This window comes from Coenobita brevimanus, chromosome 22 (genome assembly GCF_032717465.1).
Source record: "Coenobita brevimanus isolate Jiangsu-jjx chromosome 22, ASM3271746v2, whole genome shotgun sequence".
Classification (NCBI taxonomy): Eukaryota; Metazoa; Arthropoda; class Malacostraca; order Decapoda; family Coenobitidae; genus Coenobita; species Coenobita brevimanus.
In genome coordinates, this window is record NC_136975.1 from 15,008,304 (window position 1) to 15,080,392 (window position 72,089).

The window sequence follows — 72,089 nt, forward strand, 5'->3', positions numbered from 1 at the left end:
ATCCTCTTCCCCTGCTAAATCAGCAAAGCCACTGGCCCCTTCAGACTTCATTCCCCCTGAATATAAGCCATCATCATCATCATCAGCAGCAGCAGCAGCACCACCACCACCACCACCACAACCATCCCCTCCACAACCATCTTCACCACAACTATCACCACCACAACCATCTTCATCACAACCATCACCACTACAACCATCTTTATTTTTTCATCAGTATCATACTGATGAAAGCATACAGCAGTAAATCACATCGCAAACACACACACACACACACACACACACACACACACACACACACACACACAGGCTGTGATCGTACCTGTCCTCCTCTCTGCAACTCTATCTCCTCTCAAGAAACACTACAACACTGCTAGAGGACGTAACCAACTCATTTGTCTAGTTTTTATACTATTGAATTGTATGGTATAAAATGTGTTTACTATATATTTCTCATAGGGAATTTGTGGTGAATTTCATTGCAATTCTCTGTCATTTTACTTGTAAAGTATAGGTCGCATCAAAAATCCGAAGAAAGTATGATCAAGCTGATGATTTCCTATGCATATGGTACTTTTGTAAAGCAAAATAACCTCTATGTGTAAATAATTGGGAAAGTTACGAAAGGCGAACATAGCTTACGGATCAGAGCGTAGGTGCTGCTACTGCGTGCAACCCATGGTAACTTCTCAAAATTCATTTTCTCAATAACAATAAGGGTTATAACACTGTTAATTATATCATGGGCTTCCTTAACCTTTGGGCTACAAAACTGGATAGAAAACGTACTAATAACATTCGAAATAATAAATCAGACGTTTTTAGGCGTTTTTTGTAGTTTTTTTTTTTTTTCGATTTACTCGAAAACTATTGGACGTAATAACTTGAAACTTTCTCATATGAAAGATTGAGAAATTCTGCACATAGACATGTCCCTTGCAACTGCAAGTTACGGGAAAAAAATTTCACGGTGATGTTGGGAAGTTATGAGAAGCTAGTTTTCACCTAAATACGGTTTATTCTGGCTTCATTTCAGTATATTTATTCATCTGTTTTATGTTTTTTTTTTTTTTTTCTTATCTGATAGCATACACATCAGCGAAGATGATGAGAAGAGATTTATAACAATACAAGCACTTTCCGAGGGTAAATTGGGCCATAGAATTTTTTATCCTTGTTGTGCAAGTGGAGCCAGCCTGAGCGAGGGTTTTGGTCCTGTGCGTGGAACCAAAACATATTGAAAACCTATGGTGAGCGGGAGGGTTAAGATGTAGAGAGTTCTAAGAAAGAAGAAAAGACATGGAGATTTTTGTTTTCAATTGTGTTTAAGCCTCACGATTTAGTTCCTTTAGGAAATGTTTTCGGGTCAGAAAAGCATTAGGATTAAGGTTTGATTGCCAGACAAATTAAATACCTCCGTGTGTGAACGTTATGACGGATCATATTTGTAAGCTTATGGGCGCTTCGGCACCATCACTACATACAGTGTTTATAAAAACAGTGGTACATATTCCTTGAAACTCAGGAGTAACTGACTTTTCTAATTCCATTATATCATTCATGTTTGTTTACATGGACAGCAACAGCCCACACGGAGGCCACCATTATATTATTATTTTCACCACATAGCCAGTCATTTGTAAAGGCGCTAGGTTAGGATACCTGGGTCGATGGGGACGCTCACCATCCACTCACTCGATGTAGCGCTGCTCTCGGATGTCAGCCCTTTCCTCTTCTCCATCCTTCTTCCCTTCCATCCCCATCTGTCTACTCTCCTTCATTCTTTCCTCGTCCTTCTGCCTACGGATAACTTTACACTCCCTCTTCCGTCTTTCCTTCCTTCTTTCTTTCCTCTTCCTTCTGCCTGTAGGTGACTCTACACTGAGTGACAAGCCAAATGGTTTCCTGTACACCAGGAAACCATTTACCACGCTGGGTGGTAACCATATAACCAAATTTTGGCGCCTGGTAGCTTAGTGGACAATTATTGGGCTCCAGTCGGATTGAACCGGTGAAGGTTTATATCCAAGAGATGGTTGGGGTTTATTGCTCATGTAATGCCACTCAGGGATGAGTGAGGCTGGTCACTCTCATCTTAAATGTCAGGACCAACTGCCTAGCCCCGGGCTCCTACGCTCCTCATGGGGCAACGTAGGATTGGATGATGGATGGATGGATGGCTAGATTAGGACGGGATTATTGCCATTTGCAATGGCTTCAGAAACCTGAGAATTACACAGACCGATTTTAATCAACAAAAATAAACAAATACATTATCACTGCCATCACACCACCTTCACTGAATGTCGTTCCATCAACACCAGTAGCGCACGTTTACTCTAACCCAACAAGGGATCTCTAACCCTTTCGACTCGGATGATACCCAAATGTAGTCAGATTTGAAAATCGATATAATTAGTAAGCACAGGGACTCACTCACACCTCATAACTAAGGTTCATCGAATTTCGTGCAACCGCAGCTTTGAATTCGGTTCGTGGGGGTGGCCTTGTTCCTTCAAGCGAAAACAGACCAACCATACAACCACCACCAACAGCTGACTTTCGTTTCCTGCATAGGCTAATGAGGAAACTCATTCTTAATGTAAGGATTCTTATTCAGAATCTCTCTCTCTCTCTCTCTCTCTCTCTCTCTCTCTCTCTCCAATTGCTCTGTGAGCCATTCTTCCTTGATTAAGAACCAGCCTATCTTTATCTCTCTCTCTCTCTCTCTCTCTCTCTCTCTCTCTCTCTCTCTCTCTCTCTCTCTCTCTCTCTCTCTCTCTCTCTCTCTCTCTCTCTCTCTCTCTCTCTATATATATATATATATATATATATATATATATATATATATATTTATATATATATATAATATAGGATGGTTCTTAATCAAGGAAGAATGGCTTACAGAGCAATTGTGTGTGAAGTGAGAGGAAGTTGGCAAGTGACTCCCAGCTAGCCTACGCTTTTAGCCTGAAACTCACAACCAAATTAAGGGTCAATGCACTGCCATTGCAAGGATTTATTTTGCACGAAGGACAGAGATGCTTGAAATTTTGCATTTCTCTTTTCTTGACGTTCGTGCCAAATCTGATTGGAATTTCTGTGACAAGTAGCTTAGCAGGAACCCAAATACATTTCATATTGTTTGCTTTCCTTTGCACTCTTTGTCTCGCTTCTATTGTGATTCCTCTCCTTCTTGTTTCTCTTCCGGTCCTACGCCTATCACGTTCGTCTTGTCTCCCCTTCCTCCTCTTCCCCATCCTGAAATAGCACCCATTTATTCTGCCTCTCACAAACACGCAACGGCATGCAGGGAATATAAGAAGGGAGTGATGGCAAGGTGAGCGATCTGGGAAAGTGAGAAGGTGATATATTTGAGGGAGAGAGATAAAGGCAAAGGAGGGGTGGGGAAATGAGGGAGGGTTTAATAGTGAGGAAGGTAAGAGAATAGGTGAGAGACAAGGTCGCAGTCGTGGCTGCGATTAAAGAATCTAAGCTACGAAGAATGGCTAGCAAAACTGAACATACCAACATTCCATGAGAGAAGGAAAAGGAGACATGATTACGCTATATAAATGCATCTCAGGGAAAGAGAAATTAGACATCAATTAGTATATAATCTATGGGGAGGCATCAGCAAGAGGACACTGCAAACAACTGCATAAAAAGAGAGATGACAAAGACGTAAGGAAATTCAGTTTCCCCCATAGGGCAATTGATCAGTGGAATGCACTACAGAATGAAATAGTGTGTGCCAAAACTATTCATAAACATACGGATATTTAGGATAAAAGTGGTTTAATACACGGGACAGTACGAGCTTGGCTCGTTCCTGTAAAGATAGAATCAGTTTTTTTTTTTTTTTTTTTTTTTAACGCGAGGAAGAAGGAACCAAAGGCCATGATCTCGCAGTAACTGTTCAAGAGAAAAACAAAATACAAGAGAGAGCCAAATTCAAAATCCAATCATATCGAGATACCTGGACACGCCGCGTTTGAAAGACTGGAGATCATAGGAAACAGGAAATACAGACAGAGGGAGTCAGTTCCAGTGTTGACCTGTTGCATAAATGAAGGACTGGGAGTAACGGTTAACTCTTGCATTAGTGAGTTGGACAGAAAAGGGATGAGAGTTTGTTGCTAGACGGGTGCTACGCGCCTGTCGTAGAGGTGGAGGAATGCAAGAAGACTGTTCAGAGGAGCAGTGACCATTGAAGCAGCGTTAGAAGAAAGATAAAGATGTAGCAGTGCGGCGAAGAGACAGAGGTTGAAGGGAGTCAGTAAGAGGGGGTAAGAACAATTAGGTAAGAACACCATCGTAACTTTTAAAACCTACCATTTCCCCAAAGCGCCATTAATCAGGGGAAAAAACAGGAAAAATATACTTTTTTTTTTTTTTACAAACCAGCTTTTCACAATCTGGATCAGTGGCCAAGAAATCACTTCAGACAGACTGTATAAATAAGAGGCAGAGTTAAAACTGTGGCATTCACTCAGCCACACTGCTTTCGATGTAATTCTTAATATGTTAGGACACATGCGTTGTAGACATAAAAATATAGGTAGAACTTGCACAGTAAGTCATCTATGATATACAAGGAAAGGTCGTGCCATAATTCGAAGACGAGGAAAGTTGGCCACATATTCTAGTTCAAAAACGTCGATGTATCACAAACTATTTAAGCTAGACAATATAGGTATGTCACCAGTACGCAGTATAACCAGCTTGAGCCAGTTATCTGATGTCATGGAGAACTACCTATGGAAAAGTACCAGACAAAGACACACCTATGCACTGGTCGGTATATAAAGGCTGCGAAACTGTAGAGGAGAGCAGAGAATGAGTGAAGGGGTTGGAGTAGGATAGCTAGGTGTCTCGCCGTCATGCTACGTTATGTTACGCTATCAAGCACGTCTTCATATAGCTTTGTACAATAAAACTCCGTAACCCTAAGAAGTGGCTATAACTCACCTAACTTAAAATAAAGGGATACACAGAGCGGGAAGGTGAGACAGACAGCTCCCTTTACCTGATGCTTCCTTTACTATTTGACGATGCACCGTTTTACTCGCAGCGGCCCGCACACTTCACTGGTAATACAGGTGCAGTCATTCATCATGATGCCCCTACAATCTCTCTCCATCTAATCAATCCCCTCAGCTACGTGCATCGATACTGGTGGCAGCGGTTAATGAAGGGTAGAAAAAAAAAACGGTGAATGAAGAAAGAAGGTAGAAGCGGTAAAAGACGACACGATTGACCACTGTAGACTTGCTACTGTATTGCTATTATTATAAATTATATATATATATATATATATATCAGTTATATAGCTACAGTTATGTAACTACAATTATGTCACAGTTATATAACTACAAACACTACCATTACCGCAAGTATGTTACAATTATTGCTACAATTATGTACCTACAATTATGTTACAATTACATAACTTCAAACACTAGCAGTACTGCAGTTATGTTGCTATTGCTACAGTTATGTAACTGCTGATATGTTACAACAAATGTGTAGTAGTCGCATTAACACGATGTAATTAAGATATGACTACAATTTTCGTATAACCACACTTGTGTAAAGTTGCATGAACACGAGGTAACTACACTTTTGTAATGGCCACACTTGTGTAAAAGTTGCATTAACACAGTCTAACTACAATTTTGTTATAACCTCACATGTTCAAAAGTTGGATTAACACGATGTAACCACAATTTGGCTATAACCACACTTGTGTACGAGTTGCATTAACACGATTTAACTGCAATTTTGTTTCAACCACACTTTGTAACAGCTGCATTAACACGATGTAATTGCAATTATGATACAGTACTACAATTATGATACAATTCCACGTTACTAGAATTAAGCTACATTTACAGTATAATGTATTTCACTTAATTACAGTAGCTTGCAAGTTGACTGTAATATGAATATAATATGCATTAATATGTTATAACAATATGTACTGTCATTGGTACAACAGCTTTGCGACACCGAGCGATATGTAGGCATTGATATGTTTTGACAATATATAATAGTTATAGACATTAAAATATAGGTAACACATGCACAACAAGTCACGTATGGTGTACAAGGAAAAGTTGTGCCATAATTCGAAGACAAGGAAAGTTGAACACATATCCTAGTTCAAGAATGTCAATAAATCACATACTCTTTAAGTTAGATAATACAGGTATGTCATGAGTACGCAGTATAACTAACTTGAGCCAGTTATCTAACGTCATGGAAAAACTACCTGTGGAAAAATGCCAGACAAAGACACACCTATGCACAGTTCGGCATATATAGGCTGGGAAATTGGAGAGGAGAACAAAGAAAGAGAGGTGAGGTTGGAGTAGGATAGCTATAATAGGTGTCTCCCCGTCACGCGGCGTTAAGTTACGTTACACTGTCAAGCACATCTTCATATAGCTTTGTACAATAAAACTCCGTAACCCTAAGAAGTTACAATAACTTACCTCACTTAAGACAAAAGGATACACAGAGCGAGAAGGTGAGATAGAGACAGCTCCCTTTACTGTACTTGACAACGCACCATTTTACTCACAGCGGTCCGCACACCTCACTGGTGATACAGGTGCAGTCATTCATCACGATACACCTACAATCTCTCTTCATCTAATATAACCCCTTGGCTATCGAAATCGGATGGCTGTTTTCACCAGGTGCATTTCTCTCACTCTCGCTGTGTGTGTGTGTGTGTGTGTGTGTAGCAACGCTAACAGCTCTTAATCCTTCTTTCTATCTCTTTTCACTCCATAATTTCTCTTTCCTTCCTTCCTTCTTTTCTCCGTCCTACTTTCTTCCGTCTTCCTTCCCTCCATCTGTTTGCCATCCCTATTATGTTCTATCTTCCTTATCCCTTCCTTCTCTCCGTTTTCTCTCCATCCCTCTTCTTTCCTTCTTTGTTTTCTCTGTCCTTCTTTCCTCCCTCTTCCCTCCCTCCATCTCATTTTCTTTCCTTGTTCTTTTCTTCCTTCCTTTCTTCTTTCCTTCACTTCTCTTCCTTTCCTCACGTTCCACATTCCATCCACCTTATCATTCTTCGCACGGTCTCATTCTTTTATCTCCTTAATACTTTACCTCTTTCATTATTCGATCCTGCCTTCCATTCCTTTTGCATCCTTTTTTTCCCCTTCACTTCCTTTCCGCCAGTCTTCCTACTTTTTGTTAATTATTTTGTCAACCTATAATCACTTTACTACTCTTATTTTCACTTTCCTTCATTTATTTCTTCCTCCTTTCCTACTTCTCGCTTCCTTTCCCCTTTCTTTCTTCCCTTCTTCCCTCTTTCTTCCATTTCTTTCCGTTCTCCATCTTTTCCCTTCCTCTTCCTTCTCTCACCTTCTAATCTCCATCCTTTTAAATTCTTCCTGTCCTTTCCTCTTTTCCCTTCTTCTTACCTCCCGGTTCCTTTCTTCTTTCTTTCCACTATTCTTCTTCCTTCTCTGATTCTCCCTATTCAGTCCTCATACCTCCTTGTAGTTACCATCTCCCCCATTCACATTCGTCTTTTCTCTTTCCTTTTCCTTCTTTTCCTCTTCTCTCCTCCCTCCTCCTTCTTCCTTCCTACTTCTCTCTCCCTCTCGTCACTCTTCCATCCCCCTTCTTTCTTCTTCCTTCCGTTGTACCCTCTTCCCTCCTTCCTCTGCCTTTCTGCCGTCTCATTCCGGACCCTCTGCACTTCCCCGTTTCCTTAGATCGTTTTTAATTTCTCTCTCACTGATGTTGCCTTATTTCTTCCTCCCCCCCCCTCTCTCTCTCTCTCTCTCTCTCTCTTTCTCTCTCTCCCTTCCATCTTGCACTACTCGCACTAATTGGTTTGTTTGGACGATGATGATGGTGATGGTGGTGATGATTGTGATGATGTTGATGATGGTGGTGGTGGTGATGATTGTGATGATGTTGATGATGATGATGGTTATAACGATGTTAATGAATGATGATGGTAACAGAGAGAGAGAGAGAGAGAGAGAGAGAGAGAGAGAGAGAGAGAGAGAGATAAGCCAGTGGTTTTAGTAGTTTTCTCTGCCTCGTCAGAATGTGAAAGATGAGTGATAAGAAATCCATCAACATGTTCGTCGATGCATCCCTTAGGCCTTCCAAGGGATTAAATAGAATATGTAGTTATATTCCTAGACTGTCTAACGACCTGAATGTTTTGAATAATGATATAAGACACTCATTTTTATTTTCATTATTTTTATTGTTTTCATTTTTATTTTTTATTAGTTATTATTATTATTATTATTATTATTATTACTATTTTTATTGTCATCATGATCACCATCATCATTCTCATCATCATCACTATATCAGTACTAATAATGACAAAAAATAACGAAATTTAAAACGTAGCCTATAATAATTATAATAATAAAAATTTATAATAAAAATTAATAATAATAATAATAATAATAATAATAATAATAATAATAATGATAATAATAATAATAATAATAATAATAATAATAATAATAATAATAATAATAATAATAACAATAACAACAACAACAACAATAATAGTAATATTTATAATTGTAATACCGGTAGCAGTACTAATGATATATTTTTAATTCATTTATCATTCAATCCTGTGTTGCCCCATGAGGATCATAGGAGCTCAAGGCTAGGCAAGTCGGTCCTGACATTTATGATGAGAATGACCAGCCTCATTCATCCCTGAGTGGCATTACGTGAGCAATAAACCACAACCACCCTTAGGATATAAACCTGCCCAGGCTCAATCCGATTGGAGCCACTTAATTACCCACTAAACCACCAGGCGCCATAATCTGGCTATATGGTTACCACCCAGCGTAGTAATTGGTTTCCTGGTGTACAGGAAACTATTTGGCTTCTCACTCAGTGTAGAGTCAGTCGCAGACAAAAAGAAAAGGAAAGAATGAAGGAAAGAAAGACAGAGGAGGAAGGAAGGAAAGAAAGCAGGAAGAGAGGAAAGGGCAGTCACTCGAAAGCAGCACTATATCGAGCGAGTGGATGGTGAGCACCCCACCTATCACTAACTGATAATAATAATAATAATAATAACACTGATATTAATGACAGCCGCTCCTCGAGGAGTGGCTGGTCAGAGTGGTTACGGCTGTGTACGTACTGTATGTGCTCGCACGGAGGTGAGAACAAACGGAGATTTGAGGAAAGCGTTTTTGGTGAATGTTGGCTGAACAGGGAGCTGTTGGCAGAAGTGTTAATGAACAGAACAGAGCTGTCAAAAACAATTTTCTGAGAGTTGCTGATTCAGTGAGTGGGTTGACAAGGGGCCCCTTAAACACATAAAGTAACATGGTGGTGGGATGAAGGTGTAGAAGCTGCAGTTAAGGAGAAAATATGACTTTTACGGGAATGGAAAAGGGGTGATAACAAAGAGGAATGCTTGACTGCCAAGCCTAGGGCTAGAAAAAAGGTACACAGGGCAAAATCTCAGTCTCAGAAACTTTTACTGGATAACCTAAACAGTGTTGAATGGAAGATTATGATATTTAAAGTGGCCAATACGAGAAAGAGGGAAAACAGGGATATCATAGGTAAGCAGTGAGTGAAGAATGATGAAGGAAAGGTAGTGGTGAAGAGAGAGGATATTAAAGGCGCCTGGAAACAGCATTATAACCAGTTGTTGAATGAGGAGTTTAACTGGAGCAGGTAAGGTTCGGGGTCAGCAGATCCAGTGTTTGGCCCTTGGACTTTGATTGATACTACTACTGTGGGCAGGGCAATAGGCAGGATGCAGGTGGGGAAGGCGGCAGGTGTACCTGGGTTGACTGATGAAATGCTGAAGACCTCAGGAGATCTAAGAATGGGGTTAGTTACTGATTTGATAAATACGGTTATATTTGAGTGTGTTGTCCAAGATGATTGGCTATCGAATGTGCATGTAAGTGTGTACAATGGGAAAGTTGATGTCCTGAAAGGGGGAAATTAAAGAGACATAAAGCTTTTGGACCAGATGTCGAATGTAATGGAGAGAGTTCTCGAAGATATGAATAGAGAAAGAGTGAATATTGATGAGATACAGTTTCGGTTTATGCCAGGCAAAGGGACCACTGATGCCATAATCACTGTTCGACAGCTTCAGGAAAAAATATTCAGGAAAGAAAAGGGATCTGTACTTTCTTTTTGTCGATTTGGAGAAGACCTTGACAGAGTTCCTAGGGAGGTGGTGAAGCGGGCAATGAGAAAGCTTGGGATGGCTATGTATGTTGGTCGTCACACCCAGATGAGAGTGACTTGAGGCTTGAGTGATGAGTTTTCTATGAATGTTGGTGTGCATCAGTGATCAGTCTCGAACTCTTTCTTGTTTATTATTGTGCTTGAAGCCCTCTCACGTGTCTTCAGAAATGAACTCTCGTGGGAGATGTTGTATGCCAATGATGTTGTGTTGACTGCAGAGAATGAAAGGGAGGCAGGGGAATGATTTAGTATGAACAGAGATAGTATGAGGCACAAGGGCTTGAGAATAAATGCAAAAAAAAAAAAAAAGGTGATGGTATCAAGGGTTCGTGGCGGTATTGTCAAAGAAGATGAAGAGTGAGCCATGTCTAGTTTGCCACAAGGGCATGGGAAGTGATTTCATCTTGTGCAGTGTTTGTGATAAGTGGGTGCACACGAGTTGGTATTAGAGGTAGGCTGCAGGATAATGCTGATATCATGTGTGCGGTGTGTCGGGAAGAGTATGTGGAGATTGTCAGGCATGAAGGAATTGATCTTAAAGCTGTGTCTCTCGAGTGTGTGGAAGAGTTTTGTTACTTGGGAGACATGTTATGTGCTGGAGGTGGAGCTGGAGCTAGCTCTGTGGGCTAGAGTGAGGAGTAGTTGGAAGAAGTTCGGGGAGCTGTTGCCTCTCCTGACACTTAGTGGGCTCTCTTTCAATGCTAAGAGATCTTTCTTCGCGACATGTGCTAGGAATGTAATGCTGCCTGGGTAATAAAGATGAGGATATTCACAGGCTCAAGTGTACAGAAATGACAATGAATAGGTGGATGTGCAGTGCGTCCTTGAATGTGAGGCCTGGGGAGGACAAGGTTTATGATGAAAGAGTTAAGAGGATGGGTGGGACTGGAGTGTACTGGTGTTGTGTTGAGGAGGGTTAGATTGAGTTGGCTTCGGCATATTGAGAGGATGGAAGATGGATGTTGGGTACAGAAGTTGAGAAGTAATAATGTTAGGGGTAGGGCTGCGAGGGGCAAACCGAAAAAGTCCTGGGACGAAGTCATACAGTGTGATTTCAGGGATAAGGGACTAAATAGGGAGGTTGCCAGAAATCGAGCAGCGTGTAGACCCTCCATTATATGACCAAGGCCTACACATCCAAGCATGTTGGTGTCTTTATAAATGAAACTAATATCAATGAGAATAAAAATTTCGTCTCCCCTACTCGATATTAAACGTCAAGGTTTACACTTAAAACTTTTCGGGACACACAGTTAAGTTCTGTAGGGGCAAAATAGGCCTTATACTCCTATTAATTGCCTGAGAGTGTTAATACAGGTGTCATTAATATTCTGTTGGTCTTGATAACTCTAGGGGTAATCTCGTAGGATAAGGAGGCTCCCTAACACCTATTCCTAAGCTATTTACTTGGCTTATTACCAGAGATCGGGAAAATATGTGAAGTACATAAAATTTATATTTTTTTCACATACAACGGTGTTTTTTGGAAAAAAAAAAGATTTCTGTTAGAGATGTATCTATAATGGCCTAAATAACAACATTTTTAGTCGATCTCTGGTGCTGACTGACAGAAGGTAGCGTTTTACAGGAGAAAATCTGAACAAAATCGTGGTAACAAATTGCTTTTCCAATCGTTAAGCAGTGTGAGCTATATATATTTTATATAAATTTTATATGTTTTTTATACAGGTCTGTATCCAAGTAGCACATAAGATGTTAACAGTGATGGTGACGAGGAGGACGACTCATTAACAGGAACATTAACATTACCATTGAGGAGTCTACCGGCAGAAGGGGAGATGGGGAAGGAAGTGGGAGTGATGGAGAGGAAAGGGCCGACAGAGGAAGAAGAGGTGAGGGGATGTTGCCAGAGAAGAAGGAGGGGGGGAGTATTGAAGCATTTTTTTTTTTTTTTTTACCAATCTGGGCATAGACGTGAGAGTCTGTTTTCTGAGGGAAAGCGTATTTCTGCTCCCATACAAACCTTCACATATTACCACTTCAGTAACGATACCCACTGTCCATGTTGAATCCATGCTATGATTATCTCACTCAGGACTGGTGTAATGGTATTAGCAGGAGTGTTTTTATGTGTAAGTAGGCCGCGTGTAAGATCAAAGAAAGATGTTGAGTGGTCGGTCTGGGAGGCCTGAGGGGGATGGAGGGACGATCGCAGGGGAGAAATGGTGAGAAGGGTAGTGGACTGGTGGGTGAGGGGCAGGGAATGGCAAATAATGACTGCCGAAGAGGAAATGAACAGAGAATGCAGAAAAGAAGGGAGGGAAGTAAAAAGGACACTGATAGGCCAGCAACTCAGAGACTTGAGCCTAGACGAACGAGGTGCCAGTATTGAAGTATACAGTGGGTACATCTTTGAAGTAGCATGAAATGTACTGAAATAGATTTCTTCCGGGTACTCCCCGCTGCGTGTGATCCCTGGGGACCCTGAAAGTGACCGTTATGATGAGGCTAGCACAAATATTGGAGGTACCAATCTGAATCACGTCCAGATTGTGCACACTGTGAAACCAATCGCAAATACATGCCTGACAGACACATCAACCACTGCGCAGGACACGCCAGACCCTCCAAAAGGACACAAAATATTTCTTTTGCACAAACATTGTAGATACCACATCAAACCAATTCCATATAATCAAGTACATTCCCCAGAGTGCCAAATGACCTTGACAGAAAATTTTTCCACTGCATTGGCCCTACCAGACACCCTGAAAATGGGCCCCTCCACCCCTGGGGAAGAGCTGAGCTAGCACAAACAATCCAGGTACCGCATACAACCAATTCCAAATAAACAAGCACAATCCCCAGAGTGGAAAATTACCCGTGCCAGACAAACTGTGTGCTGTGATGGCCCAGGCACCAGATACCCCGATGCTCTTTTGGCCCCAGTGGATGAGTTGAGTTGCACAGACACTGGAGTCACCAGATAAAATCAGGTACATTTGTATGATCAATGAGAGGTACCCACAAATGGTGGTAAAATGGTAAGTAATAACAAAACATAGGTACAAGCCGTATTACAGAATCTATCAGCAGACAAAGCCACTGGTCCAGATGAAATTCCTTCAATAGTACTTAAAAATTGCTCCTCGGTGTTGGCTCCTGTATTAGCAAAATTTTTCCGCTTATGCATCCGAACCTCAATTATTCCAGCCCCTTGGAAACAAGCAAATATCCATCCTGTTCCTAAAAAGGGGGCAACTTCTGATCCATCAAACTATAGACCAATTGCGATAACTTCCGTTCTCGGTAAAGCTTTTGAGACACTAATTAACAAACACATAGTCAAGCATTTAGGAATCAATAAATTGATCAACGATCGGCAGTATGGATTTAGACAGGAATGTTCAACTGTAGATATTCTTGGCCTTCTTACCCATCAGATTAACAAAACAATAGACCAACATGGTGAAACACACACATTAGCACTTGATATTTCAAAAGCATTTGACTGAGTATGGCACCAGGCCTTATTGTCTAAGATGTCACACTATGGCCTTGCATCACTGGTTCCTCTATTTTCTTCTTACTTTCATAGTAGAAAAATACGGGTCATGGTAGATGGAATTTATACTCAGTTTCATTCCATAAATGCTGGCATACCTCAGGGATCAGTTTTGGCACCAACCCTCTTTTTCATACATATAAATGACCTCCTATCTGTCACGCACAACCCAATACACTCTTATGCTGATGACTTGACCTTTCATAGTTCTTTCACATTTAGTACCTCCTTTACACAATTTGATATTATAAATTTCCAAATAAACACAGCAATTTCTCTGAACCAGGACCTTTCTAAAATTAATCAATGGTGACAAAAAAAAACTGGTCTCATTTAATGCTCAGAAAACTAAATACATTAATTTCTCCAGTAGAAAGAATCCCTCAGACTCTCACATAATTTTAAATGATGTCAGTGTTCCCATATCCACTACAGTTGATATCCTAGGTGTTACTCTAAACCCCAACCTAAGCTGGACAGCTTATGTTGAATCCCTTGCTAAAAATGCTTCTAAAAAACTAGGACTTATGTACAGAGTTCGCGAGTTCTTCACTGACGAACAGATAGCCACAATATACAATAGTCATGTGCATTCTCAGATCGAATACTGTTCACCACTGTGGAGTGGATGTGGAGTGGTTGCATTGAGGCAGTTGGACAAAATTCAGAATAAAGCCATTAGATTAATCAATAATCCTGCCATAACGGAGGACCTTCCTCCGTTATCAGTACGTAGAGATGTTGCTTCTTTAGCACTATTTTATCAATATTGTTACCCTAAGTGCTCTAACGAACTGGCTTCAATTGTGCCTCCCCTTCACATTTTCTCCCGAAATACTCGGGCAGCTTGGAGCGTCCATGAACTCACACTCTCTCCCCCACAATGCAGAACCTCTGCTTATCAAAATTCATTTATCCCCAGAACAACTACTCTCTGGAATTCACTTCCTGTGAGTTGCTTCCCACATACATTTAATCCTCTCAATTTTAAATCTAATTGTTATAAGTAGTTTATGAATGGAGGATGCCTTTAGGCACATGGCCTTATTTTTTTTCCTTTGTTTTTCCTTCCTCCATTCATTATCAAAAAAAAAATAAAATCTTACTTCTTTAATCTGTTAGGTATAAATGAAGATTGAAAGTGAACAGGAAATATATATCATGTCATTTGCAGCTGGTCATGTCACCACAAGTCACATTCCTGTTTCACTGTCTGAGTCATTACTCCAGGGTGGTTCCGAGTTTGCATAATGAACGTCATCAGACTCGCTAGCAAGGTCCAGCTAGTCATCTCTATTACTGTCGGATCTCACATCGACAATGCCTTTGTGAAACAGATCATCAGGCATTTTAGGGCCAGAGAACCAGTCATGAGCATAGTATCCATCTTTCACTTTCCATCCGTACTGCAGGGGATCAAGGCCCTGGCCAGGATGTGCAGAATCTGCATTCCCCCACACCAGGCTTACGAAGTGTGCTCTTTGGATCTTCTTGGCCAGGGTCTTTGCTCAAGGAGGCAAAAGTGCACAGTTCACTTTCTTGATATTGGCCATAGGGTTTTCCTGAAAGTTTTGGAAAAGACAAGAAAACATAAGCTTACGGTATGCCTAAGTGGCCTAACAGTGTTTCTAATAGATTTGCTCGAGTTGTGGAATTTTACGACTTACTTCCGCGTTGCAGTAAGCGTGGAGGCCGTCTTAAGTTTCTGATGGATGACACCAACAAAGACAAAATTCAGGTCGAGTTACATGTCTGAAGGAAGGTACGGTTGTGGTAGAACTACGACACTTTTACCGTAGTCAAGTTAAGGCAACTTTTGCAGGACTACTTTTAGTTGTCACATTTACATTAACACCAACTCCTGTTAGGATATTCTTATCAGATTTACTCTTCCCGTCACCTTGATCAGTTTAGCATGCCTGGCTTCATCAGTGTCCTTTACGTGTTTCAACCCATACCGTGAGCTTACGAACTCTTCATCCCTCATCTGGCTTGGTGGGCGGTCTTTCGACGTCAGGCTGTTGAAGAACTCTATGAACTTCCCTTCAGAGTCTTTCAAAAGTATGTCGAGTGGCTTCATTTTGCCCTTTCTGTAGAATGCAGCTGTGAAATCACAACCTGTGAATGCATGGAGACCTGGCATAGATGCAGAAAGTCCCTCTTGTTTCTCCTCTAAGACAGAGGCAATGCTTCTCACATCAATGTATCTATGATCATTACTAGTGCTACACTCCATGATAATGTGACCAGCTGACGAGTCACCCCTTCTCATTTGTCCTCCAAGCATGCCTAGAAGAATAACCAAAACGTCGGTGTCTGATGCTCTAATCACGATGTTTCCAGTCACAGTAGAAGCATGGAAAGCAATGGGGGTGTCTCCCTGTTCATATGTGCCCTTTAGGTCACCTGGGTATGTCACATCAATCTTGCCATCAGTCTCACTGACCGCGAGACGAGCACAGTAACCTCCATGGGATATGACCAGTATCTTCTTACCTAGGACGGGACCATAGTGGTCTTTCTGCCATTCTTTCTGAAGAAAATATGCTAACTGATCTTTGATAATCCCACTCTGAAGCAACTTCGTGCAGTACTCCTTTGGGGCTTGTTCAGGACCGCTGATGACAAATGGATGATCTGCTCCACGCAGTTTTCTATCACTCTCCTTGAGCGACATTGGCAAGTTGGTATCAAACAATACGAGGATTTCTCTTCCACCATGGCTGCACACATGCGACGGGAGACTCCTGGCCAGTTACCCATAGGAGATGTTTCCTATGGCTGACAGATATGAGTGCAGTAATAGCCCCCCTATCTATCAAAGTTGCATCATTGGGAGGAGAGTGGCATTTGGTCAAATCCAGTTTGCAATGCCTCAAGCTTCTCCAAGAGCTTGCTCTTCTCTGTTGTCATCCTTGACCCTTCTGCATATGCGATTGATAGCGGGAACTCAGTGACTGGAAAAGTAAGCACATGTTTGAGATCGAACTTTGTCTTCTCGGCAATGATGACTAGCATCCGGATAAAAATGTCCCTCATATTTTCAGCCACTGGTTTGCCTTTTGAGGCGGATGATTGGTTGCTCTTGGTGTGTTCACGTGCGAAATTCCTTACTTTTCTCTTGACTGGTTTCATGAATCTAGATGTTTCCTCAGTGCACGCTTCCTGGCTCTTCTCTCGGAGTTTGTGACTTTCTGAAAGGGTTTGTGTCAGGTGCTCTTTGACTGCTGCTATGTTGACAGAGGAGCTGAAAAGATGTCACATGATTTGGTCACAGCATCTTGTAAGGCATGAATATGCTGATTGTCCTTCTGATATCTGCTGATGCGAAGCTGCTTTTCAGGTTGTTCATCCATCCTTAGTCCTGTGAGGTTTCGCAGTTCTATGACGGACATACCTGGCTGAGTTGACGTGATATACCAGCGCCGAATTGTATTCTCAGAGTTGTAAATCCAACATTGCCTCTCACTGGTGATGCTGCATCCCGATTTACGGTTTGCACAAGGGACAGGTCTACTGCTGTTCTTGAAAAGAACTCTTGTCTTCTCGTAAGTGATCACCATGCCCAAAAATAATGACGCAATATGAACTATAATAACACTAATTTAAATAAGAAATAGGGTCAAAGTGCCCATAATCAGGGTGTCTGTTGGGGTCATTACAGCACACAGTTTGTCTGGCATGGGTAATTTTCCACTCTGGGAAATGTACTTGTTTATTTGGAATTGGTTGTATGTGATACCTGGGTTGTTTGTGCTAGCCCAGCTCTTCCACAGGGGTGGAGGGGCCCATTTTCTGGTAGGGGCAATGCAGCAGAAAATTTTTCTGTCAAGGGTCATTTGACACTCTGGGGAATGTACTTGATTATTTGGAATTGGTTTTATGTGGTACCTACAATGTTTGTGCTAGCAGAAATATTTTTTGCCCTTCTGGGGAGTCTCGTGGGTCCTGCACAGTGGTTGACGTGTCTGTCAGGCATGTATTTGCGATTGGTTTAGCAGTGTGCACAATGTGGACGTGATTCAGATTGGTAAGTCCAATGTTTGTGATAGCCTTATTATAGGGGCAACTTTTAGGGTCCCCAGGGATCACACGCAGAGAGGGATACCCGGCTGATATCCATTTCAGTACATTTCATGCTACTTTAAAGATGTACCTATACTTCAGTATTGGTACTTGGTTTGTCTAGGCTCAAGGCTCTGGGCTGCAGGTCTACTGGGGGCGAAGGATCCGGTAGTGATGCCAGGGCCAAAGTGGTCTGACATGTTCTCCAGAAGCTTGTGGGAAGGTGAAAAATGTTTGCTAAAAGTGATGACGTCCAGGGGACAAACTTATCCAAGACCCTTGCTCTCATCGAATTAGAATGCTCCCTAGTACCATTATCTTAGCAACTTGTCCTGAGTATTGCATTTCGGTTATCTACATTATGCTGTTCATGCAACTTTAAAATCAAGATGAAGAACAAACAAAAGAGTATTAACGTACCATATGTTGTGAGTGATGGTGATGATGGTAGAGGTGTAATGGAGGTGGTAATGATGATAGTCTATAGTGCAGTTGCCATTATGGTTTTGTGATCTCTCTCTCTCTCTCTCTCTCTCTCTCTCTCTCTCTCACACACACACACACACACACACACACACACACACACACACACATGCTGACCCAGCTGTCATTTTATATCCAGGGAGACTTGGGAGAAGGGGCAGGGGTTGAGGAGATCAGAGTCAGGATTTACTGTAGGATAGACCCCATTCACAGTAGTGGAAAACAGGAATACTGTGATGATAATAACGATGACGATGAAGACAGCAATGACGATGATGATGATGTTAACAAGGATTTTGTTGATGATGATGTCGGTTGCGAAGATGGTAATAAACATGCTGCAGTCGCCAGTGCAATTACCCCCGTCAACGAACTTGGAGGAGGTTATGTATACACCTGTGTTTATCTGTCTGTTTACCCAGACGATATCTCCAAAAGTTCTCAATGAATATCAATGAAATTTTGTGCAAGAGTACACCATGGGACAAGAAAGAATTGGTTCAATTTTGAGTCGGATTTGGATCCGGATCCGGATTCTGTCTATAATATCTCCAAAAGGTCTCAATGAATATCAGTAAAATTTTGTGGAAGAGTGGGCCGTGGGTGAAGGGGCAATTGATTAAATTAGCGGGCGGATCCGGATCCAATGACTTCCACACAATACCTCCACAGATCCAGATCCGGATCCTTTTAATGGCAATGGCATTGGCGGATGTTTGCGCTCTCTGAGCTCTTTCTAGTTATATATTTGTTATTAAGCCCTTCAATCCGGTGACATAATTATTGGTCTCCAAAAGACTTCACAGAGCACTGCATACAACAGACGTCTACTTTTTTTTTTTTTTTTTTTTAATGCGACGTGTTGTCACACATTTGTGCCTCGGTAAAAACTTGCAAATGTTGTTAGAGTTCATTATACAAACACCCTAGCGTTGAGAATGGAGTAGGTCGTCAAAAGTTAGATATGTATCATCAAACCCGAGACAGCGGAAAGGAAGAGAACCCCTTAAATATCTGAAACCGTTACTGACGAATATGACAGGAAGTACAGAAATTTATTCCCTACCTTATTACAAATGATACTGCGTGCAGAGGCTCTGGCCGTTTCCCATTCCCACTGATAATTTTGAAAGCCGTTATAATCTAAGGGCTTGCCTACACCTTAGTAGAGTCAGTTGTATAATACAGTTACTAGCCTCACGCTGCAATGAACAGTATATTGCAGTGCAGTATACGTGTTTATACATGGTGCTGTCTGCATTACTGCATTTTACTGAGGGTCGTTGTTAGTTTGTGTGTGTGCGTGTGTGTGTGTGTGTGTGTGTGTGTGTGTGTGTGTGTGTGTGTGTGTGTGTGTGTGTGTGTGTGTGTGTGTGTGTGTATGTGTGTGTGTGTGTGTGTAGTGATATTATCCTAAACAGCATATTCTCTAGAATTATAAGCATTTTGTTGTACGATTGATGAGCATAATTCTTCAGAATTATGTAGAACTTAATTTCCACAAGCTCTTTCCTATCAGTTACAGGTATAATGAAGCACTTGCAACATGAAAATAATATTGTCAGAAAATTATTAAAATGTACCAGATGCAGTGTCCTAGGCCAAGTGAAATTAATGATCACAGAGATATCCTCCTGATTGCCATAACCATTGATTTTAGAATATGCAAGTTATATATGGCGGGGGGGACACAATCTGGCCTCACTATGGGGTGGTGTACTACTCTGCGGCCAGGTTGTGTTAGGAAGAATACTGCCACCGTATTCCCTGCGTGTCGTAAAAGGCGACTAAAAGGGGAGGGTTGAGGGAACTAGGGACCCCCTCCTCTGTTTTGTAGTTCCTAAAAAGAGACAGGCCATAGAAAGGGATGGGGGATTGGGTTATCCCCGTACCCTGAAGATTGGGTCTATGAATGTGCGTGGATGTAGTACGATTGAGGCTAAAAGGGAGGAGATTGGGAGAATGTTTGTGAGAAGAAAGTTGGATGTGTTAGCTTTGAGTGAAACGAAGATGAAAGGGAAGGGTGAGTCTATGTTTGGAAGTGTGAATGGAAGATTGTCAAGTGTTGATAGAGGAAAGACAAGAGGAGGTGTGGCCTTGTTAGTGAGTCCGGAAGTACAGCAGTGTGTGATTGAATGGAAGGAGGTGTCATCGAGACTGATGTGGGTGAAAGCGAAGTTTGAACATGAGTTGTGGGTGTTTGTGAGTGCATATGGGCCTGGTAGTGAAAGGGATGAAGAAAAGAGGGAGGCTTTCTGGAAGGATGTTGATGAGTGTCTGCAGAGTTTTGGAGCGAATGTGAATGTGGTAATGATGGGAGATCTGAATGCTAGAGTGGGAAATATAGCAGTTGAAGGTGTAGTTGGTATGCATGGTGTGCCTAGAAGAAATGAAAATGGGGAACGAATGACAGGGATGTGTGTTGAGAGAGAGATGGTGATTGGAAATACGCTGTTTGAGAAGAAAGATATTTATAAGTATACATGGGTGAGAAAGAAGGGTGGAAGGGTTGTGGATAAAGCATTGATGGACTATGTGGTTGTGTCTAGAAATGTAATAGGAAGATTGTTGGATGTGAGAGTTCTGAGAGGGGAGGGTGGAGGTATGTCTGACCACTACCTGGTGGAGGGAAAGTTAAGAGTAGGTAAGAGATGGGTGAGAGCTAGAAGGGTTAGGTGTGGCAAGGAGGTTTTGAAAGTGAGTTGGGTAAAAGAGAGAAAATGATAGAATATCAGGAGAAATTGAAAGATGAGTGGAATGCAGTGAAAGATCAGGAAAATGGCAGTGTGGAGGAGGAATGGCAGTTGTTTAAGAGTGCTGTGGTGGGGCATGCAGAAGAAGTGTGTGGTGTGAGACGTGTGGGTGGTGGTGTAAGAAAAGGAAGTGAATGGTGGTGTGAGGAAGTAAGTATAACTGTGGCTGAGAAGAGACGTGCATATGAAGTGTGGCTACAGAGGAAGGATGAGGTGTCATATAAGAGATATAAGGAAAAGAGAAATAGGGCGAGAAGGGCTGTGCGTGATGCTAAAGTGGCAGCAGATGAGAGGTGGAGTAGGCGGCTGACTGAGAATTTTCAACAGAATAAGAAAATGTTCTGGAAGGAGGTTAAAAGGGTGCGAAAGGGAGAGTCTGGGAAGGAAGAGCGAGTAAAAGCAGAGGATGGAAGGATGTTAAATGAGATGGATGCAGTAAGGAAGAGATGGGCAGAGTATTTTGAAAAACTGTTAAATGTAGAGAAGGATAGGGTGACTGAGATTGTGACGGATGGAAGGGTGCAATGAATAAATGTGTTGGGAGAGTTGAATGATTCTTTGATAACGAAGGAGAAAGTGGAGAAGGCAGTAAAGGAGATGAGAACAGGGAAAACTGCAGGTATGGATGGGTGTGCTGTGGAATGCCTGAAGGGTGGTGAAGTGACTATTGTTGACTGGTTGGTAAGACTGTTGAAGGTGTGCTTTGTGAAAGGTATGGTGCCAATTGACTGGGCATGTGTTTGTGTGGTCCCGTTGTATAAAGGCAAGGGTGATAAGTATGAATATGATAGCTTTAGGAGTATAAGTCTGTTGAGTGTTGTAGGTAAGGTGTATGGTAGAGTGTTAATTATGAGAGTTAGAGAGGGTACAGAGGAAGTGATTGGTGATGAGCAGTGTGGCTTTAGACAAGGAAATTTGTGAAAACTATGGCAAAAACATCAAACTCCATTTCAAAATGAGTAGCTACGTTTATTGTGTACAGCCAAGAACTTCCACAACTCGCTGTATGGTGTACCATGGTTAGATGGAGTACTGTATTTATGTCTTTCTAGGTTAGGTTAGGTTAATATTATGCTAGGTTAGGTTGGTTAGGTCAGATTTGGGTAATTCTAGGTTAGATTTATGCCTACTATTATCCTGCTTTTATTTCTTTGGCTGTTTTATATTTTCTTGTGTATTCTGGTGCATCCTTCTCACTAGCCTATTTCTGAACTTGAACCTTTCATTCCCAAAGGTCTCTCACATATTCTTGGGGCTTTGGGAATGGGATAAAATGCCATTTCTGTACATGTTCAAGCTGAAATAATGCAAAATACACAAGAAATCATAAAATAACTTTTAAAAACTGGGTAAATATTTACAAGTGCACCCCCACTGAATTTCTCATGATTTTCAGCTTTCAATTCTTTTTAAAGTTCGTTACGTGATTGATATGCATTTCTGTTAGATATCACTTTTCTTTATTTCTCCACCTCCACTCCCTGTCAAAAAGCCATGCAAAGCACAGGTAAATAAGAAAACACTTCAAAAACACCATAAACGTGTAAAAATATGGTTATTACGAAAACCTACCAAAACACCTAACCTACATAGGAAGCAACACAGTCTACCAGAATAAAAGATTAAGTGAGATGCCGAGAATTTCAATACTTTTGGAGATGGGAATATTAGTAGCACTGAAGGTAATGTGCGAATCTGGCAATATCTGTCTATTAGTAAACTGTATATATTTAGCTTTACTAGCATTAAAAGAGACAAGGTTGTTTTGTCCCCATCATCAGTCGCAATGACTGTTTTTCAACATACATTTCATTTTCTCATCTTACATAATAAGGTACTTTTCCACTAACATTATACCAGTTTCCACTTTATAGAAATGTTTTCATGTGTTTACAGGCCTTACGATTATATTTAGCATAATATTAGCGTATATTTACGTAGTGAGCGAACTCGCTATGACTGTTGTTTCAACTTTTTTTTTTCAACTTATATAATACTTTACCACTAACATTACACCCATTTCCACTTTATATAATTATCACATATTTACAGGCCTTACTATTATACTGAGTGTTATATTATCGCATATGTACAATGAAAATCAAAACTTATCTTCCCAGCTTCGTCCAAAGATAATTTACACCTGGCGAAATACAATGAAAACCTGATCTTTACTACTGCTTGTTGCAAATGGTTCAATTTTTCCACTATATGTTCGTCAAACTTTGGAATGATAGTTGAGTCTTTGTACGTAGTGAGTGAACTCGCTGTGACTGTTGTTTCACCTTCCACTCTATTTTTCAACTTATATAATACTTTTCCACTAACATTACACCCATTTCCACTTTATATAATTATCACATATTTACAGGCCTTACTATTATACTGAGCATCATAATATCGCATATGAACATAGTGAGTGAACTCTCTATGTCTTGTTTCAACTCACACTCTATTCTTCAACTTGTATAATACTTTTCCACAAACATTACACCCGTTTCCACTTCATATAATTGTTATCACATACTTACAGGCCTTACTATTATACTGAGAGTCATATTATTGCATATGTACAGGCCTTACTTTTACAGCGAGCGTCATACTATCGGAAGCACACACAGTATCAGTAATGTAACAAGGTGTGACATTCTTTGTCAGGGTGAGGAGGAGAGGGTGGTGGGGGAGGTTGGGGAGGAGTTGAGCGCCGCCCTTCCCCACTCGCGCCCCTCTTCCCTTTCCCTTTTCCTTTGCCCTTTCCCTTCCCTTTCCTTCCTTTCCCCACATCACGGGGCTGTGGCAAGGAAGTACGGGAATACTGCGGGGCGAAAGATGTGCTAGAGAGTGGCTCCTTCTCGCCTGCCTGCTGCCCACATACATCACGTGCTCGCACTGCCTCTCTCCCACCACCACTTTCCCTTTCACAGCTCACTCCCACCACACCACTTTCCCTTTCACCCCTCACTCCTGCAACACCACTCGTGCCTTCCACAGACAACACAAAAGGACCATATCTTATTTTCCTTCTCGCCACACCTTGCCTGCATGTAAGTACCAAAAATCATGTGCGAAATTTGGAAAATGTGCAAATAACGGACCTCACAATTGCAAAACGTATGGATACGTCATCGGGTGTCACGGAGACAAAACATGGGAACTTATCCATACGTCGTCGGGACGCCTTGGGTTAAAATGATATGCCACAACCTTTTATAACAATCCATGACTGCTGGACCAGACTTGCCCCCTGGGTAGATATGAGGATCAGCCATAAGACTAACATGTTCAAATATGATAGCACTATGAGAAAGATTCCAGGTCACAGAACAATATCAGCTTACACACTGTAATTCAGTTTGAAGCAAATTTAGTGGTGGGGTTCGAGGTCACAGAATGATAAAATACTTCAAGTATGAAAACAAGCGGTTAGAGGTTAAGGCCACAGAGCTAAATTAAAAATTTGTAAAGAGACCAATACCAATGCATGGGAGCTGCACTTCCCCAATGTTGCATCCTGTTATTTTCTCCAAAAACTTTTACTCACCTCTACGAGCAAAGAGACTTTTCAGACAGGAGAGGTTAAGTCAAAGCCTTCATTAATCCCTTCTCTATAATGACACTTTTAAGTTAAAAAAAAAAAAAACTCCCGAATCTTTAAAAAATCAGTTAAAAGGGTATAAACGAAATGATGAAATGTACGACGATGTTGGGATGGCGATACACTGAAAACTACTGGAAGAAGATTTAGACAATCAGACGACATGTAACCCTGTAACTAACCTCTATCGTTTTTCATTATATTGCAGAAAGTGCCATTATGGTGTAGAATAAGTGCACCCAGAAAGTGTCTTTATAATGTTAGAGGATTAAGGTACCAAGCAGTACATAAAAATATACCGTAAATCACACACACACACACACACACACACACACACACACACACACGTACGGCTGGGATTACATGTCGTTTTACTACTTCAATCATATTCTGATTTTTTTTTGAGGGGGGGGGGCACGGCCGTCCCTACATCTTTATACATTTCATCAACTTATACAGTCCTCATTACTCGCTTATGTGTAAAAGATTTCTTGCCAATTTTGAAAATAATTACCTGAATGTAGGAAGAACACATTTAATTAAGTCAAGAAGTTCAAGGAGTTAAACTTTCTTTCTTTGAAAGGTACTGCCAAATTTTGATAAAATCATCTGAAACCAACTGGGGCTATATAAAAATTGTCTTCTTAGTAAAGGGGCAAGCAGTTTATTCCAATGGCGTATATGTCATTTATTCAATCTATTTCGAGGTGAGTTAACCAACATTATTATTCAACTCTGTCAGTGAAGGGATTAACTAAGGCTATGCATAACCCTTCCAGTCCCAAAGGACTCGCCAAAGTTAGGTAAAATTGTCTGAATGCAACAAGAACACGTGCTCGAACTGAAAAGGATTAGTATGTAAAAAGAGCACAAAACAATAATTAGCACCTCCATTAAAACTGCCAGTCTTATGTGTCAAAAATGAGATGACAGTTTGTGTGAAAGCACAGAAATATGATATAATTTTACGTGAAGCAGTATTTTCCCTCTGCATTCGTCTTAATGTATTTGGAACTCGTACGTAAAATGTTCTGGAAACAGGTGAAGAGAGTAAGACAGGGTGGCAGTGAGGTTAGCAGGGGAGTGAAAGATAAAAATGGTAGATTACTAGTGGAGAAGGGAGAAAAAGTGAGCAAATGGAGAGAACACTTTAAGGAATTGTTGAACATAGAGGATGGAAGGAATGCGAGTATAATTGGCTGGGGAATGGCTGGGAGAAGGAGGGAGGTGAGAAGACAGGAAGAAATCAGTAGGATAGAAGTTGTGGAAGCAATGAAGAAAGTCGAATTGGGGAAAGCCCCAGGAATTGATGGTGTGTGGTGAAATGCTGAAGCAGGGGGGAGAGATAGTAGTAGAATGGATGTGGAAGATGTGCAGATTGGCCTGGGAGGAATGTAGAGTCCCGGAGGATTGGTAGTCAGTTATAATTATTCCCTTGTACAAAGAAAAAGGGGAAAAAGAAGTGTGTGGTAATCATAGGGGCATATGTCTTCTCAGTGTACTAGGAAAAGTGTATGGTAGGATACTTACTGACAGAGTTAGGGAAAGAACAGAGGAAATAGGTGGAGTAGAACAGGGAGGCTTTAGGAAGGGAAGAGGTTTTGTAGATCAGATATTCATTCTTAGATCTTTAGTGGAAAAGTTTCTAGAGAAGGGAAAGAAGTTGTATGCGGCTTTCATGGATTTGGAGAAAGCATATGACAGGGTGGATAGACAAGGATTGTGGAAAGTATTAAGAATATATGGAGTAGATGGGAAATTTTGAATGCTGTGAAGCGTATGTATGATGGTGCTAAAGCTCCAATGCGTGTGGATGGTGAACTGAGTGAATTTTTCTCTTTGAAGGTTGGGTTGAAACAGGGATGTGTCATGTCACTATGGTTGTTCAATCTGTACGTGGATGGGGTAATAAAAGAGGTACAAGGTAAGGCAGTGGATGTTGGAGTATCCCTGGTGAGAGAGGGTAGTGTTTGGAAACTCCCTGTACTGTTGTTTGCAGATGATACTGTGTTGTTGAGTGAAGACGAACGGGAGCTGCAAGGCTAGGTGGATGAGTTTGGGAGAGTCTGTAAGAAATGGAATCAAATGGTGAATGCAGGGAAGAGTAAAGTGATGGTCTTTGAGAGAGGTGAAGTCAGTGAATGTACAGTGAGGTTGGATGGTGAGGAAATGGAAAATGTGAGTACGTTTCAGTACTTGGGTAGTGTGATGAGTAAGGATGGAGGTTTGGAGGGTGAAGTGCTTGAAAGGGTACAACAAGGAAGAAAGGCTGCTGGTTCCTTGAAAGCAGTGATAAGAAACAGGGATGTGAGCATGGAAGTGAAAAAGTTACTACATGACAGTATTGTGATACCAACTCTAATGTATGGAAGTGAAACTTGGACGTTGTTGGAAGGACATAAGTCAAGAGTGAGAGCAGTGGAAATGTGTTATTTAAGAGGAGCCTGTGGAGTCACATGGAGAGACAGGCTGACAAATCAGGATATAAAGAAGCATTGTGGTGTGGATGTGGATGTGATAGGAAGCATTAGGAGGAACACACTGAGGTGGTTTGGCCATGTGGAGAGGATGTAGGGTGAGAGACTGACGAGGAGAGTGTATGTGAGTGGGGTGGAGGGGGGGAGAGGGAGGGGAAGGCCGAGGATGAGATGCAGGGATGGGATAGAGAGGTATATGAGAGAGGGTGATGTGAGTTGGGAGAAGGGCTGAGAAATGGCGGGGGACAGGGCGACGTGGAGGCGATTTGTTTGTGGCCACCCCATACGGGATTGAGGCGTCTGACAATAGATAGATAGATAGACATTCTTCTCAACATTTCCAGATTGTATGGCGTGTGCAACGTTGTGTTAAAGTTCCTTCATTACATTTCGTTGCGTATTGTTCGATCGACTTGTAATCTCAGGGTGACAATATTTGGTGGGTGACTATTTGTTGTTGATAAAAATTAGATTCTGTTTATCGTTAATTGCCATAATTGGAGGACAAAAAATGTGTGTGTGTGTGTGTGTGTGTGTGTGTGTGTGTGTGTGTGTGTGTGTGTGTGTGTGTGTTTTCTCGCAAAGTCCCGACTATTTTATTCAGTTGTAAGCATTTCAAGTAATGAAAAAGTTACATACAGTAATGAGGGGTAACATACAGCTTTCATTAAGGAGGCTGCAGTATATGCATCCTCTCCAGTGCAGTGGGAATCGTGTGGGTGTTGTTGCTATTGTGTGCCGGAAATTTTGTCAGCTAGTTATTCTGTTGATACTTCTGGATAATGAAGATAATATGTCGCATTGTATCCGCTTTCTCCTACCCCACCCCACCTGGCACTCTGGCAAAGGTGGAGGAGTTGACGGTACCGGATATTAGTATGTTTCGAAGGAGAAAATAGAATATCATGCTGTGTTTATTTGGAGTGTCTGGCAAACTGTTTGCTTTGTTCTCTCTCTCTCTCTCTCTCTCTGTTTTTCTCAGTCCATTTCCCATCCTTCCCATAGGACACCTTTGCTGCAGGAAGAAATTCTATGACAATTTATGTGACTGGGAATAATATTATTTATGTTGTTAGTAATCTATTCTATCCCACGTATAAGTTAAATTGTTTACAATTTACTAAATATTTCACATCTTCTAATATTACATCTTGTCTAATATTCAAAACCAGCGAGAGGTATACTATGTTTTTCTGTCAATAGATAATGCCATTTAATACGATGCGCTTGGCAGGAATATCACGAACATGATCTAATTATGAACAAGATGCAGTGGAAAAGGAGGCGAACTTCTTTCCAGTCTCCTCTGTTCATTCAGGGACCAAAGTTCCTACTGGTAGGGGGACACTCAAACAATGATAGAGTTAATGAGGACGGTATCTAACTCTTCTTGTTCGAAGAAATCACATCAAGCTAATTAAAATACGCATCAGACAGCAAGATAATATTAATGATATCATCGTAATGAAGAGGTAAAAATTTTACATTATGGTTAGAAACACACGAGTCACCAAAACTTTCACACAGCATAACACTTCTTTAAAAGATTCGGTGATTGTTGATGTATTTCTTGCGAGCACCGTGGAGTACAGTCATCCGTGTTCTAGTTGGGCATGGAGACTTTGCAGGAACTTATTCGTTAAGGGTTATTTTTCATTAATTCACCTAACTAACATGTATTTTTTTTACTCTGGCCTCGTAGCATCGACTTGCTTTGCATCAACATGGAAGAGGATACTGAGAAGCAGAGCCCTTAAGGAAATCGCTTATGGAGAGCTGTTACAAAAACACCAAAACCAATTAGATTTAGATCCATAGTTTTGTCTATCTATCTATCTATAGCCCGACGCCCTAATCCCGCAAAGGGTGGCCGCAGACAAAACGCCTCCAAGTCACTCTGTCACCCACCAATTGACTACCCTCCCCCCAACTCACCCCCCCCTCCCTCATATATAGTTTTGTGACACCTTTTAATTTTACCCATGGTTGACGGAAGTTGTAGACAAGGGTTTACATTGAATAAAAACCTGTTGTCCAATGTTAAGGTGGTTCGTCGAAGCTTTATTTTCTGTAGACTGCATGAGGAACCGTTCGTGATGATACTTACTCACGCAGTCCGAAATGTTTCTAAGTAAAAACAGATCTTCGTTGGCAACTCGGCATGTAATTTGGTCCGCGGCTTTCTCTTAGCTAGGAGCAGGTCAGAGGCACTGTGCTTGTGACTGCATTATCATACCGGGTTCACGCATCACAGTTATAAAGTGAACTTTTTTTTTTGTTCTTTTTTTCTCTTTATTCGCATTAGCGGAGCAAGAGCAGGTGTTAGACTTTGAACGGTGTGTGTATGTGTGTGTGTGTGTGTGTGTGTGTGTGTGTGTGTGTGTGTGTGTGTGTGTGTGTGTGTGTATTGCTCAGGGAAATATTTCACTCAGCTTTTAACTAATTTTAATCAAATTTGGTGGAGAACTGAGGGTTTGCAAAGGATTAACCCATTTCATTATTTTCTTTTTTAGAGCAGTACGTCAAAAGTCTGTTTCATACAGCAACTTCAGCTTAATCATTTTCATCCTACTTTTAGTCCAAACATTGTAGAAGGGTTGAACTAAGGCAAGAAGGAAGATGTTAATATTTGAGGAGACAAAGGTGGTGTCACGGGACAATATCAAGTTTCGACCCTTATGTCTGTGTATGAACAATATATCGAAAATAGGTTTGATTCAACTTGGATCGAACTTGGTAGATGAGATGAAGATCACCTTAGAGATACACCTATTGTTTTTAAAACAACAGGCCACAGGTCAAGGTCACGTACAATTCCAACTTTAAAAAATACATATATTCGTGGTAGACTAGGATTGTGGAAGGGTTTGAGTTTAAGAAGGGCTGAAGAATCTCGGTTAAATGAACAGTAAAAGTTCAAGGTTACTGGGAGAGGTCAAAACTAAAGTACTCTGTGCAAACAGTTTTATGTCATCAGATAATTTTCAACTGATCTGCATCAAAATTTGTTGTTGGGTTAAGGCTTACGTAAGAAATAAGTAATTTGATTTTGACGGTAAAAAGTTGAAGGCCAACGTCACAGGGCAGTGTAAAAAATTCGAGCATTAGATCAATTGGTGGGATGAATACTGCACACACACAGTACATATATATATATATATATATATATATATATATACCTATCTATCTATATATATATATATATATCTACCTATCTATCTATATATATATATATATATATCTACCTATCTATCTATCTATCTATCTATCTATCTATATATATATATATATATATATATATGTATATATCTATCTATCTATCTATCTATCTTTATATATATATATATATATTAATATATATATATATATATATATATATATATCACCATATCTTTGTAGTGTCTTGTTAAGTTTTGTAGATCAGTTATACAGATATTAGACTCGTGGACGAGCGATTGTTATACGTGAGTAGTTTTGTAAGTAGATAATCTTCGTTCCCTTTTTGTCATGCAATGACAGGAGAGGTAAAGATGAGCATGGGACTATTTTTATTTGTCTTGGAAATATTAACAAAGTCTCTCACACAAGAGTGAAGTATAGAGTCCCGCGAGCTAACCTCCCTGTCTCGCTCTCTCTCTCTCTCTCTCTCTCTCTCTCTCTCTCTCTCTCTCTCTCTCTCGCCCATGTTGCTAGGCTCCTTCTCCCTACTACCTGTCGGTTCAAGAGCTAGCCTCCTTCTGAGCTCTGCTTTCTAAATTCTGGTGTAGCAGGGGTCGTGTCACGTGTGTTACACTGTTGTTGGAATGTTCTAGAAACCTGTGTGTGACTATGTGTGTATGGTCACTAGGCGCTGTCGTGTGCCTAGAAAGCATTCCTTGAGTTAGAGTGTGTAAGCATGTTTAGCATTGCTTGATTCTCTGACTTGCTGCTTCTATCTGTCTGTCTATCTATCTATCTATCTGTCTATCTATCTATCATGTTTTCTATAATTAATTGTATTTATAATATGGAGTCCTAACACTGCTCGGTCACACTGCTGAAGGTCCTCCGACAGTAATTATCATTGACATATGCTAATCTATTAGTACATAATATTGATTATGATATTGTATACATATAATATTCATGTTAATATTGTAATGGTTCAGTAATATTATATGTTAAACAAGTTGTATACATAACTGAACAAATACAATATGATTATTGTATGACTTGTTACATAATATTGTAGTAACACTGTAGTAATAATTGTAATATTGTATGAATTGTTACATAATATTGGAGTAATGCATAATTGTGTTGGCCTTATAATTGTAGTTATATTTTGTTAATGCAACTGTTACATAATTGTGTTGGCCTTATAATTGTAGTTAAAGTTACATAAAAGTTACATCTTGTTAATGCAACTGTTACATAACTGTTACATATTGTTTGTAGTTACATAATTGTAGCAAGTGTAACATAATGCAATCGTTTGTCGTTACATAACTGTTACATATCGTTTGTCGTTACATAATTGTAGGAAGTGTAATATAATGCAATCGTTTGTCATTACATAATTGTTATATATCGTTTATAGTTACATAATTGTAATAATTGCAGTCCTGACACTGAATCCGGTCATGCTGCGGTCGATGACAGTGATGATGTGCCATGCCACTAGCTTGTGAAGACAACAATTTGCTCTTTGTTTCACTTCTAGAAGGAGTTTATGTGATGATGTGCCATGCCACTTGCTTGTTTAGAACACTAATTTGCTTTTTGTTTCACTTATAGAAGGTGTTTAATGTGATGATGTGCCATGCCACTTGCTTGTGGAGAACACTAATTTACTTTTTGTTTCACTTATAGAAAGAGTTTATGTGATGATGTGCCATGCCACTTGCTTGTGGAGAACACTAATTTGCTTTTTGTTTCATTTATAGAAGGAGTTTATGTGGTATTTTGGCATTTGTAGTAACACTTACGCTTATTTTCATTTGTTTGTTATGTGATCGTACTGTCTTCTTCTTTTTTTTTTTTTTTGTATGTATTGGTTTTCTATAGTTTGTTTTTCTTCGTTTGTCTACGCTTATTTGGTGTTGTTCGAAGTTGCATAATTGCTGGCTAATTCCCTTGGGACCCTTTTTTTAAGGTTTAGTTTATATTGCACAGATATTACTGAAAATGATATATAGCCCCATATTTAGTTATTTTAAAAAAAATATATATATACACTATATACAGTATTAACTATATACACTGACTTGTTGTTCACTTGTACCTATCGAGGGTAATATATGTGTCAGTACTGTGTGGAAATCTTTGTCTTCACGAATGTGTTGAAGATGTTCATTCTTGCTAACGTCATTTGTGTTGGACCTTTTTTTTTCTGGTTTTCCTTGTAACTTAATTTATCTATTTCCACAAGGAAGCATTAATTAATAAATGTTTAATACAGTTCTTTTAATCGCTCACTGAGTAACTGTGATGGTATATTTTCTTTATTACTTTGAAGAGGTAATAATGTATAGCTGTATGTATGAAACACGTATTTTATGTAGGTATAAATGGTAACACTCATTGGTAGTAAATATATGTTATAATTAATGAATGAATATATAAAGTGTAGAATATTTATTATTGGTGATTATTTAGTGATTGAATTATGCAGTTAACTGAAGTATGTGTATGTAAGTTGAAATTATACAGTACGTTTTATACGTTTGTGCAGAAGTTTTTTGTCTATCACTGTGTATTGTATAAATGAAGTAGCTATGTAACTCACTAATTTTTACTGTGGTGGAAATGGTGTGAGTGGTGTTGCACGTGGTGAGTTGATTGGCTTGGCATCGTCTCAGCAAGCACGCATGATGACGTCGACTTCCCAAACTGGTAGCTGTGGTGAGTGAATGAGTAGCGATGAGTAATTTGAGTGAAGATGAGTGAGTAAGATGAGTTTTGAATATGGACTTGGTATTTGCTTTGTCGTCTTGACCTCTTCACCCCTGCGTCAGCAGTGGAGGTTGGGGGGCGGTGGGAGAGAAAGGAGGGTGAGGTCTGGTGGTTGTGAGTTGTGAGTTGTGTCTCACTCTTCGTTTGTTTGTTTTGTTTTTCTTTCTCAATGTATTCTCGGTCCTTTTCTCTTGTGATTTACTCGTTGTGGGATGAAGACCCTAGACCGCCGCTACTTGTAGGTGCGTGTAGAAGAATACACAGATGACTCATAGAGTTGTTACTTGTAGTTGATTGTAGATGTTTGAAGTTCGTTGGTTCGTTGTAGAAATTGCAAGACTGTTTGTATCAGTACATTGTTAAACTACTGCCAAGACGTTGTGTGATCACTTCAAAATCAGCTTGATGATCGTGGAGACGGAGGGGGCTGGTTGGAGAGAATACTGTCAGGAGCTGGTTGTGAGTTGTTGGTTATAAAAGGATTTTTTTTTTTTCAATCCTGATAATGTAGAATCAACTGTACACTCGCAGACTCGTAGGCTTGTAGACTCATAGGCTTGTAGCTTGTATTTTGTAGGAATTCACTATAGAACTGGAGATAATCTTGGTTAGTCTCACCTGCTTTTGTAGAAATTCACTGTAGATTCGTAAACGAGGTTCGTACGTTCGCTGCCGCCATATCTCACCATATCTTTGTAGCTTCCTATAGTGAAGTTTTGTAGATCAGTTATACATATATTAGACTCGTGGACAAGCAGTTGTTATACGTGAGTAGTTTGTAAGTAGATAATCTTCGTTCCCTTTCTGTCATGCAATCACAGGAGAGGTAAAGATGAGAATGGGACTATTTATATTTGTTTTGGAAATATTAACAAAGTTTCTCACACTTGAGTGAAGTATAGAGTCCCGTGAGCTAACCTCCCTGTCTCTCTCTCTCTCTCTCTCTCTCTCTCTCTCTCCCATGTTGCTAGGCTCCTTCTCCCTACTACATGTCGGTTCTACAGCTAGCCTCCTTCTGAGCTCTGCTTCCTAAATTCTGGTGTACCAGGGGTCGTGTCATGTGTGTTACACTGTTGTTGGAATGTTCTAGAAACTTGTGTGTGAGTATGTGTGTATGTGTCTGTGTGTATGGTCACTAGGCGCTGTTGTGTGCCTATAAAGCATTCCTTGAGTTAGACTGTGTATGCATGTTTAGCATTGCTTTGATTCTCGCAGACACAATACCTCTAACTAGCTGCTTCTATCTATCTGTCTATCTATCTATCTATCTATCATGTTTTCTATAATTAATTGTATTTATAATATGGAGTCCTAACATATATATATATATATATATATATATATATATATATATATATATATATATATATATATATATATATATATAGAGAGAGAGAGAGAGAGATACTGTGTGTGTGTGTGTGTGTGTGTGTGTGTGTGTGTGTGTGTGTGTGTGTGTGTGTGTAAATTACCTCGTGGATATCCGGAAATACTTTCAACTTAGCTTAAGATGTGTAGCCAAATTGAAAGATCGATCTAACTAGTAACCAAGGAGACTCTTTCCTACCTCATAAGCATAAGGCTCATCAAATATCATGCAGCCACGATTTAAAAATTTGGAGAAGTCTAAATCCCCAAAGTGAAAACACACCGACTACAGCAACCTTGGAAACTCATTCCTACTTCACAGTAGGGCTCCTCGAAATTCGTGGAAATATGATATTCATTTCTGTTGTGGGAACTGAACAGTTTTGTGAATAGAAAACAGATCTATTATAGTAACTATACATATTCATTCCTGTCATATAACTAAAATTCGGTGAATTATATTGACTTATTAACTCTTCTCTTGCCTATTGCCGTCAACCTAATTCTTTTAGCCACACTCTTGCTTCGTTATTTATTTATTTTTTTCATCACTTCAGTGGTCTCAGCTCTTCTAAACTGTCTGCTTGCATTCCCCCACTATCATGGCGGGCATGTAGCACCTGCCTGGCAGTAAACTCACACCTTTTCAGTCTAACTCTCAAATGTAATAGTTAACCGATACTCCCAGATCTTCATGCACGCAACAGATGGACTCTAGAAACGTCTTCCTTTGTCTGTATTTTCTTCTGCCTCTGACCTCCAGGTTTTCTAACGCAGTATGTCCCGGCATCTCAAAATGAACAGATCTGGTTTTCCCTTTCTTCTTTTCCCTTGAAAGGAACAATCTCGTGGGTTCCTAACCTCTGGTTTCTTTTACCTTGCACTAAAAACAACGACATTGTAGTATTCAAGTTCTGGGAGTGGCAGTTACACCGGATAAAAGCAGATTATAGTAGAGTAAGTGTTATGTGTAGTAATGATTCAGGACACGTTCAAACAGTAAAACAGTACATTGGTACAAATTGTTATATTATGAACAGAATTATTAATTACCACATGTTCATCACACTGCACCGTATTAACCCATCACGTCCTGAGCTATTTCGCACCTCCGACACCCCCCAATCCCGAGGTATTTTCGAAAAAAATTGGTTTGGCTAAAATCTCCACTTTTGGTGAGAAACATCGAAATTTCATAAAGCAATCGCCCACCTGAGGTTTTAAATACTCGATCCAGGTAGCAGTACCTCCTTACCTGACTGGGTTTCCTAACAGGCTGGCACCAAAGAAAACGAGTTCAATGGGAGGGTAACTATTCCACATCTCTCATAAACGGTATTTATTTATTTACATGGTACGAATTTATATGTAGTACGAGAGAATATTGGTTTTCAAACAGTAATATAGGCATTATAAGCATTGTTTCACTCACTAACTCATCACCATACCTGACCTTCTTTTGCCACATTACCTGATCATCATTTCTGACTGTTTCTTCCTCTAATGCTACCGGCTGTAAACTTTGTCCTCCACATTGTCATCGATTGGGGAATCACTCTGGCCCTGAATGTCTTTATTGGAGAGGTCACTGGCAGCAGATGAATTGCCGAGACAATGGTGTGTGTGTGTGGGGGGGGAGGTTATGTGGTGTAAGGCATTGTCCCTGCTTGGCATCTTGCAGAGGAATAGTGGAAGGTGTCCCATGTATACGTATGAAAAATCAAGCACGAAAATTGAAAATTGTGCAAATTAGGGACCTTGCAATTGCACGACGTACCAGTAAGTCATCAGGACTGGCAAATGCAAAATGTTGCAATGTACCCATATGTCGACGGGACGCCTCGGTTAAATTACCAGTAACATAGCTAATAATACATATTAATAGATGGATATGTGACTGTATCGCATTTCACAGCTTTTTGGCTGTAATGATGTGTTTTGAATTGTATGTCAAGTCTCATAATCGGAACAACAGTAACATTTTCTTCCAGGTAATGCCGGGCGTCTATACTCTGCTGAGTAAACGTTTTGGACTAAAATCATTATTACCAACATTATTATTATTTTTATGGTCAGAACAAAGGTGGTCGTTTGTTCCAGCTACCCCTGGACATTTTTTCTCTGTTGAATGTGAGTTATAGGAGCCAGAAAACGTTTATATTATCACTGTTAACTCTTGCATGGTCGTAGAAATTCTAATACTGCTTTCCAGATAAACCAAGATTATTTAATTCAGCTGAGAGTGAGTAAAAAAACATTAGATTGTTAGTACGGTCACCATTAACCATCTTCTGATCGTAGCAACTCTAGTATTGTAGTCCACCTAACCCCAGGCAGGTGTACACAGCGGAGAGGGAGTTTAGGAGCCTGCACGTGTTAAATTACCCTCTACAAAGCAAATAATATAAGAATTAACAGGGTGTCACTTTTATTGATAGTAATGTTGCGTTATGAAGTATTTAGTAATGTTGTTCCGGAAAGCCGTTTAGTTGATACATCAAATCATCAAACCAAATAATTAATGTTTTCTTTACGAGTCAGTAATAGCAATGTAAATGATTTCATTAGCCTCATAATACTTAGGCAGTGAAATGGCTCAGATATACAAACATTCTTCAGCTCCCTACTTAGATCAAAAGTAGAATGGTGTACTGCAGGAAAAAGGTAACTTCAGCCTGCAGTTAACTGGGTTCATGCAGAGATGAATCTGGGACCACAAAAACAACAATAACAACTAGAATAACTCAGAGGGTGCATACCTGCGCCAATCCCATTGTCATTAAAAAAATGTCCGGATCTGGATCAGTGGATATAGGATCCGGATCCGGATCCGGATCCGGCCCTAAAATATAACCAATTCTTTTTTGGTCCTGGCCCACTTTTTCAAAAAACTTCATTGTAACTCACTGAGAACATTTGGAGATATTTTGCAGGATACTCCGGATCCGGATCTGCCCCCCAAAATAATCATTTCTTCCTTGGCCCATGGCCCAAATTCCACAGAATTTCATCAAAATTCGTTAATAACTTTTTGAGTAATCCTGCTAACAGACAGACAAACAAACAAACGCAGGCTATGACATAACCTCCTTGGCGGAGGTAAAAAAGTATAACTTATGCCTACTTTTCATTTTGCTCAGACCACCAACATATCATTGTACTCATCGGCCTATCAGGAAAACGTCTAGATGTGAAAAGGCACATGAAGGCTGTACCTAACCCTTACAGTTAAATAAGTATCTCCTAACCTGAATAAAGTCATCTTACATAGCGCAAGATGCGGCAAATGATGATGATGATGATTTGTCGGTTCTACAGCTAGCCTCCTTCTGAGCTCTGCTTCCTAAATTCTGGTGTACCAGGGGTCGTGTCACGTGTGTTATACTGTTATTGGAATGTTCTAGAAACTTGTGTGTGAGTATGTGTGTATGGTCACTAGGCGCTGTCGAGTGCCTATAAAGCATTCCTTGAGTTAGAGTGTGTAAGCATGTTTAGCATTTCTCGATTCTCGCAGACACAATACCTCTGACTTGCTGCTTCTATCTGTCTGTCTATCTATCTATCTATCATGTTTTCTATAATTAATTGCATTTATAATATGGAGTCCTGGAGTCCTGACATATATATATATATATATATATATATATATATATATATATATATATATATATATATATATATGTATATATATATATATATATATATATATATAATATATATATATATATATATATATATATATATATATATATATATATATATATATATGTCAGGACTCCATATTATAAATACAAATAATTATAGAAAACATGATAGATAGATAGATAGACAGACAGATAGAAGCAGCAAGTCAGAGGTATTGTGTCTGCGAGAATCGAGAAATGCTAAACATGCTTACACACTCTAACTCAAGGAATGCTTTATAGGCACACGACAGCGCCTAGTGACCATACACACACATACACACATACTCACACACAAGTTTCTAGAATATTCCAACAACAGTATAACACACGTGACACGACCCCTGGTACACCAGAATTTAGGAAGCAGAGCTCAGAAGGAGGCTAGCTGTAGAACCGATAAATCATCATCATCATCATTTGCCGCATCTTGCGCTACGTAAGATGACTTTATTCAGGTTAGGAGATACTTATTTAACTGTAAGGGTTAGGTACAGCCTTCATTTGCCTTTTCACATCTAGACGTTTTCCTGATTGGAGGATGAGTACAATGATATGTTGGTGGTCTGAGCAAAATGAAAAGTAGGCATAAGTTATCCTTTTTTAACCCCGCCAAGGAGGTTATGTCATAGCCTGCGTTTGTTTGTTTGTCTGTCTGTTAGCAGGATTACTCAAAAAGTTATTAACGGTTTTTGATGAAATTCTGTGGAAGGTGGGCCATGGGCCAAGGAAGAAATGATTATTTTGGGGGCAGATCCGGATCCGGAGCATCCTGCAAAATATCTCCAAATGTTCTCAGTGAGTTACAATGAAGTTTTTTGAAAAAGTGGGCCATGGACCAAAAAAGAATTGGTTATATTTTGGGGGCGGATCCGGATCCGGATCCGGATCCTATATCCACTGATCCAGATCCGGACATTTTTTTAAGGACAATGGCATTGGCGGAGGTATGCACCCGCTGAGTTATTCTAGTTGTTATTGTTGTTTTTGTGGTCCCAGATTCATCTCTGCATGAACCCAGTTAACTGCAGGCTGAAGTTACCTTTTTCCTGCAGTACACCATTCTACTTTTGATCTAAGTAGGGAGCTGAAGAATGTTTGTATATCTGAGCCATTTCACTGCCCAAGTATTATGAGGCTAATGAAACCATTTACATTGCTATTACTGACTCGTAAAGAAAACATTAATTATTTGGTTTGATGATTTGATGTATCAACGAAACAGCTTTCCGGAACAACATTACTAAATGCTTCATAACGCAACATTACTATAAATAAAAGTGACACCCTCTTAATTCTTATAAAATTTGCTTTGTCCAGGGTAATTTAACACGTGCAGGCTCCTAAACTCCCTCTCCGTTGTGTACACCCGCCTGGGGTTAGGTGGACTACAATACCAGAGTTGCTACGATCAGAAGATGGTTAATGGTGACCGTACTAACAATCTAATGTTTTTTTACTCACTCTCAGCTGAATTAAATAATCTTGGTTTATCTGGAAAGCAGTATTAGAATTGCTACGACCATGGAAGAGTTAACAGTGATAATATAAACGTTTTCTGGCTCCTATAACTCACATTCAACAGAGAAAAAATGTCCAGCGGTAGCTGGAACAAACGACCACCTTTGTTCTGACCACAAAAATAATAATAATGTTGGTAATAATGATTTTAGTCCAAAACGTTTACTCAGCAGAGTATAGACGCCCGGCATTACCTGGAAGAAAATGTTACTGTTGTTCCGATTATGAGACTTGACATACAATTCAAAACACATCATTACAGCCAAAAAGCTGTGAAATGCGATACAGTCACATATCCATCTATTAATATATATATATATATATATCTATATATATATATATAGATATATATATATATATATATATATATATATATATATATATATATGTAGGTAGAGAGAGAGAGAGAGAGAGAGAGAGAGAGAGATACTGTGTGTGTGTTTATGTGTGTGTGTGTGTGTGTGTGTGTGTGTGTGTGTAAATTACCTCGTGGATATCCTGAAATATTTTCAACTTAGCTTAAGATGTGTAGCCAAATTGAAAGATCGATATAACTAGTAACCAAAGAGACTCTTTCCTACCTCATAAGCATAAGGCTCATCAAATACCATGCAGCCACGATTTAAAAATTTGGAGAAGTCTAAATCCCCAAAGTGAAAACACACCGACTACAGCAACCTTGGAAACTCATTCCTACTTCACAGTAGGGCTCCTCGAAATTCGTGGAAATATGATATTCATTCCTGTTGTGGGAATTGAACAATTTTGTGAATAGAAAACAGATCTATTATAGTAACTATACATATTCATTCCTGCCATATAACTAAAATTCGGTGAATTATATTAACTTATTAACTCTTCTCTTGCCTATTGCCATCAACCTATTTCTTTTAGCCATTATCTTGCTTCGTTATTTATTTTTTTCACTTCAGTGGTCTCAGCTCTTCTAAACTGTCTACTTGCATTCCCCCACTATCATGGCGGGCATGTAGCACCTGCCTGGCAGCAAACTCACATCTTTTCAGTCTAACTCTCAAATGTAATAGTTAACCGATACTCCCAGATCTTCATGCACGCAACAGATGGACTCTGGAAATGTCTTCCTTTGTCTGTATTTTTTTCTGCCTCTGACCTCCAGTTTTTCTAATGCAATATGTCCCGGCATCTCAAAATGAACGGATCTGTTTTTCCCTTTCTTCTTTTCCCTTGAAGGGAACAATCTCGTGGGTTCCTAACCTCTGGTTTCTTTTACCTTGCACTAAAAACAACGACATTGTAGTATTCAAGTTCTGGAAGTGGCAGTTACGCCGGATAAAAGCAGATTATAGTAGAGTAAGTGTTATGTGTAGTAACGATTGAGAACACGTTCAAACAGTAAAACAGTATATTGGTACAAATTGTTATATTACGAACAGAATTATTAATTACTACATGTTCATCACACTGCACCGTATTAACCCATCACGTCCTGAGCTATTTCGCACCTCCGACATCCCCCGCATGTATTTTCGAAAAAATTGTTTTGGCTAAAATCTCCACTTTTGGTGAGAAACATCGAAATTTCATAAAGCAATCGCTCACCTGAGGTTTTAAAAACTCGATCCAGGTAGCAGTACCTCCTTACCTGACTGGGTTTCCTAACAGGCTGGCACCAAAGAAAACGAGTTCAATGGGAGGGTAACTATTCCACACCTCTCATAAACGGTATTTATTTATTTACTTGGAACGAATTTATATGTAGTACGAGAGTATATTGGTTTTCAAACAGTAATATAGGCATTATAAGCATTGTTTCACTCACTAACTCATCACCATACCTGACCTTCCTTTGCCACATTACCTGATCATCATTTCTGACTGTATCTTCCTCTAATGCTACCGGTATGTAAACTTTGTCCTCCACATTGTCATCGATTGGGGAATCACTCTGGCCCTGAATGTCTTTATTGGCCAGGTCACTGGCAGCAGATGAATTGCCGAGACAATGGCATGTGTGTGTGTGGGGGGGGAGGTTATGTGGTGTAAGGCATTGTCCCTGCTTGGCATCTTGTAGAGGAATAGTGGAAGGTGTCCCATGTATACGTATGAAAAATCAAGCACGAAAATTGAAAATTGTGCAAATTAGGGACCTTGCAATTGCACGACGTACCAGTACGTCATCGGGACTGGGAAATGTAAAATGTTGCAATGTACTCATATGTTGACGGGACGCCTCGGTTAAATTACCAGTAACATAGCTAATAATACATATTAATAGATGGATATGTGACTGTATCGCATTTCACAGCTTTTTGGCTGTAATGATGTGTTTTGAATTGTATGTCAAGTCTCATAATCGGAACAACAGTAACATTTTCTTCCAGGTAATGCCGGGCGTCTATACTCTGCTGAGTAAACGTTTTGGACTAAAATCATTATTACCAACATTATTATTATTTTTATGGTCAGAACAAAGGTGGTCGTTTGTTCCAGCTACCCCTGGACATTTTTTCTCTGTTGAATGTGAGTTATAGGAGCTAGAAAACGTTTATATTATCACTATTAACTCTTGCATGGTCGTAGAAATTCTAATACTGCTTTCCAGATAAACCAAGATTATTTAATTCATCTGAGAGTGAGTAAAAAAACATTAGATTGTTAGTACGGTCACCATTAACCATCTTCTGATCATAGCAACTCTAGTATTGTAGTCCACCTAACCCCAGGCAGGTGTACACAGCGGAGAGGGAGTTTAGGAGCCTGCACGTGTTAAATGACCCTGTACAAAGAAAATAATATAAGAATTAAGAGGGTGTCACTTTTATTGATAGTAATGTTGCGTTATGAAGTATTTAGTAATGTTGTTCCGGAAAGCTGTTTAGTTGATACATCAAATCATCAAACCAAATAATTAATGTTTTCTTTACGAGTCAGTAATAGCAATGTAAATGGTTTCATTAGCCTCATAATACTTAGGCAGTGAAATGGCTCAGATATACAAACATTCTTCAGCTCCCTACTTAGATCAAAAGTAGAATGGTGTACTGCAGGAAAAAGGTAACTTCAGCCTGCAGTTAACTGGGTTCATGCAGAGATGAATCTGGGACCACAAAAACAACAATAACAACTAGAATAACTCAGAGGGTGCATACCTCCGCCAATGCCATTGTCATTAAAAAAATGTCCGGATCTGGATCAGTGGATATAGGATCCGGATCCGGATCCGGATCCGGCCCCAAAATATAACCAATTCTTTTTTGGTCCATGGCCCACTTTTTCAAAAAACTTCATTGTAACTCACTGAGAACATTTGGAGATATTTTGCAGGATACTCCGGATCCGGATCTGCCCCCCAAAATAATCATTTCTTCCTTGGCCCATGGCCCAACTTCCACAGAATTTCATCAAAATTCGTTAATAACTTTTTGAGTAATCCTGCTAACAGACAGACAAACAAACAAACGCAGGCTATGACATAACCTCCTTGGCGGAGGTAAAAAAGGATAACTTATGCCTACTTTTCATTTTGCTCAGACCACCAACATATCATTGTACTCATCGGCCTATCAGGAAAACGTCTAGATGTGAAAAGGCAAATGAAGGCTGTACCTAACCCTTACAGTTAAATAAGTATCTCCTAACCTGAATAAAATCATCTTACATAGCGCAAGATGCGGCAAATGATGATGATGATGATTTGTCGGTTCTACAGCTAGCCTCCTTCTGAGCTCTGCTTCCTAAATTCTGGTGTACCAGGGGTCGTGTCACGTGTGTTATACTGTTGTTGGAATGTTCTAGAAACTTGTGTGTGAGTATGTGTGTATGTGTGTGTATGGTCACTAGGCGCTGTCGTGTGCCTATAAAGCATTCCTTGAGTTAGAGTGTGTAAGCATGTTTAGCATTTCTCGATTCTCGCAGACACAATACCTCTGACTTGCTGCTTCTATCTGTCTCTCTCTCTATCTATCTATCATGTTTTCTATAATTAATTGCATTTATAATATGGAGTCCTGGAGTCCTGACATATATATATATATATATATATATATATATATATATATATATATATATATATATATATATATATATATATATATATATATATATATATATATATATATATATATATATATATATATGTCAGGACTCCATATTATAAATACAAATAATTATAGAAAACATGATAGATAGATAGATAGACAGACAGATAGAAGCAGCAAGTCAGAGGTATTGTGTCTGCGAGAATCGAGAAATGCTAAACATGCTTACACACTCTAACTCAAGGAATGCTTTATAGGCACACGACAGCGCCTAGTGACCATACACACACATACACACATACTCACACACAAGTTTCTAGAACATTCCAACAACAGTATAACACACGTGACACGACCCCTGGTACACCAGAATTTAGGAAGCAGAGCTCAGAAGGAGGCTAGCTGTAGAACCGATAAATCATCATCATCATTATTTGCCGCATCTTGCGCTACGTAAGATGACTTTATTCAGGTTAGGAGATACTTATTTAACTGTAAGGGTTAGGTACAGCCTTCATTTGCCTTTTCACATCTAGACGTTTTCCTGATTGGCCGATGAGTACAATGATATGTTGGTGGTCTGAGCAAAATGAAAAGTAGGCATAAGTTATCCTTTTTTACCCCCGCCAAGGAGGTTATGTCATAGCCTGCGTTTGTTTGTTTGTCTGTCTGTTAGCAGGATTACTAAAAAAGTTATTAACGGATTTTGATGAAATTCTGTGGAAGGTGGGCCATGGGCCAAGGAAGAAATGATTATTTTAGGGGGCAGATCCGGATCCGGAGTATCCTGCAAAATATCTCCAAATGTTCTCAGTAAGTTACAATGAAGTTTTTTGAAAAAGTGGGCCATGGACCAAAAAAGAATTGGTTATATTTTTGGGGCGGATCCGGATCCGGATCCGGATCCTATATCCACTGATCCAGATCCGGACATTTTTTTAATGACAATGGCATTGGCGGAGGTATGCACCCGCTGAGTTATTCTAGTTGTTATTGATGTTTTTGTGGTCCCAGATTCATCTCTGCATGAACCCAGTTAACTGCAGGCTGAAGTTACCTTTTTCCTGCAGTACACCATTCTACTTTTGATCTAAGTAGGGAGCTGAAGAATGTTTGTATATCTGAGCCATTTCACTGCCCAAGTATTATGAGGCTAATGAAAACATTTACATTGCTATTACTGACTCGTAAAGAAAACATTAATTATTTGGTTTGATGATTTGATGTATCAACGAAACAGCTTTCCGGAACAACATTACTAAATGCTTCATAACGCAACATTACTATAAATAAAAGTGACACCCTCTTAATTCTTATAAAATTTGCTTTGTCCAGGGTAATTTAACACGTGCAGGCTCCTAAACTCCCTCTCCGTTGTGTACACCCGCCTGGGGTTAGGTGGACTACAATACCAGAGTTGCTACGATCAGAAGATGGTTAATGATGACCGTACTAACAATCTAATGTTTTTTAACTCACTCTCAGGTGAATTAAATAATCTTGGTTTATCTGGAAAGCAGTATTAGAATTGCTACGACCATGGAAGAGTTAACAGTGATAATATAAACGTTTTCTGGCTCCCATAACTCACATTCAACAGAGAAAAAATGTCCAGCGGTAGCTGGAACAAACGACCACCTTTGTCCTGACCACAAAAATAATAATAATGTTGGTAATAATGATTTTAGTCCAAAACGTTTACTCAGCAGAGTATAGACGCCCGGCATTACCTGGAAGAAAATGTTACTGTTGTTCCGATTATGAGACTTGACATACAATTCAAAACACATCATTACAGCCAAAAAGCTGTGAAATGCGATACAGTCACATATCCATCTATTAATATCCATCTATTAATATATATATATATATATATATATATATATATATATATATATATATATATATATATATATATATGTATATATATATATATATATATATATATATATATATATATATATATATATATATATATATATATATATATATATATATATGTAGGTAGAGAGAGAGAGAGAGAGAGAGAGAGATACTGTGTGTGTGTTTGTGTGTGTGTGTGTGTGTGTGTGTGTGTGTGTGTGTGTGTAAATTACCTCGTGGATATCCGGAAATATTTTCAACTTAGCTTAAGATGTGTAGCCAAATTGAAAGATCGATCTAACTAGTAACCAAGGAGACTCTTTCCTACCTCATAAGCATAAGGCTCATCAAATACCATGCAGCCACGATTTAAAAATTTGGAGAAGTCTAAATCCCCAAAGTGAAAACACACCGACTACAGCAACCTTGGAAACTCATTCCTACTTCACAGTAGGGCTCCTCGAAATTCGTGGAAATATGATATTCATTCCTGTTGTGGGAATTGAACAATTTTGTGAATAGAAAACAGATCTATTATAGTAACTATACATATTCATTCCTGCCATATAACTACAATTCGGTGAATTATATTAACTTATTAACTCTTCTCTTGCCTATTGCCATCAACCTATTTCTTTTAGCCATTATCTTGCTTCGTTATTTATTTTTTTCACTTCAGTGGTCTCAGCTCTTCTAAACTGTCTACTTGCATTCCCCCACTATCATGGCGGGCATGTAGCACCTGCCTGGCAGCAAACTCACATCTTTTCAGTCTAACTCTCAAATGTAATAGTTAACCGATACTCCCAGATCTTCATGCACGCAACAGATGGACTCTGGAAATGTCTTCCTTTGTCTGTATTTTCTTCTGCCTCTGACCTCCAGTTTTTCTAATGCAATATGTCCCGGCATCTCAAAATGAACGGATCTGTTTTTCCCTTTCTTCTTTTCCCTTGAAGGGAACAATCTCGTGGGTTCCTAACCTCTGGTTTCTTTTACCTTGCACTAAAAACAACGACATTGTAGTATTCAAGTTCTGGAAGTGGCAGTTACGCAGGATAAAAGCAGATTATAGTAGAGTAAGTGTTATGTGTAGTAACGATTGAGAACACGTTCAAACAGTAAAACAGTATATTGGTACAAATTGTTATATTACGAACAGAATTATTAATTACTACATGTTCATCACACTGCACCGTATTAACCCATCACGTCCTGAGCTATTTCGCACCTCCGACATCCCCCCGCATGTATTTTCGAAAAAAAATTGTTTTGGCTAAAATCTCCACTTTTGGTGAGAAACATCGAAATTTCATAAAGCAATCGCTCACCTGAGGTTTTAAAAACTCGATCCAGGTAGCAGTACCTCCTTACCTGACTGGGTTTCCTAACAGGCTGGCACCAAAGAAAACGAGTTCAATGGGAGGGTAACTATTCCACACCTCTCATAAACGGTATTTATTTATTTACTTGGAACGAATTTATATGTAGTACGAGAGTATATTGGTTTTCAAACAGTAATATAGGCATTATAAGCATTGTTTCACTCACTAACTCATCACCATACCTGACCTTCCTTTGCCACATTACCTGATCATCATTTCTGACTGTTTCTTCCTCTAATGCTACCGGTATGTAAACTTTGTCCTCCACATTGTCATCGATTGCGGAATCACTCTGGCCCTGAATGTCTTTATTGGCCAGGTCGCTGGTAACAGGTGAATTGCCGAGACAATGGCATGTGTGTGTGGGGGGGGGAGGTTATGTGGTGTAAGGCATTGTCCCTGCTTGGCATCTTGTAGAGGAATAGTGGAAGGTGTTCCATGTATACGTATGGAAAATCACGCAAGAAAATTGAAAATTGTGCAATTTAGGGACCTTGCAATTGCATGACGTACCAGTACGTCATCGGGACTGGCAAATGCAAAATGTTGCAACGTACCCATATGTCGACGGGACGCCTCGGTTAAATTACCAGTAACATAGCTAATAATACATATTAATAGATGGACATGTGACTGTGTCGCATTTCACAGCTTTTTGGCTGTAATGATGTGTTTTGAATTGTATGTCAAGTCTCATAATCGGAACAACAGTAACATTTTCTTCCAGGTAACACCGGGCATCTATACTCCGCTGAGTGAATGTTTTGGACTAAAATCATTATTACCACCATAATTATTATTTTTATGGTCAGAGCAAAGGTGGTCGTTTGTTCCAGCTACCGCCGGACATTTTTTCTCTATTGAATGTGAGATATAGGAGCCAGAAAACGTTTATATTATCACTGTTAACTCTTCCATAGTCATATCAATTTTAATTCTGCTTTCCAGATAAACCAATATTATTTAATTCAGCTGAGAGTGAGTATAAAAACATTAGATTGTTAGTACGGTCACCATTAACCATCTTCTGATCGTAGCAACTCTAGTATTGTAGTCCACCTAACCCCAGGCGGGTGTACACAACGGAGAGGGAGTTTAGGAGCCTGCACGTGTTAAATTACCCTGGACAAAGCAAATAATATAAAAATTAACAGGGTGTCACATTTATTTATAGTAATGTTGTGTTATGAAGCATTTAGTAACGTTGTTCCAGAAAGCTGTTTCGTTGATACATCAAATCATCTAACCAAATAATGTATTCTTTATGAGTCAGTAATAGTAATGTAAATGCTTTCATTAGCCCCATAATACTTGGGCAGTGAAATGGCTCAGATATACAAACATTCTTCAGCTCCCTACTTAGATCAAAAGTAGAATGGTGTACTGCAGGAAAAAGGTAACTTCAGCCTGCAGTTAACTGGGTTCATGCAGAGATGAATCTGGGACCACAAAAACAACAATAACAACTAGAATAACTCAGAGGGTGCATACCTCCGCCAATGCCATTGTCATTAAAAAAATGTCCGGATCTGGATCAGTGGATATAGGATCCGGCCCCAAAATATAACCAATTCTTTTTTGGTCCATGGCCCACTTTTTCAAAAAACTTCATTGTAACTCACTGAGAACATTTGGAGATATTTTGCAGGATACTCCGGATCCGGATCTGCCCCCCAAAATAATCATTTCTTCCTTGGCCCATGGCCCAACTTCCACAGAATTTCATCAAAATTCGTTAATAACTTTTTGAGTAATCCTGCTAACAGACAGACAAACAAACAAACGCAGGCTATGACATAACCTCCTTGGCGGAGGTAAAAAAGTATAACTTATGCCTACTTTTCATTTTGCTCAGACCACCAACATATCATTGTACTCATCGGCCTATCAGGAAAACGTCTAGATGTGAAAAGGCAAATGAAGGCTGTACCTAACCCTTACAGTTAAATAAGTATCTCCTAACCTGAATAAAGTCATCTTACATAGCGCAAGATGCGGCAAATGATGATGATGATGATTTGTCGGTTCTATAGCTACCCTCATTCTGAGCTCTGCTTCCTAAATTCTGGTGTACCAGGGGTCGTGTCACGTGTGTTATACTGTTGTTGGAATGTTCTAGAAACTTGTGTGTGAGTATGTGTGTATGTGTGTATGTGTGTGTATGGTCACTAGGCGCTGTCGTGTGCCTATAAAGCATTCCTTGAGTTAGAGTGTGTAAGCATGTTTAGCATTTCTCGATTCTCGCAGACACAATACCTCTGACTTGCTGCTTCTATCTGTCTGTCTATCTATCTATCTATCATGTTTTCTTTAATTAATTGCATTTATAATATGGAGTCCTGACATATAAAAATATATATATATATATATATATATATATATATATATATATATATATATATATATATATATATATATGTCAGGAGTCCATATTATAAATACAAATAATTAATTGCATTTATAATATGGAGTCCTGACATATAAATATATATATATATATATATATATATGTCAGGACTCCATATTATAAATACAAATAATTATAGAAAACATGATAGATAGATAGATAGACAGACAGATAGAAGCAGCAAGTCAGAGGTATTGTGTCTGCGAGAATCGAGAAATGCTAAACATGCTTACACACTCTAACTCAAGGAATGCTTTATAGGCACACGACAGCGCCTAGTGACCATACACACACATACACACATACTCACACACAAGTTTCTAGAACATTCCAACAACAGTATAACACACGTGACACGACCCCTGGTACACCAGAATTTAGGAAGCAGAGCTCAGAAGGAGGCTAGCTGTAGAACCGATAAATCATCATCATCATCATTTGCCGCATCTTGCGCTACGTAAGATGACTTTATTCAGGTTAGGAGATACTTATTTAACTGTAAGGGTTAGGTACAGCCTTCATTTGCCTTTTCACATCTAGACGTTTTCCTGATTGGCCGATGAGTACAATGATATGTTGGTGGTCTGAGCAAAATGAAAAGTAGGCATAAGTTATCCTTTTTTACCCCCGCCAAGGAGGTTATGTCATAGCCTGCGTTTGTTTGTTTGTCTGTCTGTTAGCAGGATTACTCAAAAAGTTATTAACGGATTTTGATGAAATTCTGTGGAAGGTGGGCCATGGGCCAAGGAAGAAATGATTATTTTGGGGGGCAGATCCGGATCCGGAGTATCCTGCAAAATATCTCCAAATGTTCTCAGTGAGTTACAATGAAGTTTTTTGAAAAAGTGGGCCATGGACCAAAAAAGAATTGGTTATATTTTGGGGGCGGATCCGGATCCGGATCCGGATCCTATATCCACTGATCCAGATCCGGACATTTTTTTAATGACAATGGCATTGGCGGAGGTATGCACCCGCTGAGTTATTCTAGTTGTTATTGTTGTTTTTGTGGTCCCAGATTCATCTCTGCATGAACCCAGTTAACTGCAGGCTGAAGTTACCTTTTTCCTGCAGTACACCATTCTACTTTTGATCTAAGTAGGGAGCTGAAGAATGTATATCTGAGCCATTTCACTGCCGAAGTATTATGAGGCTAATGAAACCATTTACATTGCTATTACTGACTCGTAAAGAAAACATTAATTATTTGGTTTGATGATTTGATGTATCAACGAAACAGCTTTCCGGAACAACATTACTAAATGCTTCATAATGCAACATTACTATAAATAAAAGTGACACCCTCTTAATTCTTATAAAATTTGCTTTGTCCAGGGTAATTTAACACGTGCAGGCTCCTAAACTCCCTCTCCGTTGTGTACACCCGCCTGGGGTTAGGTGGACTACAATACCATAGTTGCTACGATCAGAAGATGGTTAATGGTGACCGTATTAACAATCTAATGTTTTTTTACTCACTCTCAGCTGAATTAAATAATCTTGGTTTATCTGGAAAGCAGTATTAGAATTGCTACGACCATGGAAGAGTTAACAGTGATAATATAAACGTTTTCTGGGTCCCATAACTCACATTCAACAGAGAAAAAATGTCCAGCGGTAGCTGTAACTAACGACCACCTTTGTTCTGACCACAAAAATAATAATAATGTTGGTAATAATGATTTTAGTCCAAAACGTTTACTCAGCAGAGTATAGACGCCCGGCATTACCTGGAAGAAAATGTTACTGTTGTTCCGATTATGAGACTTGACATACAATTCAAAACACATCATTACAGCCAAAAAGCTGTGAAATGCGATACAGTCACATATCCATCTATTAATATATATATATATATATATATATATATATATATATATATATATATATATATATATATATATATGTATGTAGAGAGAGAGAGAGAGAGAGAGAGAGAGAGAGAGAGAGATACTGTGTGTGTGTTTGTGTGTGTGTTTGTGTGTGTGTGTGTGTGTGTGTGTGTGTGTGTGTGTGTGTGTGAAAATTACCTCGTGGATATCCGGAAATATTTTCAACTTAGCTTAAGATGTGTAGCCAAATTGAAAGATCGATCTAACTAGTAACCAAGGAGACTCTTTCCTACCTCATAAGCATAAGGCTCATCAAATACCATGCAGCCACGATTTAAAAATTTGGAGAAGTCTAAATCCCCAAAGTGAAAACACACCGACTACAGCAACCTTGGAAACTCATTCCTACTTCACAGTAGGGCTCCTCGAAATTCGTGGAAATATGATATTCATTCCTGTTGTGGGAATTGAACAATTTTGTGAATAGAAAACAGATCTATTATAGTAACTATACATATTCATTCCTGCCATATAACTACAATTCGGTGAATTATATTAACTTATTAACTCTTCTCTTGCCTATTGCCATCAACCTATTTCTTTTAGCCATTATCTTGCTTCGTTATTTATTTTTTTCACTTCAGTGGTCTCAGCTCTTCTAAACTGTCTACTTGCATTCCCCCACTATCATGGCGGGCATGTAGCACCTGCCTGGCAGCAAACTCACATCTTTTCAGTCTAACTCTCAAATGTAATAGTTAACCGATACTCCCAGATCTTCATGCACGCAACAGATGGACTCTGGAAATGTCTTCCTTTGTCTGTATTTTCTTCTGCCTCTGACCTCCAGTTTTTCTAATGCAATATGTCCCGGCATCTCAAAATAAACAGATCTGTTTTTCCCTTTCTTCTTTTCCCTTGAAGGGAACAATCTCGTGGGTTCCTAACCTCTGGTTTCTTTTACCATGCACTGAAAACAACGACATTGTAGTATTCAAGTTCTGGAAGTGGCAGTTACGCCGGATAAAAGCAGATTATAGTAGAGTAAGTGTTATGTGTAGTAACGATTGAGAACACGTTCAAACAGTAAAACAGTATATTGGTACAAATTGTTATATTACGAACAGAATTATTAATTACTACATGTTCATCACACTGCACCGTATTAACCCATCACGTCCTGAGCTATTTCGCACCTCCGACATCCCCCCGCATGTATTTTCGAAAAAAAATTGTTTTGGCTGAAATCTCCACTTTTGGTGAGAAACATCGAAATTTCATAAAGCAATCGCTCACCTGAGGTTTTAAAAACTCGATCCAGGTAGCAGTACCTCCTTACCTGACTGGGTTTCCTAACAGGCTGGCACCAAAGAAAACGAGTTCAATGGGAGGGTAACTATTCCACACCTCTCATAAACGGTATTTATTTATTTACTTGGAACGAATTTATATGTAGTACGAGAGTATATTGGTTTTCAAACAGTAATATAGGCATTATAAGCATTGTTTCACTCACTAACTCATCACCATACCTGACCTTCCTTTGCCACATTACCTGATCATCATTTCTGACTGTTTCTTCCTCTAATGCTACCGGTATGTAAACTTTGTCCTCCACATTGTCATCGATTGCGGAATCACTCTGGCCCTGAATGTCTTTATTGGCCAGGTCGCTGGTAACAGGTGAATTGCCGAGACAATGGCATGTGTGTGTGTGGGGGGGGAGGTTATGTGGTGTAAGGCATTGTCCCTGCTTGGCATCTTGTAGTGGAATAGTGGAAGGTGTCCCATGTATACGTATGGAAAATCACGCAAGAAAATTGAAAATTGTGCAATTTAGTGACCTTGCAATTGCATGACGTACCAGTACGTCATCGGGACTGGCAAATGCAAAATGTTGCAACGTACCCATATGTCGACGGGACGCCTCGGTTAAATTACCAGTAACATAGCTAATAATACATATTAATAGATGGACATGTGACTGTGTCGCATTTCACAGCTTTTTGGCTGTAATGATGTGTTTTGAATTGTATGTCAAGTCTCATAATCGGAACAACAGTAACATTTTCTTCCAGGTAACACCGGGCATCTATACTCCGCTGAGTGAACGTTTTGGACTAAAATCATTATTACCACCATTATTATTATTTTTATGGTCAGAGCAAAGGTGGTCGTTTGTTCCAGCTACCGCCGGACATTTTTTCTCTGTTGAATGTGAGTTATAGGAGCCAGAAAACGTTTATATTATCACTGTTAACTCTTCCATAGTCGTATCAATTTTAATTCTGCTTTCCAGATAAACCAAGATTATTTAATTCAGCTGAGAGTGAGTATAAAAACATTAGATTGTTAGTACGGTCACCATTAACCATCTTCTGATCGTAGCAACTCTAGTATTGTAGTCCACCTAACCCCAGGCGGGTGTACACAACGGAGAGGGAGTTTAGGAGCCTGCACGTGTTAAATTACCCTGGACAAAGCAAATAATATAAAAATTAACAGGGTGTCACATTTATTTATAGTAATGTTGTGTTATGAAGCATTTAGTAACGTTGTTCCAGAAAGCTGTTTCGTTGATATATCAAATCATCTAACCAAATAATGTATTCTTTACGAGTCAGTAATAGTAATGTAAATGCTTTCATTAGCCCCATAATACTTGGGCAGTGAAATGGCTCAGATATACAAACATTCTTCAGCTCCCTACTTAGATCAAAAGTAGAATGGTGTACTGCAGGTAAAAGGTAACTTCAGCCTGCAGTCCACTTAGTTCATGCAGAGATGAACCTGGGACCACAAAAACAACAATAGCAACTAGAATAACTCACAGGGTGCATACCTCCGCCAATGCCATTGTCATTAAAGAAATGTCCGGATCCGGATCAGTGGATATAGGATCCAGATCCGGATCCGGATCCGTCTCCCAAAATACCACCAGTTCTTTATTGGTCCATGGCCAACCATTCCACAAAACTTGATTGTATCTGACTGAGAACATTTGGAGAATGTTTGCAGGATACTCCGGATCCGGATCTGCCCTCCAAAATAATCATTTCTTCCTTGGCCCATGGCCCACCCTTCCACTGAATTTCATCAAAATCCGTTAATAACTTTTTGAGTAATCCTGCTAACAGACAGACAAACAAACAAACGCAGGCTATGACATAACCTCCTTGGCGGAGGTAAAAAAGTATAACTTATGCCTACTTTTCATTTTGCTCAGACCACCAGCATATCATTGTACTCATCGGCCTATCAGGAAAACGTCTAGATGTGAAAAGGCAAATGAAGGCTGTACCTAACCCTTACAGTTAAATAAGTATCTCCTAACCTGAATAAAGTAATCTCACGTAGTGCAAGATGCGGCAAATGATGATGATGATTTGTCGATTCTACAGCTAGCCTCTTTCTGAGCTCTGCTTCCTAAATTCTGGTGTACCAGGGGTCGTGTCACGTGTGTTACACTGTTGTTGGAATGTTCTAGAAACTTGTGTGTGAGTATGTGTGTATGTGTGTGTATGGTCACTAGGCGCTGTCGTGTGCCTATAAAGCATTCCTTGAGTTAGAGTGTGTAAGCATGTTTAGCATTGCTCGATTCTCGCAGACACAATACCTCTGACTTGCTGCTTCTATCTGTCTGTCTATCTATCTATCTATCTATCATGTTTTCTATAATTAATTGCATTTATAATATGGAGTCCTAATATATATATATATATAGGTAGAGAGAGAGAGAGGGAGAGGGAGAGAGAGAGGGACAGGGAGAGAGAGAGAGAGAGAGAGAGAGAGAGAGAGAGATACTGTGTGTGTGTGTGTGTGTGTGTGTGTGTGTAAATTACCTCGTGGATATCCGGAAATACTTTCAACTTAGCTTAAGATGTGTAGCCAAATTGAAAGATCGATCTAACTAGTAACCAAGGAGACTCTTTCCTACCTCATAGGCATAAGGCTCATCAAATATCATCCAGCCACGATTTAAAAATTTGGAGAGGTCTAAATCCCCAAAGTGAAAACACACCGACTACAGCAACCTTGGAAACTCATTCCTACTTCACAGTAGGGCTCCTCGAAATTCATGGAAATATGATATTCATTCCTGTTGTGGGAACTGAACAGTTTTGTGAATAGAAAACAGATCTATTATAGTAACTATACATATTCATTCCTGCCATATAGCTAAAATTCGGTGAATTATATTGACTTATTAACTCCTCTCTTGCCTATTTCCGTCAACCTATTTCTTTTAGCCACACTCTTGGTTCGTTATTTATTTTTTTTTTTCCCGTCACTTCAGTGGTTTCATCTCTTCTAAACTGCTTTCATTCCCCCACTATCATGGCGGGCATGTAGCACCTGCCTGGCAGCAAACTCACACCTTTTCAGTCTAACTCTCAAATGTAATAGTTAACCGATACTCCCAGATCTTCATGCACGCAACAGATGGACTCTGGAAATGTCTTCCTTTGTCTGTATTTTCTTCTGCCTCTGACCTCCAGTTTTTCTAATGCAGTATGTCCCGGCATCTCGAAATGAACGGATCTGTTTTTCCCTTTCTTCTTTTCCCTTGAAGGGAACAATCTCGTGGGTTCCTAACCTCTGTTTCTCTTACCTTGCACTAAAAACAACGACATTGTAGTATTCAACTTCTGGGAATGGCAGTTACACCGGATAAAAGCAGATTATGGCAAATATGAATTGGAGCAGATGGGAGACGTGGAAGGTGTGTGTAGAATATTTACAGAAGAAATATGTGCAGCATGTGATGTGGTGTGTGGAAGGAAGAGAAGACGGAGGGGGGTGCAAGGAACAGCGTGGTGGACTGAAGAGGTGAAACAGGCTGTGGCACAAAAGAAGAAAGCATACAATGAATGGATGAGAAATAGGGGCGTGGAAGAGGTTGACAGGTGGAAGAGAGAGTTATATGTAGAAAGGAAGAGAGAGGTGAAAAGATTAGTAAGAGAGAGTAAGAAGAGATTGGATGAGGAATTTGGAAGAAATTTGAGTGTAAAGTGGAGGGACTGTAAAAAAATGTTCTGGAGAGAGGTGAAAAGAGTAAGACAGGGTGGAAGTGAAGTTAGCAGGGGAGTGAAAGATAAAAATGGTAGATTACTAGTGGAGAAGGCAGAAAAAGTGAGCAGATGGAGAGAACACTTCAAAGAATTGTTGAATGTAGAGGATGGAAGTAATGCGAGTATAAGTGGCTGGGGAATGGCTGGGAGAAGGAGGGAGGTCAGAAGACAGGAAGAAATCAGTAGGAAAGAAGTTGTGGAAGCAATGAAGAAAGTTAAATCGGGGAAAGCCCCAGGAATTGATGGAGCGTGTGGTGAAATGCTGAAGCATGGGGGAAAGATAGTAGTAGAATGGATGTGGAAGATGTGCAGATTGGCCTGGGAGGAAGGTAGAGTCCCGGAGGATTGGAAGTCAGGTATAATTATTCCCTTGTACAAAGGAAAAGGGGAAAAAGAAGTGTGTGGTAACCATAGGGGCATTTGTCTTCTTAGTATAATAGGAAAACTGTATGGTAGGATACTTATTGACAGAGTTAGAGAAAGAACAGAGAAATTAGTTGGAGAAGAACAGGGAGGCTTTAGGAAGGGAAGAGGTTGTGTAGATCAGATAATCATTCTCAGATCTTTAGTGAAAAAGTTTCTAGAGAAGGGAAAGAGGTTGTATGCGGCATTCATGGATTTGGAGAAAGCATATGACAGGGTGGATAGACAAGGATTGTGGAAAGTGTTAAGAATATATGGAGTAGATGGAAAGTTGTTGAATGCTGTGAAGAGTATGTACGACGGTGCGAAGGCTGCAGTGCGTGTGGATGGTGATCTAAGTGAATTTTTCTCTTTGAAGGTTGGGTTGAAACAGGGATGTTTCATGTCTCCATGGTTGTTCAATCTGTACATGGATGGGGTAATAAAAGAGGTACAAGGTAGGGTAGTGGATGTTGGAGTGGCCATGGTGAGAGAGGATAGTGTTTGGAAACTCCCTGTACTGTTGTTTGCAGATGATACTGTGTTGTTAAGTGAAGACGAAGGAGAGCTGCAAAGCTTGGTAGATGAGTTTGGGAGAGTGTGTAAGAAACGGAATCTAAAGGTGAATGTAGGGAAGCGTAAAGTGATGGTCTTTGAGAGAGGTGAAGTCAGTGAATGTACAGCGAGGTTGGATGGTGAGGAATTGGAAAGTGTGAGTACGTTTAAGTACTTGGGTAGTGTGATGAGTAAGGATGGAGGTTTGGAGGGTGAAGTGCTTGAAAGGGTACAGCAGGGAAGAAAGGTTGCTGGTTCCTTGAAAGCAGTGATAAGAAACAGGGAAGTGAGCATGGAAGTGAAAAAGTTACTACATGACAGTATTGTGATACCAACTCTAACGTACGGAAGTGAAGCTTGGACGTTGCTGGAAGGACACAAGTCAAGAGTGAGAGCAGTGGAAATGAGTTATTTAAGAGGAGCCTGTGGAGTCACATGGAGAGACAGGCTGACGAATGAGGATATAAAGGAGCGTTGTGGTGTTGATGTGGATGTGATAGTAAGCGTTATGAGGAACACACTGAGGTGGTTTGGCCATGTGGAGAGGATGGAGGGTGAAAGACTGACGAAGAGAGTGTATGTGAGTGAGGTGGAGGGGGAAAGAGGGAGGGGGAGGCCGAGGATGAGATGGAGGGATGGGGTGGAGAGGTATATGAGAGAGGGGGGTGTGAGCTGGGAGCAGGGGAGTGAAATGGCGGGGGACAGGGAGACTTGGAGGCGATTTGTTTGTGGCCACCCAAAACGGGATTGAGGTGTCTGGCAATAGATAGATAGATAGATAGAAGTGTTATGTGGAGTAACAATTCAGAACACGTTCAAACAGTAAAACAGTATATTGGTACAAATTGTTATATTACGAACAGAATTATTAATTACTACATGTTCATCACACTGCACCGTATTAACCCATCACGTCCTGAGCTATTTCGCACCTCCGACATCCCCCCCCCGATGTATTTTCGAAAAAAATTGTTTTGGCTAAAATCTCCGCTTTTGGTGAGAAACATCGAAATTTCTTAAAGCAATCGCCCACCTGAGGTTTTAAATACTCAATCCAGGTAGCAGTACCTCCTTACCTGACTGGGTTTCCTAACAGGCTGGCACCAAAGAAAACGAGTTCAGTGGGAGGGTAACTATTCCACATCTCTCATAAATGGTATTTATTTATTTACTTGGTACGAATTTATATGTAGTACGAGAGTATATTGGTTTTCAAACAGTAATATAGGCATTATAAGCATTGTTTCACTCACTAACTCATCACCATACCTGACCTTCTTTTGCCACATTACCTGATCATCATTTCTGACTGTTTCTTCCTCTAATGCTACCGGTTGTAAACTTTGTCCTCCACATTGTCATCGATTGGGGAATCACTCTGGCCCTGAATGTCTTTATTGGCCAGGTCACTGGCAACAGATGAATTGCCGAGACAATGGCGTGTGTGTGTGTGGGGGGAGGTTATGTGGTGTAAGGCATTGTCCCTGTTTGGCATCTTGTAGAGGAATAGTGGAAGATGTCCCACGTATACGTATGAAAAATCACGCACGAAAATTGAAAATTGTGCAAATTAGGGACCTTGCAATTGCACGACGTACCAGTACGTCATCAGGACTGGGAAATGCAAAATGTTGCAACGTACCCATATGTCGACGGGACGCCTCGGTTAAATTACCAGTAACATAGCTAATAATACATATTAATAGATGGACAGGTGACTGTGTCGCATTTCACAGCTTTTTGGCTGTAATGATGTGTTTTGAATTGTATGTCAAGTCTCATAATCGGAACAACAGTAACATTTTCTTCCAGGTAACCCCGGGCGTCTATACTCCGCTGAGTAAACGTTTTGGACTAAAATCATTATTACCACCATTATTATTATTTTTATGGTCAGAACAAAGGTGGTTGTTTGTTCCAGCTACTGCCAGACATTTTTTCTCTGTTGAATGTGAGTTATAGGAGCCAGAAAACGTTTATATTATCACTGTTAACTCTTCCATGGTCGTAGCAATTCTAATACTGCTCCAGATAAACCAAGATTATTTAATTCAGCTGAGAGTGAGTATAAAAACATTAGATTGTTTGTACGGTCACCATTAACCATCTTCTGATCGTAGCAACTCTAGTATTGTAGTCCACCTAACCCCAGGCAGGTGTACACAACGGAGAGGGAGTTTAGGAGCCTGCACGTGTTAAATTACCCTGGATAAAGCAAATAATATAAGAATTAACAGGGTGTCACTTTTATTTATAGTAATGTTGCGTTATGAAGCATTTAGTAATGTTGTTCCAGAAAGCTGTTTCGTTGATGCATCAAATCATCAAGCCAAATAATTAATGTATTCTTTATGAGTCAGTAATAGTAATGTAAATGCTTTCATTAGCCCCATAATACTTGGGCAGCAAAATGGCTCAGATATACAAACATTCTTCAGCTCCCTACTTAGATCAAAAGTAGAATGGTGTACTGCATGAAAAAGGTAACTTCAGCCTGCAGTCCACTGGGTTAATGCAGAGATGAATCTGGGATCACAAAAACAACAATAACAACTAGAATAACTCAGAGGGTGCATACCTCCGCCAATGCCATTGTCATTAAAGAAATGTCCGGATCCGGATCAGTGGATATAGGATCCGGATCCGGATCCGGATCCGCCCCCAAAATATAACCAATTCTTTTTTGGTCCATGGCCCACCTTTCCACAAAACTTCATTGTAACTCACTGAGAACATTTAGAGATATTTTGCAGGATACTCCGGATCCAGATCTGCCCTCCAAAATAATCATTTCTTCCTTGGCCCATGGCCCACTCTTCCACAAAATTTCATCAAAATCCGTTAATAACTTTTTGAGTAATCCTGCTAACAGACAGACAAACAAACAAACGCGGGCTACGACATAACCTCCTTGGTGGAGGTAAAAAAGTATAACTTATGCCTACTTTTCATTTTGCTCAGACCACCAACATATCATTGTACTCATCGGCCTATCAGGAAAATGTCTAGATGTGAAAAGGCAAATGAAGGCTGTACCTTACCCTTACAGTTAAATAAGTATCTCCTAACCTGAATAAAGTCATCTTACGTAGTGCAAGATGCGGCAAATGATGATGATGATGATTTGGAGGAAGAGAAGGAGGAGGAGGCAGCAAGAGAGGAGAAAACGAGTGACAGTATGAAGAAAAATGGAAGGGGAAAGGAATAACAAGGAAAGCTGAAGAGCTGAAGAAAAATTAAACAAGACATTCTTTAAACCTTTCTCTGTCTATCTGTGTGCTGACAGTCTCTATATATGTCTGTTTGTTTGTCTGTTGTCAGTCTGCCTACATGTCTGTCTGTCTGTCTGTACCAACATCCTCCCGTCTTCACTCACTTCTTCTCTTTTCTATCTATCTCTCCACCTCTTTCTCCTTCCATTCATATTCCGCCTACCCTTCTTTACAGGGATTTCGCCATCAGAGGGCTGAACATAAATCATTGCTGTGTGTGGCTCATATTCCTGTTTTTTTCGCTGGTCCTTGCCTTCCAATACCCTTATGTAGTTGCAGGGAACAGCATAAAGGTCTAGTGTTTACTTCATCATTGGTTGTGTTTTTCTGGTGTTTGGACTTAGCCTGTAGTTTGGGGGGAAAATTCAGTACAGCAGACTGGGTCCCCCTGGTCGGGTTTTCTCTTTTCTGAGCATGCGCAGTACGACCTGTGTGACGTCATGGACGAGTCACACTATTTCCCCTGCTATCATTGGTCTGTTCTGTCGTGCTGGTGAAGCTGACATCCCGGTCACCCTGCTACCTGCCTAGGAGTGCAGCATGAAGTACTCGGGCCATGCCACCCTTGAGGACCTTGAAGCTGACCTGGCGCTGTGTGACGAGGATGAAATGACTCAGAGTGACTGGCCACAGCTACCACAAAGTAGTACCAATGTCTCGCTAGCTGGGGAAGTAGCTACAGAACCAGCACTATCTGCACCTGGTCATCGGCCAGGCATCTTCCTCTGCCAAGAGCCCTGTGTATAACACCTCGGACAGCAACAGTGAGCCTTCATCCCCTGCTACCAAATCTTCCAAGTGGCATGAGACTTCTGATCCTCTGCAGAGGGTAACCGCCCTTAGATCCAACACTCCTTGCCTCCTGCAGCTTGCTCAGTCCCCCCAAGTTTCACTGTTGCTTCCTGCCTCTACGCCTCCAGCATTCGCGCCCAGGGCTGACTACATCAAACTTTTATTCGAAGACAACCCAACTGTGGACATCAAACTTCGATGGTTGTGTAAGGTCAACTGTGCTTTTCACCTTGACCTCACCCAAGCTGAGGTCAAGATGTCTGCTATCACTTCCCACTTTGTCTACATCTCCAGACGTCGGAGGGACATTGTAGATTGCGTAACTAAAGGAGAGTTCCTATCCCTTTCTTTGGAAATTCAAGACTCACCTGAGAGGCCCAGCAAATTTCCTACTTACCTCCTTACCTGTTATCCTGTCTGCACTGATCCTAACTTGGCCAAGGAGCTGCCAGGTTTCTACTCAGCCCGACGTTTCCACGAGAATGGCACTCCTATTAACCGGCTGGTAGTCACCTGGAGCCTTCCTCTCTCACGACCACCAATTGTCACCTTCAACTTCCTTCCCTGCCTTCCTTCTTGTGAGTTTCGCAAGATGAAGGACGAGCAACCGTGGTGCTTTTGCTGCTGGGGTATTGGTCACATCTCCCAGTATTGCTCTGCGCCAGAATGGTGTGCATGGTGCTCTGGCCAACACGACTCTCGGATGTGTCCTCACCGACCCCCTCCACCTGCTTCTGAAACAGCCTTGATGCAACCCAACCCGCCACCTCCAGATTCCTTGCACTGGAAATGTCCCCAATGTCATCGAGAAGGGGTTAACATTTGGCATGGCTGCACTAGGCGCCGGGCTAACCCTGTCCCCGCTGCTAAAGGTGGGGCTCCACTACCGTCGCCACCAGCACCACTCTATGCTGCCGCTCCCTCTGCCTCCACTGTTGGTTTGGACTCAGTTGTAGTCACTGAACTTCCCGATGCTGTTGCCACTCTCAGGACTCGGATTAGCTCACTTACAGCACGTTTTGATGCAATAGAAGCCCATATTGATGGTTTGGTTAGCAAGCAAGCCTCACTTGAGAGAACATTAAATTCACTGGTTGAATCACAAGTCATCATTATGACTGTCACCACTCTTACAGAGAAGCTGGACACCATTGTCACTCCCACTGGACTACTGAATGCTCCCCCCAGGGAGTCTTCCCCTCGTGGCACGCTGTGTAGCACTTCTCATGCCACCACCACTTCCTTATCTGGCCCTCGCTAACGTCATGGCAAAGTTCGGTAACATGGCACAACTGCATGTCATCTCTTGGAATGCCTGTGGTGTTACTAACCAGTCTAAACTTACTGCACTCAAAGGATATGTATACAGTCGCCACCCGGATATAATTTTCGTTCAGGTATCCTTTGTTGGTCATGCGCTACTCGGGATAGGGGCAACCACTCTCAGTGGTTATGTTTCATACGTCCATCGAGTTGGGAATGGACTTGTCACGTATGTCCACTCCTCCATCCAGCACCGTTTCCTCCAGAGCTCTGTAGATGACAAGACAATCTTTCAGCTTCTTGAGGTCACCATTGGAAGTGGCACAATTAGGTTGTGCAATGTGTACTCTGCACCAGGCAGGTTGAATACAGCTGCTCTCCCATCTCCCACCATCTGTGGCATGATATGCATGGGGGATTATGATGCCTGACACCTTGCTTTGGGGGACCTTTCTGGCACCATTAACCGTAACGGGACTAAACTTCTTGAGTATATTCATCGTAATCAGCTCACCTGCTGGGACACCAGTGAGGCCACACACTCTCGAGGAGGCATACTAGATCACGTCCTTACATCTGGCCTCGGGGCTTCCCGGGTCAGGTGTTCATCTATCCCTGCACTCTTCTCTGATCACATTGCTCCCAGCCTTCATTATTCCCTCCCTGCTACACCTTCTCCTGTACAAAGATGCGCTTGCATTGCAATCCCACCCAAGTACTGCCCTACATACATCTCCTATATGACCAACCTTCTTCCCACGTTCGACCTTCAATGTCCCGAAAAGTTGTATTCATCACTTGTTAGCTCCATGCATGACTTCTACACCCATTATGTCAGCAGGCCACACATTACACGCCATCATGATGCCTACACCTGGATACTGGATAATCTCATCGCTCAGGCAGAGAGGAAGGCGGCGGAGGATGGTTTTGCCTTTCAAAGACGACCTTCCCCCGAGAATCTCCATCGGTATCGATTGTCGAGCGATGATCTAATTGCTCTCCAGCATTGCTTTTATACCGATTCATGGCATAAACTTACCGACTGCATCAACCTTCAAACGACTGTTGCTTCCATATGGCGCCTTATCAACAAGATTGTCAAGAAGAAGCCCCCTAGTGTCCTCCACCACAGTCCAGCACAGTATGCACAGAATCCTATAGATGCCTGGTCTACACAATCACGGGCTTCTACCCTTCCCGCACACATACAGGAAGTGCTCTTCACCCAGAAAAACTTCGTGCACTCTGTCTCACCGCCGCTTTACTGAGGACAGACGATGAGGATGGTGTGGCTATAACTGACCATGAATTGCAACAGGCCCTCGCCAGGGGTAGGGTAACGGCTCCAGGTGATGATGGCATCACTTTTTCTGTCCTCCATGTCCTCCTGAAAGTTCCTGGTAATCCCCTTCTCCAGCTCTTCAACCTTTGCATCCGTCTGGGATACATGCCACAAGCCTGGACCCGCAGTACAATCATGCCTATTCCTAGACCTGGCACTGATAAATTCCGACCTGTTTCCCTCACCTCCTGCTTCAGTAAAGTACTGGAATGTATCCTTCTTACAAGACCCTTGTTTAGGCTGCAGAACAATCTCTCACCCCGACTGTACAGCTTTTTACCACAGTGAGGGCCACATCACTGCCTCATGGAGCTATACACCCTCCTGTTCCCCACCAGTGTTGTGGTCTTCATTGATTAAAAGAGTGCATTTGATGTCGCCAACAGAGACATCATCCTCAACCAGCTAGTGGATATTAGAGTTAAGGGAAACCTGCTGCGATGGATACGTGGTTACTTGTTTAATAGATCCTCTCATGTTCTTTTTAAGGGCGCATACAGCACTGCTAAGGATTTCGAGCTTGGTACTCCACAAGGTGGTGTCCTTAGTCCTTTTTGTTTAATATCCTCATACATCGTCTACTCACCCTCCTTCTTGATATCCCTGGAACCACAATTACTTGCTACGCTGATGACATCTGCATTCATTCAAATTCCCCTGCAGATTTGCAACGTTTCCTTCACATGTTTCACAAGTCGGCTTCCAAATGCGGACTCATTATCTGTCCAGAAAAGAGTAGAATCTTCACTTCCCATCCAGCAAGAACACTGCCTGTATTTTCTGTCAGGGATTGTGTTATCCCTCTGTGCACACAGTACCTTTATCTGGGGGCATCTGTACGGATTTCTCCCTCCATTCCTGCAAGACAACAAATGCATCCGATTGTTCCGGATCTGCTGACCCAGCTACAGTGGCACCTAAAACCACTCAAGTGGCTTACTAATTATGCTGCCGGGATGTCTATTCCTGTAGCATGAACCATATACGTAGCATTCGTTCAATCAGTTGTTGATTATCTCTCCCCTGCTCTTTGTCAACTTTCCAGAATAGCCTTACAACCTCTTCAGAAGTTCCAACACGCAGTAATGAGACTCATCCTGGGCTGCCCTGGTTCAACCAGAATTGTCAACATGCAACTTGAACTCAACCTTGCACCACTTGTTGAGAGAATATACACTGTGGTTACATACTTCAGTGTTAAGTGCCTGCGCTATCCTCACCTTTCTCCCCACTACTCTCACATCATTCAGACTTCCCTTGATCCCACTGCACTAAGGCCTCTGCTTCGCAATGGTGGCCGCACACTAATTAATGCTGTTTGTTCAATCGTCTGACAGCTAAACATCAACGTACCGGTGCTTGCTGAGGAGATGGACTATGGCGTTCCACCTTGGCAGATCCCTGTGCCTACCATCTCATACACTCTGCCTCCAAGACTGACCTGCCTCAGCTTCAGAAACAGCTAGCTTTGGAGACCATCGCCAGGCTGTCAACATCCCTCCCTTCAGCCCACCGTATCTACGCTGATGGCTCCCTGCAGGAGGATGGCAGTGCTGGCTGTGCTATATTTTCCCCAAGTCTGGACCCACCTCAAGGGGGCTGGTTGGGCTGTCAACTGCCAAGCTCGTCGAGCTCTACATATTGTGAACTACATGGACTCCTGGATGCAGTTACTTTATTAATATGGACGAACAACAGCAGCTTGATCATCTGTGACTCACAGCTGGCCTTCCATGCCCTCTCCTCTCCCAGGCCCGCATATCAACACCTCGTTACACAGATACTCCGTCAATTGGCCACTGCCCGCGATCGTTTGCTGGTGGTGCACTTTCTGTGGATTCCCTCTCACATTGATCTCACAGCCATCAACACTGCTGACCTCTTTGCAAGGACTGCCTGTGGACTGGATCCGCCTGCTGTGGATGCTACTAATGCTTCCTCCATTTGCTACAAGCAGATAATATGCAGAGTAGCCCGCTCCCCTATTCTCCACCGTAGAAATGCTGAGAGGGCTCACAGTGCATCCATCCAACATTATGACCACTTTCTCTTGTGTCCCCATAGATATCGTCGTAGTGGTCTGGTTCGTCAACATAATGTGGTGTGTGCCCGCCTCGGACTGGGCTACCGACCTGTGTGGCAGTGGCTGGGGCGGGCAACGCAACTCATTTCTCCTCCTGTAAGCTGTGCGACTCACCCCATGCCAACAGCCTTGACCATTATTGCCTGCAATGTTCACTTGTCTCTGATTTAGTACCACACGGACTCACATTAGTGGACACTTGTAAAGATTTGTTGGAAGATGATAGCCTAGATGTTATTCTCATGCGTCATCCACACTTTGGTGGGTGTTAATTTGTTATAGCTAGACAGTATGTCCTGTGTGGCAAGAGTTCCCCTGTACTCACCTCACGTATGGCCACATGGCACTGTACTAGGTTTGTCGCCTTTGGGCATAATAAAATAATCAAATCAAATCAACCCTTCTTTACTCCCTGTCTCACTACCCATTTACGTGTGTGTGCTAGGAGGTAGGGATGAGATATCAGGACAGTGAGTGTACATTTGTGTCAATATGAATGTGCTTGCGATTTTGGCCAGAATACCCGTGAGCGAGTGGGTGTACGTTGATGTTTCAGGATAAACAAGAGGGCTACATTCTGAGTTGCACAGAGACTTTTCAAGCCTCCTTCTTAATGGTTTATGTTACATATTACATGCTAATGCTCTCACGTATGCTATTTACAGTAACCTGTATATATATTAACCCGTATGGACATACTCTGTATATGCAACATACAAGAAAATATTACGGTGTAAGAGACAAAGTAAACAGTAGAAACAAAAGCTCATTTAGATATGGGGTGACTTGAGGTTGCATCATCTACCCGTCTCGCCCATTCTCTACTTTGGGCTCTAGAGAAACGGACTCTAGTCTGTCGCATTCAGGGTACACTCAAGAAGGATGACGGTCGTAGGTGTAGGAAATTTAGGGCTCTATCCTGACTTTTTTCTCACCTCTGCGATTGCGTTTCGTTGCACTGACCAATCTAAGAATAGCAGGTTAACTGACTTAAACAGGCAAACACATTTAGCACTGTATGATACTCCCAACAAGTTTCAGCATCGTCACTGTCTAACAAGAACTAATCCAATGCATTTTCCTGTATAATATTTTAATTTAAAATAAGGAAATTAGAAAGCACAGTGGCTTGGTGGTATCGTATTCGACTACAGAGCTGTGTGTGCAACACGTTTAGGGTTGGAAAGCCTTGAGGGACATATAAAGAGGGCAATTGTAGTGTGCCCTTTTATATTCTTATAAACTTTTTTAATGAGTTTGCATCTGCGATAAGCTTGACAGGCCGTTCCCTGAGTCTTTCTATGTATCATACATAGTCACCTGTCAGCATTTCAGAGTCAACAACCACTGATCATATTGAATATATGTTATGGTCGTCTCGTACAGGACGCTGTTGGTTTTATCGATCACATAATACAGACTCTGGCACAAGCAAACAAAGTGTGATATATATATATATATATATATATATATATATATATATATATATATATATATATATATATATATATATATATATATATATATACTACGGTGCACACTTTACCTCTTATCAGTCAGCAAGAGAGAAGGTTAAAGCTCACAAAAAGACTGATGTACTTTACACTGTAACATACCCACAAAAACAAACCAGGATCCATTTACAAAAGGGGATCCATAGACTCTCAATACAGATATAAAGATGAGTTGTTTCTCTTACCTAACCAAATTGCAGTAAGTGGAAGCAAAGTACTCATTGCTTGAGGAAGTAGGAGAAATTGTTGGTGATATTATAATCCACACCAGTATTAAATGAAAAGGTGAACCAAAAATGGGGAAATGCCCTCATTCTGTGATTTGTAATTAATGAGAACAAGTGTCTGGATAAATGTGTCTAGTGATGCACTGTGTCTAGTGGGAAATCCGTCCCGAATATGTCTAATGAAAAACCGTGTAAAACATTGTCTCTTGTTGGCTCCTCACGCTTAAATAGTGGCTTACACAGCCTCTGTAGACTTAACAGGTCAATGGTCGGTCTTAAGAATAATATCATCATCGTCATCCGTACCTCCTTTCCCATCCAAGGGCAGGGAGAAGAATAGCAACGTCCAGACAGCCCAAATTTGCCCAATCCAATGAGCCATGCTTCCATTCACTCACCATTCAAGCCTCCGGAATTCTGGCTCTATCAGATGTGCCAGAAACATTTACCACATTCTGTAGCTTCACATAAACGTATCTGATAGAGTCAATCCGGACACTGTTACGTTAAAAAGGGGCGCCAAATCCCTGATCACGTGCTTGTCCTCACAATATTCATCCAGCCAGCTCTATCTCTTGTCAGTCCCTTAACCTCACCGACTTCCAAACCTCTCTTCCTCACACACTCGTCCACCATATCTTTCCACCTTCTCCTTGGCCTATCTCGCCTCCTTCATCCTTCAAATGCTCTCAGATTTACCTTTTCACAGCTCTTTTGTTATCCATTCTCTCCACATGACTCTCACTCCTGAGTTTCATTTTCATGCCACACCATGGTCTCACATCCATATGTTAAAGTTGGCACCAACACTCCATGTAAGCCTTGTGCAGCTGCAACACTCAAGCCTCTGTTTCTTATCATGGCCTTCATTGCACCAGCTACTTTCCTTCCTTGTGTTTCTCTACTTTCCACTGCTGTTTCACAGTGTCCTTTATTTTCTGTCAATGAACCCAGGTATTTGAACTCTCTCACCAATTCTAGTCTCTCTCCATTCACACTGGGAGTCACCTTCTCTCTCAATAACCATCACTTTACTCTTTTCTACGTTTACTCTCAAGGCACGACGCTCACAGACACCGGCAAAGCTCTGCACTAGTTTACCAAGTTCTTGTCCGGTATTTGCAAGTAGTACTGAATCACCAACATACAAGAAATTTGAGATATTCCATCCATCACCATTCATTACCAATGCCATCCCCTTCTCCATTACTCGTGTTTTTACTTCTCTCATCACGCCATCCATATTTTTATTGAACAACCATGGGGACATCACACAACCTTGTCACATGCCCACACCGATCGTGAACCATTCACTTAGATGCCCTGTTACCCTTACACATGCTTCTCTACCATCATAAAAACTCTTGAAGGCATCTAGCAGCTTACCATGTACACTGTACATGCGTAAAACCTTCCACAATCCTTCTCTGTCTACTTTGTTGTATCCTTTCTCCAGACCCATAAATGCCATGAGCACCTTATAGTCTTTCTCACAAGCCTTCTCCACTATCTGTCTTACTGCAAGTATTTGCTCCACACATCCTCTGCCACTCCTAAAGCCATCTTGTTCATCACTAGCTTGGACTTCTGATATCTCTCTTACACTTTCTATAGTAATTCTTCCATATACCTTCCCTACCACACTCAGTAAATTTATGCCACAATATTTTTTTAGTATAATCTGCAGCCTATTATATACAGAGGAGGCCCCTGCTACCAATCACAAGCTAAGACATCCTACTCTCAGCAAATTAGGAGTTGTTAAGAAGGGGGAGCTGGTCAGTAACTGGTAAACTTTCTCATTAACTCCTCTACAGTAATATATGGGAAATTACAAAGTTTTATTTTGCCCAGGAACAGAAAATACACAAAAAAGATTTAGTGATCTATCTTGCAGCTGCGCAAATAGTTGAAAAAGTGAGAGGTCTTATTTTCTCTTAACCCTTCGTGGGCAAATGGGGTCCCTGCGGACCCCAGCATGTTTTTAAAATGTTGCCATTAAGCCATTTTTTACTTTCACAGCCTGGCCTCTCATGATTTTTATTGTAGATGGTTATTTTATATCCTCATAAACTTTGAGCAAAAAATCTCGCACGATTAAGGAGTGACATTGCAATAAATATCAGTGGGATCTGCGAGGACCCCACCTGGCCTTTCGTGTAACAAATTTTTTTATACATTTTTTTTTTTCAGATACTTCAGATTATAAACAATAGGACAATGTCAATACCAGTAGCAAAGTTTTATGCCTCAATGGCAGTGGCAGAAGGTGACCAAGAAGAAGAAAATTATTCAGATGGTGATTTATCTGTATCCGACGCTGATGATTATGAAGTGCTTGAGCGATCGGACAGTGAAATTAGTGTGAATAGTATTGAGTCTCCTGTTAGTGCTGATGATAATTCTGAAAATGCCAGTGGTAGTAATACAGAAGATGCTCATCAAGAGGATAAAACAAGAAATTGTTGTACCAAATTTAAACATTACAGGGATAGTTTTATGATCATGCTAATTTACTTTACACATGAACTTGTTATTATTTTGAGAATGAGTTCCAAGAATACTGACAATCAGACATTCAAATAAGTGTAGAATCAGTACTTCCATACTCAAACTTTAATAAAATTGTGATAAAATGAAAAAAAAAAATAAAAAAATAAAAAAAAAAAAATAAAAACAAAATGGGACATTTGGTGGGCTGGTTCCATGTGTCGTATCCTGGGCATCATATGTACAAAGTTTAGTAGATATAACTTTATGAATATGGCAGAAATACACCATTAAGGTTTGGGGTCTTCCGGGACCCCATCGGCCTTCAGTGTACCTTGGTAACCCCTGGCCCACGAAGGGTTAATTTGGGGTCACTGACTTTTACAAAAATGACTCAGTGTTATTTGCCGTTTGCCTTACCTCCCTACTTTATCTTCACCTCTTTCACTTTCATTCAGTTCCACGCTGCTCCACCTCTTATTCCACTGGATAACCACAGAGTGACACCTCCCTTTGTGAGCAAAGAAATTTACCAAGAGTAAATTTCTGGGTGTTGTGCACCCAGCTAGAATATTAGTAACCCCTTTTACATGTCAAACCTCTAGGGAGTATTCTTAGAGAAATAGGGCTAAGTGAGTAAGTCTAAGATTTCTGTCTTTAAATTAGGACAAAAATGTCAGGGGGTGGTGACCAGTGTATTCCACCACATTACCTGGCCCTGGATCAATATATACTGAGAAGTGTTGTGGAGGAGGTATGAGTGCAAAGAATTCTTTTTCAATAGATGAATAATTTCTATGGGCCTCACTGAGTTTTTTTGCTAAAATTGCACACAGGCATCCCAAAACCTTAATCATTTTCCCGAAGCACAGCTGCGCTGGCGCCAAAACCACTGCCATCGACAGCTAATTGAAAGGGTTTATCAAAACTTGGAGCTTGAAACACAGGGTGACTTGACTGAACGTCTTTAACTTTAGAATAGGTGTCCTCATTTTCTGACTGCCATTCATACTTGATTACTCTCCTTAATAAATCAGTGAGGTGGGCTACAAGATCAGAAAAGTTCAGGACAAAACGTCTATAGTACCCTACCATACCCAAGAACCACTGCAACTCTTTCTTCTGTTTTAGTTAAAGGGAGTTGATGATGGCCTGAACTTTAACATCAGGTGGACTCACTTAGCCTAATCCTACCACATAGCCTAGGTACTGTGATTGCACCTTTACAAATTCACATTTAGTCAAATTAAGCACTAAATTAGAAGAGGACAGTCTCTGCAGCATGACAGTTGGCTCAAGTGTTCCCACAGGAGTTATTGAAAACAACTACCTCATCAATACAAGTAACACATCCCTCAAGATCCCCTGTGAGATCACTCATCAGCCTTTGGATGGTGAAGGGGGCATTCTTCATACCATAGGGCATGACTTTACATTTATAAGTATTGCCACACACCACAAAACAGGAAATTTCTTGGGCCCTTTCTGTGAGTGGGACTTGCCAATATCTCTTCACCAAATCTATCTTCGTTATACACTTTCCATCGCCTACAGCATTTACAGCCATCCACCCTAAGAAGTGGGTGGGTGTCACCATGTCAGTTTCGGTAAAAGAGTTGACTTTACAATAATCAATATAAAAACGATATGACCCACCAGGTTTGGGGACCATTATAACCAAGGAATACCATTTGCTTTGTCATGGCTCAATTAATCCCTGCTGCAGCAGGTAGATGAGTTTTCTTGAATTATGGACTGCTTCTGAGGACTACCTAGGTAGGGTAACTGCTTTGCTAGGCTGGCGCCTCCAACATCCACATCGTGCTGTGGCACTTCAGTTTCTCCTGGCATGGCTTGGAAGGCATTAGGAAGCTTCCAGAGAAGGGTAACAAGATCGACATACTGCTTTGCTGTCAAATGAGAGTTTATCAGT